Here is a 72,089-nt window from a genome sequence, read left to right on the forward strand (position 1 = left end):
ATCCAGGAACGACTTGAAGGCCAAAACGCAAAGCGAACTCACGCCCTTCGAGACAATCTTGGACACGACCAGCACAAACAAAGGCCTAATAGCACGCATGTAAAGCGCCCTGATCAGCAAGAAACAGATTTCAAGCTCCCACCTTAAAGTGAGATGGGAAAAAGACTTTGGTAGAGAATTTGATCAGCAGGCTTGGGACAGGATTTGTGAAACGCCATCCAGAATATCAATTGCAGCCCAGTACAAGGTACACGCTATAAAGATATAAAGCTACTCCACAGATGGCAGGATGACCCTCACAGGCTATCCAAAATGTTTCAGACCTCCAGCCCGAGATGCTGGCAACAATGTGGGATGGATGCAGATTATTGGCATATGTGGTGGGACTGCCCCAAAGTTCTATTGGCAAGAAGTGCTGGGATGGATTAAACAGTTAGATGGCATAGAAAGGGAACCTTCCCCCCTCCTGATTCTCTTTGGTTTTGAAGAAGAAGAAGAAGATGAACTGATCAGGATTAGAGGAATGGTATCCCCCCTTCTATTAGCAGCGAGAGCAGGCCTGGTCATCAAATGGAAATCCCCACGTCTTCCGGACAAAAAGGACTGGATACAGATTGCTATGAACATATACACAATGGAGAAAATAACAGCTGCCTTCCACGACAAGGCTGCACGACACGAGGATGCATGGGGCGACTTTGCCAGTCACTATATCCCCGGCTCAGCAGCGAGTGACCCGAAGCACCAAGAACATTAGGAAGCACCCTGCCCTAGCACGAACCGAGCATCACAAGATACTCCACCAGCCGAGCATACCTATCACAAACCTATCTTCTAACTCATAACCCAAACGATGATCTTCGATAAATGTCATGTCGCCCACTACAACTTACCTGAACCAACACCACGGACTTGGAAGACTTTGGGGCAATGTTAAGGGGAGGGAGGGGGGTAAGGCTATAAATCTCCTTTTCATTAGGGCTAGAGACGTAGTTGTTGTTAAAATGCTGTTCAGTTGCAGCGCAAAGGTTTTACTTTTTCCTTCTTATGATGTAATCATGTGAAAATAACATGCGCCCACCTGTATGCTCATTCCTAATGTGTACAAACCAATAAAATTTCAATTAAAAAAAAAACATGTGGCACAGGATGTTCCAGCCATGGGGATGGGATTTGACGCAGGAACGCAAGGACACCAGATGTCGTCTGAATATTGACTGAAGAGTAAGGTCTCGAGTTCCTTCCAGAAATGTATGAGTGATGGCACGGTCCAAATTGCCACCGGAATGGTGTTGCAGAAGTCTGGGTCATAGGAAGAGAAAGCCTGTTTCCTGTTTTTTTCCTTGCATGACACTTTCATCTTGAGCCTAATGCCGCCATCACATTGAAGGCCCTTTGTATGGGGGAAGGTGAGAGGAACTTTGATAGGCTCTGTGTGGTCCTGGGGTCATTCTTATGTTCCCGAAATGCTCTTTAATTTTATAGAAAGTAACCAGAAACCCTAATTGCTACTATTTGTGCCCTTCCCTTTCTCATATAGTTATTTTGAAAGACTACCACAGAGGTGTACCAGATTGTCCATCTTAATAAGATAACCTTCTTGCAGAAAACCATTTGTGTGTCTTTTCAAGGTTTGATAATGCGCTTTAATAACCTTTGGCTAACCAGATGATTTGGACTACATCTCTCATCAGCCCTAGCCAGCATAGCCAATAGTGAGGGATATTGGGAACTGAGTCAAAAACATGGAGAGCCACAGGTTGCAGATACACGTTTTAGAATGAGAAAAGACATTGATGAATTGTTATATATGTTTTTTTTACAATTAGAATATATCAAAAGACAAAAAAAAACATTTTGTATGGTACTGAATAAAAACCATTGTTATCAGTGAGCAATTGTCAGCTCTCTCATTTAAATGATGGTGTGATTGGTGCTGTGAGATGACGAAATACCTTGTTCTGGCAGCCTTTTCTTCTGTAAACAATAAACGAAGTACCCTGTGCACGCATGCCTTTGTAGAATGTATAGCAACTGATTCAACTAAGAACTTGTTAGATCCAATTTGGACCAGGATAGTCTAATTTAGGTTGTTGTCCAGCTTCATCTGAGACCAGTTCTTTCTGCAAAAAAGAAGTCAGGGTCCTTTCTGAATCCAGCCTCTCTCAATCACACAAGGATCATATGTGAGTTCAGAATATGGCCAGTAGACTACATGGAGTTGTCTGCAGGGACATATGACAGTTTTTTCTAGCGAAGGTTTGATTTTGACCAGATCATTTTGTAAGTAAGAAGAGATTGGGAGCAACAGACTTTTACATTTGAACAAGTAGGTTTGCATCAACTGACCTTGAGAGTGCATATCTTTGCTGCTATGGAGTTATGTCCCAGATTCTCAGGCGGGTTTGAGCAATAATAGTGCATTAGCCCAAGCAGGGGTTTTGAGGGTTTAGGGCTGCTTCTGCCAAAGCCCCTCCCAAGTCAAGCTCAAGTCAAGCCGGGCACCACAGTGATGTGAGAGGTGCACTGGAAAAAATCCCCTCTCACATATCATGGTGGCATCCTAAGGGAATGGAAGACAGTACAGCATAGCCGCAAATAGGGCCAGGAAGTTGGGGCAATGTGGGTGTATGCAGGTGGGTGGTGGGAGAGAAAGTGAGAGATAGGAGTAGGGAGGCACCATGTGGGGGGAGCAGAGATCCCCTGCACTGTAACATAGATTTATACTGGAGACGTCACGACAATGAATCCGTTTAAACGGCTAACACATTTCAGGTTGGCAAGCACTTTTACAGGGGCAGTTCAAGCAATTGATTGAGCAAAAGGTAATTTAAATGAATGTATTTATTTAAAAAAGTATATAATGTAGTCTATCCCGAAAGGTATGGAGTGCCATATATTTTAAAATGTATAAAACCAATAGCACAAAACAATTTCATTAAAACAGCAGAACATTAAATAAAGGAAACAAAGAACTATAGAGAAAGGCAAGTTAACATGAATTAACTCAATAAAGACTAAAATAGACATTAAATACACATCACATTAATAAAATGATGAATGTAAGGCATGCTATCCTAGGAAAATTAGTTAGTACACATACTAGTAAAGGTGCAGTGAACATTGAAAAGGGACACATTGATGTCCAAATGTTAATAGATGCAAAGAAAATATGTGATATAAGCGTATATGAGTGACAGAAATTTGATATCAGAAGAAAATATACAAGTGAATACTGTTCTGATTCATGCCAACGTCATGTGAAGAAAGAACATGTGGTGTTAGAGTCACACCAAATATGGATATCAGACAATCGAAGTATCAGGGAGAAGAAGCAGAAGTACCTTTAGAAACCCATCCTCACCAGAGCAGAATATATTGAAGCTGAATTTGTAATGAACGGTGGGCAAGTATCAAGTCCAAAAACAACTGAAACGTTTCAGATCCTGTAAGGACCAGGGAAAAAGCTGGAGGGTCTATAATTGTGTTTGTTATTTTACATTTCTTGTTCAATATTAGCATTTGTGCATACTGTTAATAGATGCATTCGGCTGCACTACCTGCTAATCAGTGGCCAGCACAAACAATTAAACATTGGCTTTATGCGCACAGAAGAAAATAAATATTGGTTTCAATCTAAGTGACACCCTTTCCAACAAGGAAGGACATTTTGAGAGACAAAAGAAGCTATGTAAAAGCAGAAAATGATTTAGTTGTACTAACAATGTAGACTGTTTTTTTTATTGTGCAAGGTTCATTGCAAGTTTCATTACTGATTGTGGTAATCCCCCAAAAAACAAATGCGAAAATCCTATGGCCAAAAACAAGATCAAATGAATGCAGGATGTGTGCACTTTTTTTTAAACAAATAGATGGGAGTGTGGGGTAAGGGTATATATAAAGGTAGGGGGATGTTGGAGAGGCTGTGGGACGGAGGCACACCGCATTAAAAAATGAAAAAAACAAATGCAGAAAAAATAAGAATCAAATTCAGTGTTTTGGGCCTCAGGATTTTTTTTCGTTATTTCAACATAGACCACTACTTATTACTTCCAGTATATGTTATAGTCAGAATAGAAATGTTACATTTGTCTTAAGGAGAAAAGCGCATTATCAAACCTTGAAAAGACACACAAATGGTTTTCTGCAAGAAGGTTATCTTATTAAGATGGACAATCTGGTACACCTCTGTGGTAGTCTTTCAAAATAACTCTATGAGAAAGGGAGGGGACAAATAGTAGCAATTAGGGTTTCTGGTTACTTTCTATAAAATTAAAGAGCATTTCGGGAACATAAGAATGACCACGGACATATTTGACAAATATTTCTGCACTAAAAGGGTTGTTTTCTCAACTCCCTGGGTACACAATGCACACTGGACTTAATGCCTCTTTCATTTTTCAGAACTCCCACCATAACATTGATGTTTTTGCAACCATGAAACATGTATACTCATTTGGACAGCCTCAGGATTTGGATGTGAGGATCAAATGGATGTGATCTCTGCCACTTTATAGGGGTATGTACTGCTTCAAATTTCTAGGGATAGTGTTTTGCCACCTGTATGATGTATGAGTAGAGCCTTGCTGGGTTTGGTTTTGAGCCTCAGACAATTGTGGATGTTGAGGGACTGGGTCTCAATCTGCAGACATCCTTAGAGAATAATATATATAGTATGTTTGAAGATAAGGGGCCTCATTATAAGTACGACAGTGTGGTATAAATGGCATTAAAACAGAGGTAACTCTGGTACTGCACCGCTGTACTATATATTTGGCAGTGAGGTGGAGGAAAAACACGGCCTAATCGGCAGAATTGCCGCTGGCGGTAATTCTGCTGGAATCCTCATTGAGTCCTATGGACTGCATAAATGGGGAGTAACACAGCCATACCACAACTCGTGATCCGTCCATAATTCCGCCGGACCAAGTGGCAGTAACAGTAAATCTGTTTGGTGGTATTCCAGCTGATTTACCACTGCGATACTGCCAAACCAGTAATGAGGCCCAAGGTCTTGTAAGAGATGTGAAATATATTTGCAATTGCTTTTGTGGTCCTTTTCCTGTTTGTCCTACCCATGAGTGGAATGATAAAGCATTCTTCAGGTCTATGGAGCATGAACACAAGAATTCTTGAAACAGGGATGTTGGCTAGTGTAACGTATAGGACGTCATTTCAATTCGTTCAGACATTATCACCTGCATGAATAATATTGGAAATGGGACATTATCTCAAGCTGTCTCGATGCAAGCTTAAGACTGATGCACGTGTGTACCATGTCTCTTCCTTTGCTGTGCAGCATCTGCTGTGTGTTCAGAATATAAAGTTAGTTTAGGAAAAGGGTCTACAACCTTTGGCTAGCCAGATGATTTGGACTACATCTCTCATCAGCCCTAGCCAGCATAGCCAATAGTGAGGGATATTGGGAACTGAGTCAAAAACATGGAGAGCCACGGGTTGCAGATACACGTTTTAGAATGAGAAAAGACATTGATGAATTGTTATATATGTTTTTTTTTACAATTAGAATATATCAAAAGACAAAAAAAACATTTTGTATGGTACTGAATAAAAACCATTGTTATCAGTGAGCAATTGTTAACTCTCTCATTTAAATGATAGTGTGATTGATGCTGTGAGATGACGAAATACCTTGTTCTGGCAGCCTTTTCTTCTGTAAACAATAAACAAAGTACCCTGTGCACGCATGCCTTTGTAGAATATATAACAACTGATTCAACTAAGAACTTGTTAGATCCAATTTGGACCAGGATAGTCTAATTTAGGTTGTTGTCCAGCTTCACCTGAGACCAGTTCTTTCTGCAAAAAAGAAGTCAGGGTACTTTCTGAATCCAGCCTCTCTCAATCACACAAGGATCATATGTGAGTTAGAATGTGGCCAGTAGACTACATGGAGTTGTCTGCAGGGACATATGACAGTTTTTTCTAGCGAAGGTTTGATTTTGACCAGATCATTTTGTAAGTAAGAAGAGATTGGGAGCAACAGACTTTTACATTTGAACAAGCAGGTTTGCATCAACTGACCTTGAGAGTGCATATCTTTGCTGCTATGGAGTTATATCCCAGATTCTCAGGCGGGTTTGAGCAATAATAGTGCATTAGCCCAAGCAGGGGTTTTGAGGGTTTAGGGCTGCTTCTGCCAAAGCCCCTCCCAAGTCAAGCTCAAGTCAAGCCGGGCACCACAGTGATGTGAGAGGTGCACTGGAGAAAGTCCCCTCTCACATATCATGGTGGCATCCTAAGGGAATGGAAGACGGAGTGCGGTACAGCATAGCCGTAAGTAGGGCCAGGAAGTTGGGGCAATGTGGGTGTATGCAGGTGGGTGGTGGGAGAGAAAGTGAGAGATAGGAGTAGGGAGGCACCATGTGGGGGGAGCAGAGATCCCCTGCACTGTAACATAGATTTATACTGGAGACGTCACGACAGTGAATCCGTTTAAACAGCTAACACATTTCATGTTGGCAAGCACTTTTACAGGGGCAGTTCAAGCAATTGATTGAGCAAAAGGTAATTTAAATGAATGTATTTATTTAAAAAATGTATATAGTGTAGCCTATCCCGAAAGGTATGGGGTGCCATATATTTTAAAATGTATAAAACCAATAGCACAAAACAATTTCATTAAAACAGCAGAACATTAAATAAAGGAAACAAAGAACTATAGAGAAAGGCAAGTTAATTTGAATTAACTCAATATAGACTAAAATAGACATTAAATACACATCACATTAATAAAATGATGAATGTAAGGCATGCTATCCTAGGAAAATTAGTTAGTACACATACTAGTAAAGGAGCAGTGAACATTGAAAAGGGACACATTGATGTCCAAATGTTAATAGATGCAAAGAAAATATGTGATATAAGCGTATATGAGTGACAGAAATTTGATATCAGAAGAAAATATACAAGTGAATACTGTTCTGATTCATGCCAACGTCATGTGAAGAAAGAACATGTGGTGTTAGAGTCACACCAAATATGGATATCAGACAATCGAAGTATCAGGGAGAAGAAGCAGAAGTACCTTTAGAAACCCATCCTCACCAGAGAAGAATATATTCAAGCTGAATTTGTAATGAACGGTGGGCAAGTATCAAGTCCAAAAACAACTGAAACGTTTCAGATCCTGTAAGGACCAGGGAAACAGCTGGAGGGTCTATAATTGTGTTTGTTATTTTACATTTCTTGTTCAATATTAGCATTTGTGCATACTGTTAATAGATGCATTCGGCTGCACTACCTGCTAATCAGTGGCCAGCACAAACAATTAAACATTGGCTTTATGCGCACAGAAGAAAATAAATATTGGTTTCAATCTAAGTGACACCCTTTCCAACAAGGAAGGACATTTTGAGAGACAAAAGAAGCTATGTAAAAGCAGAAAATGATTTAGTTGTACTAACAATGTAGACTGTTTTTTTTATTGTGCAAGGTTCATTGCAAGTTTCATTACTGATTGTGGTAATACCCCAAAAAACAAATGCGAAAATCCTATGGCCAAAAACAAGATCAAATGAATGCAGGATGTGTGCACTTTTTTTTAAACAAATAGTTGGGAGTGTGGGGTAAGGGTATATATAAAGGTAGGGGGATGTTGGAGAGGCTGTGGGACGGAGGCACACCGCATTAAAAAATGAAAAAAACAAATGCAGAAAAAATAAGAATCAAATTCAGTGTTTTGGGCCTCAGGATTTTTTTTCGTTATTTCAACGTAGACCACTACTTATTACTTCCAGTATATGTTATAGTCAGAATAGAAATGTTACATTTGTCTTAAGGAGAAAAGCGCATTATCAAACCTTGAAAAGACACACAAATGGTTTTCTGCAAGAAGGTTATCTTATTAAGATGGACAATCTGGTACACCTCTGTGGTAGTCTTTCAAAATAACTCTATGAGAAAGGGAGGGGACAAATAGTAGCAATTAGGGTTTCTGGTTACTTTCTATAAAATTAAAGAGCATTTCGGGAACATAAGAATGACCACGGACATATTTGACAAATATTTCTGCACTAAAAGGGTTGTTTTCTCAACTCCCTGGGTACACAATGCACACTGGGCTTAATGCCTCTTTCATTTTTCAGAACTCCCACCATAACATTGATGTTTTTGCAACCATGAAACATGTATACTCATTTGGACAGCCTCAGGATTTGGATGTGAGGATCAAATGGATGTGATCTCTGCCACTTTATAGGGGTATGTACTGCTTCAAATTTCTAGGGATAGTGTTTTGCCACCTGTATGATGTATGAGTAGAGCCTTGCTGGGTTTGGTTTTGAGCCTCAGACAATTGTGGATGTTGAGGGACTGGGTCTCAATCTGCAGACATCCTTAGAGAATAATATATATAGTATGTTTGAAGATAAGGGGCCTCATTATAAGTACGACAGTGTGGTATAAATGGCATTAAAACAGAGGTAACTCTGGTACTGCACCGCTGTACTATATATTTGGCAGTGAGGTGGAGGAAAAACACGGCCTAATCGGCAGAATTGCCGCTGGCGGTAATTCTGCTTGAATCCTCATTGAGTCCTATGGACTGCATAAATGGGGAGTAACACAGCCATACCACAACTCGTGATCCGTCCATAATTCCGCCGGACCAAGTGGCAGTAACAGTAAATCTGTTTGGTGGTATTCCAGCTGATTTACCACTGCGATACTGCCAAACCAGTAATGAGGCCCAAGGTCTTGTAAGAGATGTGAAATATATTTGCAATTGCTTTTGTGGTCCTTTTCCTGTTTGTCCTACCCATGAGTGGAATGATAAAGCATTCTTCAGGTCTATGGAGCATGAACACAAGAATTCTTGAAACAGGGATGTTGGCTAGTGTAACGTATAGGACGTCATTTCAATTCGTTCAGACATTATCACCTGCATGAATAATATTGGAAATGGGACATTATCTCAAGCTGTCTCGATGCAAGCTTAAGACTGATGCACGTGTGTACCATGTCTCTTCCTTTGCTGTGCAGCATCTGCTGTGTGTTCAGAATATAAAGTTAGTTTAGGAAAAGGGTCTACAACCTTTGGCTAGCCAGATGATTTGGACTACATCTCTCATCAGCCCTAGCCAGCATAGCCAATAGTGAGGGATATTGGGAACTGAGTCAAAAACATGGAGAGCCACGGGTTGCAGATACACGTTTTAGAATGAGAAAAGACATTGATGAATTGTTATATATGTTTTTTTTACAATTAGAATATATCAAAAGACAAAAAAAACATTTTGTATGGTACTGAATAAAAACCATTGTTATCAGTGAGCAATTGTTAACTCTCTCATTTAAATGATGGTGTGATTGATGCTGTGAGATGACGAAATACCTTGTTCTGGCAGCCTTTTCTTCTGTAAACAATAAACAAAGTACCCTGTGCACGCATGCCTTTGTAGAATATATAACAACTGATTCAACTAAGAACTTGTTAGATCCAATTTGGACCAGGATAGTCTAATTTAGGTTGTTGTCCAGCTTCATCTGAGACCAGTTCTTTCTGCAAAAAAGAAGTCAGGGTACTTTCTGAATCCAGCCTCTCTCAATCACACAAGGATCATATGTGAGTTAGAATGTGGCCAGTAGACTACATGGAGTTGTCTGCAGGGACATATGACAGTTTTTTCTAGCGAAGGTTTGATTTTGACCAGATCATTTTGTAAGTAAGAAGAGATTGGGAGCAACAGACTTTTACATTTGAACAAGCAGGTTTGCATCAACTGACCTTGAGAGTGCATATCTTTGCTGCTATGGAGTTATATCCCAGATTCTCAGGCGGGTTTGAGCAATAATAGTGCATTAGCCCAAGCAGGGGTTTTGAGGGTTTAGGGCTGCTTCTGCCAAAGCCCCTCCCAAGTCAAGCTCAAGTCAAGCCGGGCACCACAGTGATGTGAGAGGTGCACTGGAGAAAGTCCCCTCTCACATATCATGGTGGCATCCTAAGGGAATGGAAGACGGAGTGCGGTACAGCATAGCCGTAAGTAGGGCCAGGAAGTTGGGGCAATGTGGGTGTATGCAGGTGGGTGGTGGGAGAGAAAGTGAGAGATAGGAGTAGGGAGGCACCATGTGGGGGGAGCAGAGATCCCCTGCACTGTAATATAGATTTATACTGGAGACGTCACGACAATGAATCCGTTTAAACAGCTAACACATTTCATGTTGGCAAGCACTTTTACAGGGGCAGTTCAAGCAATTGATTGAGCAAAAGGTAATTTAAATGAATGTATTTATTTAAAAAATGTATATAGTGTAGCCTATCCCGAAAGGTATGGGGTGCCATATATTTTAAAATGTATAAAACCAATAGCACAAAACAATTTCATTAAAACAGCAGAACATTAAATAAAGGAAACAAAGAACTATAGAGAAAGGCAAGTTAATATGAATTAACTCAATAAAGACTAAAATAGACATTAAATACACATCACATTAATAAAATGATGAATGTAAGGCATGCTATCCTAGGAAAATTAGTTAGTACACATACTAGTAAAGGTGCAGTGAACATTGAAAAGGGACACATTGATGTCCAAATGTTAATAGATGCAAAGAAAATATGTGATATAAGCGTATATGAGTGACAGAAATTTGATATCAGAAGAAAATATACAAGTGAATACTGTTCTGATTCATGCCAACGTCATGTGAAGAAAGAACATGTGGTGTTAGAGTCACACCAAATATGGATATCAGACAATCGAAGTATCAGGGAAGAAGAAGCAGAAGTACCTTTAGGAACCCATCCTCACCAGAGAAGAATATATTCAAGCTGAATTTGTAATGAACGGTGGGCAAGTATCAAGTCCAAAAACAACTGAAACGATGTAATTATCTCTCTTACCCTGCAAACAGCCTTAAACAGAAGGCACCAATATTAATGTAACGCCTGTCCCAAGAATCATGCAATGGTGCTAATGCGATTGATTATTTAAAATTGAGTTTATCCCTAGCCTGGAGTGGTGTGCAGCTGCTTCCGTCCTGCTTCTGCTAGCAGTATGCCTACTCTTCATGGCTTCTTTTGGTTTAGAGGGGACGGTTGCCCAAGTAATAAACATGGTTCTATCTGGGGACCGAATAATGTGCTACCTTAGGAGCTTCTTCCAAATCTACGCACATGCGTGACATTACATTGCTACCATGGAGTGTGCTATTCCTGGTAGTCATCTCATCACCTGTACACTTTTGATGAAATACATCTCTAATAGGTTGACGAGGTAGTCACTGCCTTTAAACCCCAGGTTGTGGTGCTCGCATGCATTCCTTGCACCCTCTGTACTTCTAAAACGAGTGTAGGAACTCCATGAACAGTAAACTGTAAATTCATCTGTCTCCAGCAATCACACCTCTGCACAGGTTATTAAATGCATGATGTGAGCAATGATGAATGTATCTACGATGGACAAAGGACTTCAGCAAACCAATGTATTGCAGAAGGTCATGTTACTGTGAGGCTAAGCAATATCTTTCAGAAGGTCATGTTACTGTGAGACTAAGCAATATCTTTCAGAAGGTCATGTTACTGTGAGGCTAAGCAATATCTTTCAGAAGGTCATGTTACTGTGAGGCTAAGCAATATCTTCCAGAAGGTTAGGTTATCCCCATGATGATCAGACTCTGCGATGAAGAAGAGCACATTCCACTTGCAGGGCTGCTAATTAATTCCTCTTTACAGATATCTCAATACAATTCTAGACACGTGCAACCTCTGATGCAGCAAAGACGTGTTCACCTTACATTGCTACTTCATCAGTGGGTCTGACAGTCTCTATGCCAAAGATCTCTCCCACCTCACGGCTCACCTGAACCTCTACACCCGCATAATCATAGAAATCACCTGCTTCCCATGCCCCATCCTTACAGCATTCCCCAGTACAGCAGAATAGCCCTGATTGTAGTGGATGAGTCATGGCAATCATGTCCGGATTGGCATCACACCATACACTCTTCCACAGTATTGTGTCTCCTACTCACTAAAAGCCCATCAACCAGTTGCAAACTAGGCACTTGATATCACTGTTCCACTCCCAGCACTCTCAACAGTACCTGGAGTTGCGTCATCACACTTACACAGTTCCTACTGACCTCGGAGCACTCAATGAGCTGCAGCAATTTAGACATCTGGCTGGAAGACAGCGCTATACGCGTCTTCAGGCACCTCCTTGATGGATGGGATAGCCTACATCTCCAAGACTTCTTGAAGGATGCTTCACACATGCACTGGTGGTTCTTTGACACTACCCATAACTTGGCATTCCTACTTCAGATTTTATTTATTTATTTATAGGTTATTTACAAGTGCCTATACAAAGGTGTTACAAGGCGCATTCGATGAAACTATCCCCCTGCCATGTGGTGCAACCACAAGATGTCTTGCAATGGTTTTCACCCTATGCAGCAAACATGATCCCTTTGATGTCCCAAAACCTTCAGCGCTCCCCCCACAGAGATCCTTCCTGATCCCTCTGTTGTCAATATCTGCAACGAACCAGAGTGGAACCTGTGGACAACCATGCCTTCAAGATCCAGCAATACTCCATTGACACACAGTGTTATCTGAAGATGAACTTCTTCAGTGACACCAACCATTGAAAAGTCTGCCTCTGCCCCATCCAATTCTGGATGTCAGGTTCTTACCTGCAAATAAACCTCATGTAAAAATGTATCATACTTGAAAAGTCAACCCTGCCCACCTATGTCCAAACCTGGGAGTGAGAAATATAGTTGGCAGGTTCTCCTGTTTGCTCACACCCAGATCCAAGATTGTTGCATTCATAATGGTAGCTGACCTCTCCTTCAAAGATCACATCTCCAAGAAGACAAAAATTACTTAGCAACAGCTCTCTTAATTTCGTCTCTGATTTAGATGAAATGAGAACACAACACTCGCCATTCCAGAGCTGACTATAACCCAGGAAACACGGAGTCTCTAAAATAACAAATACAAAAATGAAAATAGAAGCAAACCAGCCTCCTTTTAGTACACTCCTATGCTTTGGAATTGGTGCACATCAGGATGTCCACTACCCTAATGCACTTCAATAAAGAAATTAAAAAATGTACACTTCAAATAACATTTCATAAATTGCTGATAAAGAAATTATGTCATGCTCCCTTAATCGCACTTGTCGTGGACTTTTCCCTTTCCTATTACATTCAGCCTTCCCATGTAAATCGCACTGTTGCTTATCGGCTCGATGTGCACAATAGAACACATCTTATATGCATGCATTCAAAAATGTACTTTGTTTCACTTTTTCAACAACTCCAACACCACTCCAGTACTCGCCAAACTCTAACCCACACCTCGGATCCTCAAAAAAGGTGAACATGGTGAAATGTAAACAAAACCTCATGCAGACACTCCTGTCCAGAGACAATCTCAGCAACACCACACCAACCCGGCCCAGTACCCACACAAGCACTACCACCAGAACTGTCCACTTATGCATCCCTTCCAGAAAGGCACAGCTAAACCACCCTTCAAATTCAGTTTAATGGCACCTGCACCCCTGAAAATTACTTGATGAACATTAAAGATGGAATAGTACAAACAGGTCCAAGGACAGTGCCAGACAAAGGCCCTCTCTGATGAATGGAACTTTTACAAAAGGTCATATTTTGTGGCCAAAACGTACTGCTACTTCACCTGTATGAGAAATCGACCAACCACAAGAAATCTCCAGAGGAGTCAGCCCTTCATCATACTTAAATGCAAAGTCTCATTGATCGCACATGCTCAGCATCTCCATAACAACGTCTCATCCTTCCTCATCAAAAATGTGGAGACAATCAAATAGACTGTCGCCCGTGTCTGATTTGTCAACTGTCCCCAATCCACTCTCATGGCCCGTAGCTCATCAAAGATTCTTTTTCCACAAGATTACAGAGGACATCACACCCACAGTGGTATATTGTGCTGACCCATCACCATACAAATCCCTAGATCACTTACAACAAGCATTCTGCGGAGAAATTTTAAATATTCCCTAGCCATCACATCTGTAAACAACGATACTCCCACAAGGTACCTACGACCTCGACCTAACAAACAATTTAGTAAAGTGGTCACTGCTCAGCACCAAGGGCACATGGAGGGCCGCAGCCTCTTAGACCGCTACCAACCAGGCCTCCAGCTACAACATGACAACAAATATACTTTAGTCTCAGGGTGTAATAATGCATTACAAGTTTCTAATGTTTGCACCCTACCCACCTACTTCTTCCACAAGTTAATTCTGCTGTGTCTGGCTTTTCGAAGCCAGCCCCCTCCCCAAGCCAGCATCACCAAAGGCCCTTTTGTATGCAACACCCTAGTGTGAGGCTGACCCATTTGTTAGTGGTGTGTCTCACTGAAGCATGTTCCCAAACCTATGTATGAATTATTGTTAGAGACAAACCTGCCACCAGATGGATATTTCTTCATAATTATTATGGTAAGAGTTGCAGATTTAAATGCAACAACTGTCTGCATTGGCATTAGTGCCAGAGCGGCTATTAAACATGGAGCATGCAACCTTTGGACCAGCTTAGTGCCTCTAAAGAGCAGGCGCTGCATATTAGCAGTTGACACAGTAGGGCATAGATGGTCACTCTGCCTTTGGCATGGAGCTTTCTGGTTAGCAGGCCATCCTTCCTTTCTGAGCTATATTACCAGTATCATTGTATTATTAATAACAGTTTTTAAACACTATGGCTTTTGCACACTTGACAGATGGCAATCCTTTATTCTGAGACTATGAAAATATTATTTGTTGAAAAAAAACGACTCTCAAAAAACATTCAGATAACAATGTCTTCTCCTCTAGCAGTCAGATTCACATGTATTGTTCTGCTACAGAGTGCATTCTAAGCTGCTGAATTAGGAGGACCACTTGCTGCAGAAGACATTGCCCCTTGTCTGTGACAAACTGACAATACATCTCCAGTGAAGACAATTACAAAAGGTTTATGAGCAGCCCTATTTGTCTCCTACCAATCCCAAGGGGTGTGCTGAATATGTGGACTACACAACCTATCAGACACCTCTGCCTCCCCATATATCCTTGCTGTTTGATTTTGATATGCTGCTGTGTATTGTGTAGGAACCATCTGAATCTGGGAAGGTGCCCTTACTGGTGAAGAAAAAAGTGGGAAAAGGTGGTTTTCAGATAAGGAATCATCTCTGATTAAAAACAACCCTCTCATCTCACATTCTGACACATGGATGGTTTGCAAATCTATACTACATTTCCACCGTGGCCAATCAGGTGCTCGCAACGCAACGCTGGCTGTATTCACCAGTCCCAGCGTACCTTCCCAACAGCCTGCACAGTTCAGACTATACCCCTATACACATACACTGTCTCTACTCACGCCCTAGCACCCACGAAGCTCATACACAGGTGATAAGGGCCTTTTAGAATAACAAATCTGTACAGTGATCCCTCAAGTCACGCCATATCTCTAAAGTCTCTTTCCTTTGTTGAGGACTTTCCAAGTGCAGTGCCATTTGAGGAATCACTGCATACATTTGTTTTTATTCTGCAGAGCCCTTAGTCCCTGCATCTGAGCTATGCAGGTGCTGCTGATGAGATGCCGCCCGGGCAACATGACAACCCTGCCAGTAAGGGCTCCAGTACCCATGTTAAGGGGTTTTTGCTTTGCTCAGGCCCTTACTTTGGGTGGTGGGTGCTTACTGGCAGAGTCAGCCCCCGACCTCGGGGTTAGCACCTCAAAATGAACTTACATGGATTCCTTGCTGTGACAGTTATTGAAGTTCTTAGATCCAATCCTGCTCTAAAGGTTAAAAGGGAACAAGGGCCTCATTACACGGAAGGCGGTGAGCCATGGCGCTATTAGCGCCATGGCTCATGCCGGTAAAATACCGGCACCGCCTTGGCGGAAAGGGGATTTACCTCCCCATTCCAAGGTTGGTGGGGCGGTAAATCCCCCTTCCGCCATTGCCCTTCCCCATTCCCATTTCTGCCCCATAGGGCTCTATGGGAACGGGGAAGGCGCTAATTACAGCACCGCAATTTTGCGGTGCCGTAATTAGCTCCGAGGTCCCTTAGCAGGTTGGTTTTTAACGCCTGCAAAAAGCAGGCGTTAAAGCACCAACCCGCTAAGGGACCTCGTAGTAAGGCGGTACTGGTTAACGGTCACCGTTACCATTAACGGTGGACGTTAACCATTACCGCATTCCGTGTAATGAGGCCCCAAGTCTTGTTTGCATTATGATGTCCTGTGAGGGTGGATTTCTTTTTTCTAAATTAATTTGTTTTTTAGGAAAAGAAATGTGAGGAATTACATTATTTTATCTTTGTAAAATGCCATACTTTATTAATGAACTTACAATATCAACTGTTTTCCAGAATGGAATCACGTAGGAGTTCCCTCACATCTACACCTTAACTGTAAATAACACAACACCCTCATTTCATAGCCTGCCTTTTAAGCCCATAAGGTTTCTTTTCCTAAGGGAGCAGGTTATTTATGTATTTGAGAGTTATGTATTTATTTATAAAAATCACTGCAAAGCAATGCATTTTTGGCACAAAACGCTCATAGAATTTACCAATGATAACAGAGTGGAAGAATGGGGTGAGAGAATGTGACTTGAAGACAAGATGCTACTGGGGAAGGTGGAAACATGAACCAGGGACGAAGACAGGCAGAATGACACGGGAACTGGATGGTGGGGGAAGTGCTATATTGAGGATGGAGGTGTGACAGAAAGGTGCTGTAGGATTATCCATGAAAGGTAGGGAGAGGGTGATGTGGCAGTATAATGTGCTAGGAAACAGGTTCTTCAGAAAGAAGACAACCTTTAATGTTGGATTTAAATAGTAGTAGTAGAATAGCAGTAGAACGGAGAGCGAGAGGAAGAGCATTCCAAAGTAGGGTAGGGAAGAGAGAGTGGAAAAGATAGGTAGCACTTGGTGCTTGAGTGGTGCCAATGAGGTGATCTGAAGATGATCTTAACAAGCAAGGAGAAGAGTATGGAGTCAGCTGAGCAGATAGTTAGGGTGGGGCAAGTGCATGGATAGTTTTGAAGATGATGAGAAGAGGTTTATACTTAGCCCATACCATAGATAGCCAACCAATCTGGTCATTGCCAGAAGAGGTAGAGCTAAAGCGAAAAAAAGGTTGATGATTGTGCAGACTAGCATTTAGGACTTTGTCCAGAGATTAAAAAGCATAGTTGGTAAGGTCTTAGAGGAGACTGGCACAGTAATAAGATCTAGAAAGGACTAAGGATTAGATTAGCTGGTTAGCAGTATTGAAAGGAAGATGAGATGAAGAGCGAGAAGTTGTGTGTTGGGTCAAAGATGACACCAAGGTTACGAGCAGAAGAAGAGTAAGGAAGGAAGACAGGTGAAACAATGAGAAGAGGAGGGGAGGAAGAAAACGTCTATTGTCCAGGTAGTAGAGAACTTCAGTTTTAGTGAAATTGAGCGTGAGCAAGTGAGACGCCATTCAATATTTGAGGGCAGAGAGAGAGTTTGAAAATTTTGACAACAGCTCATCAGACAAGGATTGAAAGGAGAGGAAGATTCTAGTGTTATTAGTGAAGAGTTGATAAGAGAAACCATAAGAGGAGCTCAATGCACCAACATTTGAAGCATGGAGAGTGAAGAGAAGTGGACCAAGGACAGACCCATGGGAAAATTAACAGCAAGGGCAGTGAGTGGGGAGGTAAGGCTGTTCCAGGTCACCTGAAAATGTCTGAGGGCAAGGTATGAAGCAAATCAAGTGAGGGCCTTATCTCTGAAGCCAAGGAGAGATACTGTAGAGAGAAGGTCAGAATAGTCAACAGTATTGAAAGGAAGCAGAGAGGTGGAGAATAATAAGCATAGATGAAAAGTTTTCATTCCGAGCGGGAGAGAGGAAGTTGCTGCCATTGGAGAGGTGTTTCGGTAGAATGCAAAGGTCAGAAGCCAGATTAAAGAGGGTCTGGTGAGTTTTAACTATCAAGTAACTCAGTGAGTTGATTGAATGCTACTTGATGTATAGGATTTTGGAATAGTGTGCTAGAAGAGAGACAGGGCGAACGTTGGCAGGACAGTTAGGAGCTAGACTCAATTTCTTAAGGAGAGGGATGGCAACAGTAGCTGTCTAATAGGATGAATGAAAAGTGGCATTGTTAAGAGAAGAGTTTTAGAGGGAAGTAAGATATGGAGCAACACCAGAAGCTATGTGACTCACAATGTGCAGGGACAGTGGGTCAGTGTGGGCACAGGAAGGGTTGGCCTGGTAGAGTAGGGCAAGAATCTCATCAAGGTTGGCTGGGGCAAAGAAGGACATAGAAGTGGGAGAGGTGGGTATGAGTGCTGGAGGAAAGTGACCAGAAAGAGGGGATAGAAGGTAATTAGCAAGGGTATTGTGAATGATAGAAATTTCAGATGCAAAGTAGAGAGCAAGTTCATTTACTCCCCTGCCTCCACCAACTTCCTCCTTTCCGCACTCTCTTGTCTCCCATGTTTTCTACCGGACAGCAGTCTATGCCACCTTATGCAAGGCACCTAAGCATTCACAAAGGTTGGGGAGGTGTAAACCCAGATCTGTGCAATGGACAATGATGTACGTTCTATATTGTAATTAGCATCACAGTTCATGAAGTGGAATCACTCTTGAATGGGTGCCCCGTTTTATCGAACTTTGATGGATTAAGCACATTTAATGTCAACAGTGAGCCCTCTACCGTAGATGAGTATCATGTTACTCAGTGCTTACCCATGTTACAGAACTGGGGGCTTCTGTATTTGAATCAACATCATCTTTGGTCAATAAAGCTGGTAACTGGATAAATACCAATTGATGTGGTCCCACCATTAAGCTGCACTTGATCCAATTGCCCAGACGTGTGGGTTGCTTCCGGCCCACTGATAAATAATTTGGAGGGGGTCTGTATTGTTGTTTGCTCTGCGAATAATGTGTTGGGTCAGTATTTATTGCAATCTAATCCCGCCCTAGGAAATCTGAGGGAAGGAATGGCTATGAATCTCCTTAGCTTTTTTATTCAAATGGGCTGTAGTATTTCTCTAGTAGGTCTGGTCCAGCTAAAACAGGGTTTAGTGCTCAAAGATGCAATGATCGTTCATGCGTTAACCTAGTCCCTGTGGCTATCTCTAATCTATTTGCAGCCTTTCATTTATTATTTTATTTTTTATTGTTTAAAGAGCAGACCTTGTTAAATCTAGAAGCTGTAGATGGACTTCAACATGGGTAACTTGAAACTCCTAGCACCAATGGATGTAGCATAATTCCGGTGTCTCATACTCGCCCTTCTCTTACAAAGAGCCATGCATCTTAGTACAATGAACAATCTACAAGACTTGAATTTAGATCTTTTAACATAGCCAGCCCTGGATATAAGCTTGCACATGAGGAACTAGTGTTGTTTTTCATAATATACTGTGTGGTTGATCATCAAGAAACTTTGTCCTATGAAGCCCCACACTTAGAAGGATGTTTAATTGTTCACCGTCCCCTCAGGCCAACCCTGGAGGTTGAAACTCTGGGCCGGTAAAAGGGGCTGTGTATTTTTGTTCCTCTTGAAGTTTTTGTATCTGTAATGTTGTACTCCTCTGTAAAGCGCTGAATTATGTATCTATGCTGGTGTATACCTCTGTAAAGCGCTCAGTTGCTTCTCGAAGCTAGGTCCACACTCAATAAATACCATAACGATAATAATAATAATGATAGTAAACGTGTTTGCAGGACTGGATAGCTTGATAGATTCCAAAACATTTTAGGCTGTTGGTGGTCATTATTCCCACTATCATAGAAAGAGGACTTCTTTTAGAAATGTTTGAACCAGACATTTGTAAATACTTGTAATAATCGCATGCACAGTCCCTGTTTATTATTGCATGCAGTGACTTTAATTGACCAATTGGGGGCTTTGCTTTGATTGAGGTATTTGATCATGACAAGGATGAGGTCATTCAGTTGTATAACCCTTGTTTAATACATAAAACAATATTTAATCATAGTGTTGATTTGTTAAATTTTTCTGACAAATGAGGTCTGTGATTTAAAAATGACAGGATGCTCTCTGATCAGCCAGAAAACCCAACTATTAGAGGTCCAAGAGGAACTTCAATTATTCATCGTTTTTTTATTTTTCATTTCAATGGATCATTTGAGATTAACTGCGACCCGAGGTAAAGGTCTGACATGATAGTGACCCAATGACCCTCTCTTTCCTAATACATATGTTTCAGCCCCACAAATCTACTTTATAGTTAACCAAATTAGGAGGTAGCGCTGTGTCCTTTTGTAAAACATTAAACTGGGAAAGGGGAAAGGGGACTCTGACTGAATCTTTTGATTAAGGAAAACACCACTTTTCAGTGGGGAAAACTGTTTTAAAAACCTAATTGGAAACATTGGAGAAGGCTTCTCTAGGGAATATAATCCTGTAATATTCAAACATAAGAAATGTTGGTTGGACAAAAGTACCCTTGAGGTAAAACAAGGCCTTTTGTAAATGCTTAAATTTGGGGCTGTGTCTAGATGTGATATTCAAATGAAGTGGTCTGTATACCAATCCTTGTTGGTGGCAAGGAAAAAGCACTTCAAGAGGCAGGCATTAGAGGAGTTAGAGACCGCAGGTGCCTCTCTGAATAGTAGTCGAGTTTGGGAATTGGTCAAGTTTAGATCTCAATAAATCAGACCGATGGGTACTGACAACTAAATTGCCTCTTGATAGTTGGAGGGGTTCTTTTTCTTCTATATATGCATGTTCTACCCCTTTCCAAAAGTACAGAGGTGTAGACAAATTAAAAGAAGGGTTGCTACTTTTTAGTCTCAAAGAAATAAGTGAAGCTACTGAATCTCCAAAGGAATAAAAGAGTCCACACCCACTAATTTGTATAAAGCCATTCCTGACATTTAGAAACCCCATATTTTGACATAATTGTAATTAGGTAATAAGAATGGGGAGGTTTTCTGAATCATGGAGACTCGCTATTATTTTCCTATTTTTGTAAAAGGAGACTGTACATCACCTTAATGCCATTAGCCCATCTCACTGTTGGTTTACTCCCTTAATTGTTTTGGTAAGGCAACCCTAGCCAAACTACTTTTTAGGATATCAAACCAAAACACATTATATCCTATCAGAGTTGGGGTTCTGGGGGGGGGATAAAACATCTCACTAAAGTATTTAATTATATCTGTCAGCTGCCAAGTCTTGTAAGTTAAACAGGGAGACCTTTTTTGTGCCATTTATGGAGTTGGCCATTGCATTTGATTCTGTAGATAGGGGCATTTTGTGGCATATTTGAAGGACATGGGTGTATGTTCAACAAAGTTGGGAATTGTAATCCGGCTGCACGAATGCAACAAAGCCAGTGCATATTTCAGACACAAAGGTCTGACCATGTCTCCTTTTTTAATTTCTCTGTCCTTTCACCCTTATTGTTCAATTTAGTTATTAACTCCTTCTTCAATAGTTTATGTAAGGCAGGTGCTGACTCCCAGCTGGACGTGACTGAAGGATTACCATTCTTGCAACAACTATGTGGTGGAGCATGGCCTAAAAATCAATGCTGGCAAGAGGTCAGTAATATTTGTCGCCGTAGATATTCTAGTGAGATATTCCTGTTCTATACAGCATCCGTGAACGTTTATTTGGTGAAGGAGTTTGGCTGTTTGGAAATGAGATGTACTCTGAGCAACCTTAAATATGTCATGAGGCAGGCTTCCAAAATAAGGTGAACTATTGGGGCAATATTCAGGTTTATTCAGAAATGTGAAGCCTATTCGAGTTGTTCTATGGTAAATGTTTATGGAGCTAAAATGCACAAAGTTGGTATATATGGTGCTGACCCATAGGGCACCTCAAATGTTCTCATCCTACTAAGGGCACAGAAGACGTTTTGCAAAAGGCTCCAGGACATTCTGTTCTGGTTTCCTCTCTGAATTGAGCCCATCATACAGGGTCATGTTTAACTTTTCATGTGCCTCCTTTTTTATAAATAAAAACCTTTGTGAATGCTACAAGCATCTAATGTAATGCCTTATTAACATTACTTCTGAAGTGAGAAATCTCGTTCTGCTCCACGGGTTACCTATGTGAGGAAGGAGTTAGTCAAGGTAAACATAAACTACAACTTGACTAATACTTTGTTCTTTTATTCTTTAAACAATAGTAAGATATGTATAGTTAAAAGATCTCTTTTTGAAATTACCCTGGGAAATGAGAGAAACAAGGTAAATAAAGAAATCTTCAAATACATATCATGGGCTGTTAATGGGTATGGAAGTCACTCAACCCAACCTTACCTGGTCCCCACTTTGTAGGCATACAGTCGTATTAACTACAATTTGTTTTAATTATATAGACTTGAACTTTGTATTCTTGTTCAGAAAAGATCCAACCCAGGAAGCACAATGTATTTTTGGTGATTTATAGCAGGATGTGGAAATGCTATCTAATTCCTTTGTCGGGGAATATAAATGTTGTCACCGTCTTCTCTCCAGTATAGAATTTCAGTGGACCTCAAGAAAGCGATTGCCGAAACTTGTAAGAAAAAAAAAGTGTTCTTTCTTTTGGTGTTTGATGTGAATTGTCAATATAGAAAATGTTTTCGGAGAAAGTTATTTTGGTATTATATTTTAATGTACAAGTCGATGCTTATTTACACGTGTGTTGTTAATGAGTTGAAACCTGAGATGTGAGATTTTACTGTTCTGGTCTTGGAAAGGATCACAGATACTGGGTATACATTTAATTGTTCCTTTGTTACTTATTCAAAACGTGAGCAAAGCACAGTTGAAGCAACCTGTAGGATGCCACGATTCCCTGATTTCCTGGAGCTGCTTTGGCCAGGAGCGGCAGAACATTGAACGCTGATCATTTGCTGACTAAGCACAGTTGTAGCAGTTAGAGCAGATGAGCAAATACGAGCTGCTTGTGTAGCTGTTTCGGACTCCAGGTGATCTAAGGTAATGGCTATCTGTGGTTGATATAATACCGCTTCACTGCTAGAAGTCACTATAGATATTGCATGTACTGCATACATCCCATGAAACCGGCCTGATCCACCAATGGAAAAGGGTGTGCCAATTTAGTAACTGAACGCTCCTCTATTGTAGAAGGAGTTAGGGGTTTGCTTGGTTTCAGCACAACACAATTTGAGGAGAAAGTAGGAAACTCCCAGGCAAAATGTACAAAACCGTTTTAGAATACACCATTATGTCCCCTCCTGTTTACACTTATGCATGCAAGAACTGTGTGGAGTAGTGATCCAATAAAATAATACTACACAGAGAAAAAAGGGTGTACAGCAGTAATCTATTGTTGTGTCCCCACCTTTGGATGTGAAGATTGACTCCAAAAGGTCAAGTTATAGTTCGCCTTAAGCAAAAAGAAATTTAGAGGGTGCTATCCATATGGGCATGGAAGTTTTACTAAACAGTACAATAGTAAACAGGCAACCAATTACTTCCATACTTCCAAACTAGAGGGCCTTTCTCATCTCTCAAAAAGCACTTAATTTGTACACCTATACAAGGACAATCAAATTCCAGGTAGTCCTAAAACTCAACACCGTTAACACTTACAACTCTACATCTAGTTCTGAAGGCACTGGTTACAATTTATGAGCAACTTAGAAGCCAAGTTGAGCAGCAAGGAATATCTTTGGACTCAGCTAATACAATCTGCAATCAACTATTGAAACAAATGGCCCTCTGTTGAAATGCACATCAACAGATCAACAACATATTTTATCACTGTGCAATGCATCTATAAGTCACTCAAGTAAATTTGTAGCACTCTATTAAAAACCTCCGGGAATTCCCAATACCCTTGATAATGCCCTGTCACCACAGGGCACATATTGATTCATATATTCCCTCATCTGCCTCTCTCGATATGGGGTACTGCTTTACCCCGGGTAATATTGCTCCTTCCTTTAGCTTTATGCAGACCACCTCTGGCCCTTTCAGCAACCCTATATTGTGCGAGCCCCTGGTCCATTTCTCTGCTAGTACTTTCTTCAAATCTGCTTGTGTGTGTGACGATAAGATGCCCATCATTTCGATCTTCTGGCAGACCTCTCTGTACTCTTCCATCAACTGACATTGGATGCATATTTTAAATATGAGCTCCCCCTGCTCCTCATAGTCTGCAAAAAGTTTGTCATCTGCCAACAATAGTGTTGGGTCAATACACAGAACCGTGCGCTACTCTGTTCCCTCGTCATCTGTCTCTTATAACAGTACTATGTGCTTATGTCCTTCCTTGTGAGTGTGGCTTCTAGGTGTATGGTCATGGTGGTACCTGACACTAGTTCCCTCTGCACTGATGGACAAAATAATTCTCTGTGGCACCATCCCAACAAAACCTGTACCTCATACAGAAATAGTTGTGGAAGCACTGGTGCACCTCACAGAGTGGTGTGTGCACAAAATGCTTGCATGAGTGCTGCAACCCGCTTGTAATACATGCCAGGAATGGAGCACAAAAAGCCTGTCTCATTGAATCAAATGGTCATGTTCAGTTTGCTCATAATATTTCTACCTAATATGTTGATAGGTGTGTCTTTTGAATATAACATGGGTCCTATAATGTGTTGTGTGCCTATGGTAAGGGGCAACTTTTCAGTTATAAGAACCATTACTATATCCCCAGAGAATCCCTGCATTTCCATTACTTTGTCTGATTGGGGAAAGGTACCCTCCTTAAAACAGGACTTGGTAGCTCCAGCGTTGACCAAAAACGAGATGTCTTTCTGGCCTATTTTCACTGCCACCTCGGGTTCTTCCTCGGTATCTGTAGTTACTAAAAGGACTAGGAACATCAGGGCTCTGTGTGGGCTGGCCTGTGGGGTATTCATAGTGGACCTGTGGACTGGAAAAGAGCTCCCTCCAAACACTGCCGTCCCCATATGGTAGTGGACTACATTCTGTGCTAACAAGTTGCTGTGTTCATGCGCGTTATATTGCATGCTCTGTAGGGCGTTTGGTTGTGACTGCTGTGGTAACTGCTGTGGTTATGTAACTGCCTTTGGTACCTGGGAAACCACAGTGTGCTTCGGCATTCCAGAAAATGTTGCTTGTGTCTGCATGGGCTATATCGCTTGTTGTGGATTTGCACCTATGGTGTCTGCATGTAGGTCTGGTACACTGGTGCCCACCATTGCTGTACAATGTCTACAGGATGCTCCAACACTCCTGTGCAAAGTGTCCCATCCTTCAAGTCCCAGATCTGTCAGTTTCTTCTAATTGCCATCTCATCCTCATCACTCCCTGTTGTCTCACTGTCATTGTCAGTGATGTGAGAAACCTGAAGGTGTCTCACCCACTAGTCCGTGGGGATCTGTCATCCAGGTGTCCCGGACATGGGCATCACTTTTAGATCCAGTTCCTGGGGATGGACCAGTGTGGGAGAATCACCTGGGTGAAGGCTCTTCGTGGGGGGGAAGTAGGACACTAGATGGCAAGATGCGGTATCCCCTTCCCTGTAACACCTTTATACCATCCTACCGAGTAGGATACTTAGGAAGTCAACCACCCTCTTACTCGACACAAACATTTCCTCACAGACAACTCACTACAAGAGAAAACAGACTAACACCGAATCCGTATACCTGACAAGTCCCAATACAATGCTCAGGCAGGGTCAGTCAATTACTGCTAACCATTACACACACCTGACTTTCATTACACTTCCCCACACAGATAAAAGGCAGAGCACAAAAGCACACTCTGAGCAAGGCAAAGTACACGAGGAAGCAGCAGTTCTAAGATGGCAGTTTAATATAAGTTGAAAGATGGAAAAATCGAAGAGGATTGCAGGGAGCAAAGTGCACTTGACCTTTTCATCAAAAGAGTATTACTTTCATGATTCTTCGAGAATAGGAAACGTAAGACCAGGAATTACTCCTGAGGAATCATGCATTGTGTGTCAGAGGTACCCAGGCTCTCCAACGTCGATATTCAAGGTGGGGAGAATTGTTTGCCACTGTGGTACTGTTCTTGGCTCTTAAAAATGTGAAGAGTGATAAAGAATTGTGAAACCAAACTGGTCCTGCAACGGGTCAAGTAAAACCCTGTGCACATTCGAAAGTCTTTGATAGTTGATGACAAATTATTTTGGAAATTGGAATTAGTCTGAGTACTGCGGAGGGAGACTAATTGAACATTGTGTTAAAGGGGATATGAGCCCAACTGAGGGGTATCCGAGATTTGTGCCTGACTTAGGCGAATCTGAGATCTGAGTTCAACTGTGGGGATCCGAGATCTGAGCCCAGCTGATGGGGATCTGGGGTAAACCTTGAGTCACCTGAAGAAGCATATCCTATGAGAAATTGGAGGCATACATAATTTACAAACATTGGGCCTCATTACGAGGTGGGCGGTAAGGGGTTAACGGCGCCGGTAATGGTGCCGGAGCCATTAACCCCTTACCTCCATATTACGAGGGCTGCTCGCGGGACCCGCTCTGGACGTCTGGTTTTACCAGACGTCCTTAGTGGGTCCCGCGAGGGGCCGAGCATGCTAACAACGGGCCCGTCACTAATGGGCCCATTGTTAGCATGATCCCCATTCCCATTGAGCCCTATGGGGGTTAAAATGGGAATTGGGATGGTCCTGGGTCCCTGAATGGGGAAATACCGGCCCCTCCAAGGTCGGAATGGCCCGGTATTTCCCCATTCAGGGAACCCAAACCCGAGTTTGGAGGCAGCCATGCCCTTATTGAGGGCATGGCTACCTCCAAACTTGTAATGAGGCCCATTGTATTCAGAGGATCTGAGCCTGGCTGAGGGGGATCCGAGATGAATAGTGAATTGCTTAAGAAATTGAGTACTTGTGAAAATCTGATAGAGGAAAAAAACTTTTTGTTTGTTTGTCGCAATGGACCCTCTGAGTGAAGAGACTTTTAAAGTCAAAGAGACTTGAGCACGGAAGGCCCTGGTGCTAATCATTGAGCTGTATCCTCGTGCTAGAGACGACAGTGACTGTGCTAAACTCGAGTGTACCATATTATCCTGTGCTGAAAACGTAGGGAAGGGAGGCCAACGGCTTGAACATCCTGACATATCATTTTGTGAACACTTCTTTCTTTTTCGTAACATTGTTTCCCACACTATTTATATTTAGAGGTAAAGATTGGTAATAGGTGTATAAGTATAGGCCCTTTTATTTTGACAAGACACTACTAGGACTGCGTTATTATTATTTGATGGTCATAGCTTGCTCCCATCTATGGATTAGATAGGTGTTTTTCAAACCCTTTTATATGTTCAATAAACACCCTTGAACTGTGGTCACTTGTGTCTGCCTTACTGTTGATACCATGCCTTCCTTACAGAGGACTCACAATCTGCTGCCCCTCCTCCTGAGAGGTCAGCTGCTGGACACTTTTACTGTCCAATTTAAAACATATGTTTCCCAATGTTCATGTCTCTGGGATTAATGTAGCGCATCACTGATCCTCCCTTTTCTGCACTGCCTTTTCTATCTCCTCCTCCGCTTCTTTTAACACATTCTCTATCTGTCGGCCTACACCCTTTTCTATTTCTATTAGTCGCTTAATTCTTTTCACTTGTACAAGGCTAAAAAAATATTCGAATATAACACAAATACAAAACACGTCAGCACCTTAACACATCATACCACTTGCTTCTTACTATAGCACCTCCACACTTCTCACCCACTCCACATAATCCTCTCATACCCAACTCTGGGTCCACACTCCTAACCACATTATTCTCTTTTCAAAAATAATACTCACATACACTTCAATACTCTATACAGGTCTTGGCCCATAATCAACGGGCTGACACAATATCTCTCAATCTATGCTGCGCGGTCCTTCCTGTATGAGGAGATCTCCATGCTTATCTCTAACCAGTGTACAGCCTTTTCTCTCTCGAGAAGTTTCCACAATACTTCCACTAAAAACAACCTCACCTTCCATCGGTCAAAAATAAGGACAGTGAGGGGCTCCCTTACACACTACTATGACACCAATATCACTAATAAAAAATCAAATAATTAATCAAATCAATAATTCTATCAATCTCAATACAACAACCTATAATTTCAAAAACAACAACCACAACGCGTCGCTGCGCTTTGCTTGCACTGGTACACTCATGTGCTGTAGGTCATCCGAATGAATCCCCTCAGCTCTGAGTCTCCCCTCAACAGCCTGCACTTCCCCTAGTAGCTGCCGCCCCCTGGGATCAGGCAGACAATTTGAGAACTTGGTCGTCTGCCGGACCTCCTCATGAATGCACTTTATCTGGTCTTGACAGGGCCGCAATGTTCATCCACGGAGTGCGGCAGAGAGCACTTTCAGGCCTCCGAGAATCCAAAAGAAGAGCACACCGTGCAAGGAAAAATCCATCTTTATTAAACAGTCGACTGGGAAAACAAACAGCTCTGTGTACCTGAACTGTAATACATTCTCAACTGCACCCAAAAAAGCGGGAATAGTTATACAAGGAAATCAATCTCATATTATCATAATTTGTCAATCATTACAATTTTGAGAATGTGCTAATACATAATTGGTGGGTCATCACAGGACTACTATGGGTTCATATACATTACGTGTCCTGATTGGATATAAACATTTCCTGGAACATAACCCTCACCACTCCTTCATGACGTCATGGCACTTAAGCGTCCCTCCCCTCAATTACATCATTATCTGCTGACCTGCAGAAACTCTGTTATGCCATTAGCAGGGACATCATTTGGTGGTCGCCAAGAGTTGCAATTGCTACCCCTGTGGTCTGCCCTGCTACCCCTACATTGTTTTATTTTTTAAACATTTTCAATGGAACCTCTTGGGCTGTTTCCAGCACCATATGTCTCTTTGTTTCTGGAGTGGCTGGCTTTCTAGTGCATGCCTTTTAAAAATACAGGCTGGTCCACAAGTGTAACACTTTGAACAGTGACCCTAAATAAGAAAGAATAGGAATAACAAATAGTCTTTCTGGAATTCTATACAATAATTGCTAGACTCATTAAAGGTTTATTTTAGGCACACTTCAGGGGGTTTGTCACTGAATTAGTCTGTTCTTAAAAACCTCAAATTCACAATGTAGACAAAAAATGTATGTATTTTGCTTTCCGCAAGTTGTAGTTATAGTATGTTTTTTTCTGCCGTTGTCTCTGTTACGATCATCACAAGACATTCCTTCTCAGTGTCCTCGGTCACTTGACAGAATTATTGTGCCTAAAAGCTTGTGTAAAGTGTAGAAATGTTTGACCATAACACATAAAGTGGCCCTTGATTTCATTGTGCCACAATTAATGCTTTGTTGTAATGTGTCTATCTTTCTCATCTCCATGGCTTGCTGTTAAGGATGTTTGTTTGCATGTATGAGGTAACGAGTGCCCATAGTATGGGATGCTTTGTGAGTGTGCTACTTTCCCTGCGCTACTCTAAATTCTTTAATACACAGTTATGAACCCTCCCAATAGTATGTATTTTGCCAACCTCTGAAGCCTGAAAAGTAGATCCACACAGGCTTGACATGTGGTCAATTTAGCACCAGACCTGCAGATGAACTGGCCTGCTGTTAAATCCCAGTTACCAGTTTATTGGTATCCACTACAGAGACACTACTTTCTGACTTTGAGAACATTCAGACATGTAATTGCTCATTTTACTACAGCCGGTATGATAGCTATAGCTGGTAACATAGCTTAGTGGGTTGGGTGCTCTCTGCTGCAATATGTGTGTGATCTGCAGGTTGCAGTTTTGAATCCCTGCAAGGCCAACTCAGCCTTGTATCCTTCTGAGGTCTATAAATGAGTACCAACACAGGTTGGGTGATATTGTATGTATATTTGTTCTATATAAAGCACTTAAGCGTAAGTGCTATCGATGACACATCATTATCATTTGGCCTTGGACGTCTGCTTGAATTCACAGTGATTTGGTAATATGAGCCTATACACAGTGGTATTAACGATACATATGGTGATTCATTCACAGTACAGAGATATCGTAACCATATTTATCGTAGTGTACTTAGGACCAATGCTATGTGATGCCACTTACTGTTTTGCAAAGGGGTGAAAGGTTGTGTTGCATCTGTCACTTTGGTGTGGGGTCAAATGACATCACTTCCTATGATGTTATCATAGGTCAAGGGTCGTGGGATGTCACTTCAGCTACCCCTGGTATTTTGGTGAAATGACATCCATGACCATTAGTTGGCATCCGCTAAGGTACAGGTTGATACATCCCTTAATGAAGATTGGACCCCTTCGTTCGAGATAGCTTCCAGGCAAATCTATCCAATGAGATTACGAGGGAACAGCAACAGGGTACAGGTCCTTGCTACAGCCTCTGCAACGCCATTTCCCAGTCCCCTGATTGGTTCCCCACTTCCCTCACCTTCCTGCACCTGTTCGCTCCCGTCTCCTCTCTTGCAGAGCAGACTGTGCAGGACACTGTTGGTGAAACCAAATTTCTCATACTGAATTCTCTTTTACTATTGTACACTCTGCCTGGGCCTTTCAAAACAACAACAAAATGGCTTCTGTCTAGACCTCCCAGGGCCTACTAAAATATAGCCAAACTATTATGTATTAATATACTTAACTCTTAGACTTCTAAGTTATGTTTAAGAAAACTAAAAAAATATTGCACTTGCTGCACGCGTACTCTTCATCACGACAGCCATGTGTATCTATCCCTAGTTACCTGCTAATTAAAGCTACATATAAGTTCTGTGTGTTTGCATATGTCCTTCCCTGCGCAGTGCCATACTCCTTAATGTGAGGCACACTAATGGGTAATATAGGTGTGATATACGTGCGTCATGCGTCGTGACGTAACCCTTCGTGTTACTTTTGTCGTTACTGCGTTACTTCTTTACCTTATGAGCGATGGATTTACATATTTATGTGGGGCTTGTAATTTGGAGAAAACAGGTTCAACAGGAGCAGATATGCGAGGTAACAAACATACCTCAGAGTCTGCCCCACAGAGCCTTAGTGAATCTGTCCCATAATGTTTTTTCCCAAACAGTACAGCTGTATCAATTTAAATCACAGCATGTGGTTGTGGGAAGTGCTCTGACATAATGCCCTTCAAAACATTTTTTACATTTATGATGACATGGCACATAAATCCAGGGAAAAGGCTGAATGCCAGCATTTTAGAATGCATCGATTGCTACATTTCTATGACATCAATAAAGTTCAGAATATTAGACAGCATACTGCTCTCTGGCATTGACGATGTGTCCAATGCTAATTGACCGATACAGGGTAAAGATGAATGGTGTGGAAGGAGGACTGAAGCAGCAATGTTAGCAGAATCCGCAGAAATATTGCTGCACATATCCATTGCTGATACTAACCTTCACCATGTTATGAGGGTCACCTTTATCCAGTCCTGGATATCTAGTCACAACAATTCTGCTAACTGCCATTTTCAGGCCAATGTCTATAGTGGAAAAACCAAAAATACAAATCCCAGTATTCAAAATGCTGTTGATTTAAAAGCCAGATCTGAATGAAGGGGCCACTTATAATAACAATGTATTTCTTGTCCAGCGCTACTCAGAGCACTGAAATAACAGAGGGCATTATTATCTGATAAAGCAGTGCTCAATCTATTGACATCGGAAGGATGAAAGACTGAATTCAGCCTACCAGGATTCAAACTTGCCACAGCAGGCTGCGCACAGATGTCAGGAGTGAGCGCTTAGCTCACTGTGCTATCTAACCGGCTGATATAAGGATGGTTGCCAGCTGTGTCCATTCTGAGGTTTGTGGAAGAGAGAAAAGATTCTGCATTGCATCAAATCTGTATGTTTGCACAGATAATATGATGCACAGAACACATACACATTCCTGTTAAACAAAATGGTAGCTGTAATTGAACTGGAGTTACATCTCTGCTAACAACATTCTAGTACTATGATGTAATCACCTATTTAGTTGTCAAATGCTCCTTTGTCATTAGAGCCATTTTTATCCAGGCCTGGATTTTTAGGGAAATGCACTTGGCAAGCAGGGAATTCTAGGACTCTTCCTAAAATAGGAAAGCATTCACCGTGAATGCAGCCAGCACTGGATGATGGCATAAGGCCAAATGGCAAATCTGATTGACACCACACTCAGAGTAGTTTATTTGATGGCTGCAAAATAGAAAGGGCCTCATTAGAACCCTGGCAGAATGGGTTTAACATCGTCGGTAGAGCTGCCGGCGCCGTTAAACCCATTCCACCCTATTACGAGGTCCCCTTGCAGGACCCGCTCTGGACGTCTGATCAGACCAGACGTCCTTTGCGGGTCCCGCGAGGGGACGAGCATGCTAACAACGGGCCCGTCATTAATGGGCCCGTTGTTAGCATGCTTCCCATTCCGACTGTGGGGGCTCAAATCGGAATGGGGATGGGCCTGGTCCGGGTCCCCTGAATGGGGAAATACCGGGCCCTCCAAAGTCGGAATGGCCCGGTATTTCCCCATTCAGGGACCACGGACCCGGACCCCAGTTTGGAGGCAGCCATGCCCTTATTAAGGGCATGGCTGCCTCCAAACTCGTAATGAGGCCCAAAGTGTTCTTGTTTAGGGTTGCTCTATGAGGTTTGTGATGGTTTGCATCCTGCTTGAAATGACAAAACACAGGTTTTTGAATCCTGATAAAATAACTTTTAAGGAACCCAATGAAGCACAGGCCATTATGATATAATGCATTCATAATGCAAATGAAGCTTGCTTTTTTGTTTTTTATGATTTTAAGTCAAGAGTTAACATCTGTTTAAATTGAAAATAATGATTAACTATCATTGAAGGACTTGCCAACGTTGAATTAGGGGATGTTGTCACTTTTCACAGCTGTGTACTGCCACACTATTTGTGTGTCACACATTCAGCATTTCCTAGCTGTTTAGCCTTTGCCACTTAGTATTCTCAGGCTTGTTGTAGACCCATATTTCATACAGAAATACAGGAAACTGCACGTTTGGTTGGCATGTTTGGTTGCTATTTGTGGCATTCTGAATGTTAGTGCACCATGTTTCATCTTTGTAGATGCTATTAGGGGTTAGAACAGGAGATTCTAGTTCTCTGAGTATTCTGAATAGTTTTTTGGAATTGTAGCTGGCTTTAGCAATTTTGGAATTGTAGACTTCAGCTTTTGCTGCCGATATGTCTTGTTTGTATTCTTTAGCGATCATAATAAAATTCCTATTGTGGTGGTCCTAGTATTTTTTAGTCCAAGTGGCTTCCGCCTGCTTCTTCTGTGAACGCAAGGCTTGGGGGTCAGCAGTGAACCATGAGTTAAGGTGGCAAGTCGATTTGGATTTTCTGGGGAGGAGTGGGCCACCAGGTTTATGACATTGGTCAACATATTGTCATAAATGTCTGCTAGGCTTTGAGGGTCGAAATGGTGAAGGAGTTCCAGACTCAGGGGTGATGGTGAAGGTGAAATTGACTCTTTGGAGATTTTGTGGGAGCTGGGGTTTAGTGTGGGTGGTAGCGTGGGTAGGGTGGGTAATGGTAGTTTCAGTGAAGGAAGAGAGAAGCCTACTATGCAGTGGTCTGAGAAAGGGCAGGGTGTGTTGAAGGTGATAAGGATCTGGCTATTCAAATTGGCTATCCAAATCAAGGTGCTGCCTTTGTTGTGGGTGGGTGAGGCCACACATATTGTATGAAGCCAAAGTCAGTGAGGGCATTGGCAACTGCAGTGCCTACTGTATCCAGGGGGCTGTGGAGGCCTAGATTGAGGTCACCCAATAGTATAACTCTGGATGTGGGCTTAATGTTGTTGCCTATGGTGTGGACAAGATCTTCCTCGAAGGTGGCTGATGGGCCTGGCTGCCGATAGAGGATGTGTAAGGTGATGGGGTAGTCAGTGGGGGTAGTGGTCAGTTTAATCGAGAGACGCTCGCATTGACCCTCTGTGGATCTACCGCAAGGTCTGATTTGGAAGGGAATCTCTGTAGATGAGAGCGGCGCTCACACCTCGGGTGAGTGGTCTATTGCACCTCAGGATGGAGAATCCATCCGGGATGGCTAAAGAGAGTGCAGGTCCCGGAGGCTTGGTTAAGCCAGGTTTCAGTGATGGGCAGTATGTCTAGATTTTGTGAGATTATCCGATTCTTTATATCCACCGCATGAGCCGGGAGTGACCTGGCGTTAATGAGGGCTCCAGGTGCAGTGGGGGTGTAGCTTGAGCTCAGGGGGATGGGTTATGGTGGTGCGAGACAGTGGGGTCAAACGCTTCAGGAGCAAGGCGTTTGAGGGTGCTCTTGCAGTAATGTTAATTTTTTATGGGGTGCTTGACATGAGGCCTGCAGAAGTCCTCAATGCGGGAGCATTGAAGGGTGGAGGCAGGGTTCAGTGGTGTGTTCCGACAGTGATTGGCATGGTTAGGTGGTAAAGCGCAAATAGTTATTTTTCTGGCTAGTTTGTTAAAGTCATGGCCTAACTTTGTGGTTAAGGCAGGGCAATTGGGTTGGATTCTGGCACTCAGATGAGTGTTTCATTTTAGGCTCGATGCTAGGAAATGGCAGGGGGTGGCTTTGGATGGCCTGGAGTGTAGCGTAGCATTCTTATCAGGGATAGGAACTGAAGTGGTTCTAATGGGTTCCCTAGGGAAAGTAGTGCTAGCCTGAGAGATTGGGCTAGAGGCGGGGAGAGCCCTGTGAGTGGAAGTGGTAGTCAGATAGAGCTTGCATAATGCTGTGAACTTAGGTGGCCAAAATGGAGATCGCTCTTTGCACGGCCTGTTAATAATTGGCCGGGTGCTCACTTTGTGAGCGGGTTTGTACACGGCTAATGTGGGGCGGCACGCGACTGCGGCTCTCTGAATGGGCTTGTTTGGGACTGAAGGGGGGTAGTGCATGACTACGGTTGTCTCTGTGGCTTGTTCGTGGCCGAGGCAGGGCCGTGCACGACTGCGACTATCTGCATGGGCTTGTTCGGACCTGAAGCGGGGCAGTGCGTGACTACGGTATCTGCCTGGGCTTGTTTGGGGCTAAAGCGGGGATGTGCGCGGCTACAGCTCTATGCATGGGCTTGTTTGTGGCTGATGTGGGGTGGAGCGCGACTGCAGCTCTGTGCGTGTGCTTGTTCAGGGCTAAAGCTATGTGCGTTGGCATGTTCGGGCCTAATGCGGGTGGGGCCGTGGCGGAAGCTCACATTCCTTGGTCAGTCTGGTCTAGGGGTTGTTATGGTGGAGGAGAGTCGGTATAGGGCCTCTGGGAAGGATAGGCCGCATCATGTGTGGCTGTAGAGTTGGGCATGTCTTTAGATGGGGTATACTTTGTTCAGAGCTGGGTTGGAGCACGCCTAAGGTTGCATTAAGCAAGTGCACAATGGGTCTGGTCAGTGCTACCCTGGGTTCTGCCATAGGATACAGTGCAGCTCGGTTACTCACTGAGAGTAGGGGGCTGCTAGCTGTGCCAAAAGTGATGCCAGATGGTAGAAAGCTTGTCAGGCAGGGGGTGGGCGAGTTTCTCAGGCGCATTGGAGTGCAAAACCTGTGCACATAGATGAATAGCTGCTGGCAGTACACATGGGCACAACAGGCTTACCTATTGCCTGGGGGCTAGTGGCCGCAGAAGTATAGTGGCATGCCCGTTAGCCTTGCAGATTGGAGGATTTCTTGGTAACGTGAGGCTTCGGTGTAGGGAGGGCGGTGGCCATTTTATCAGGGCTAGCTGCCGCCTACGGCTAAGTGCAGAAGTTACTAATTCACGGTGAGAAGGTTCAGCTGAGGTAGCGTGACGGGTGAAAACTGTGGCTTCATTGTGCGGTGTTTATACCTGCGGCGCACAGCACTGTGCCCATGGCCTGCGCAGGCTTTGCCGCAGAGGGTCGGGTATGTGGGTTCTATTGGAGGCGTAAATGAGCATCGAACGTGGTGTAGAATGTTGTATAGAACGAAGATCGGGCAGCGTGTCTACAGATCTGCGGCGCACACCACCACGACCTTGGCCTGTGTGGGCTTTGCCGCAGAGGGTCGGGTGCGTGGGTTTTATCGGAGGCAGAAATGAGCAATATCTGTCAAGCTTTTTTGTGATAAGTGACTCATGCCAGGTATCTCAAACGATTACTGACACCCCTAGCATTACGATTTGGATGAACAAGCATTGCAATGAAGCTTAAATCTATGCCCGAGTTGGCGATTCTAAAACACTTCTTCACTGTGCATTTCATAGTGTAAGGATTTGAAATTCAGATAGAACGATCGCTTATAGCAGTTTTCCACAGCCTACCTGTCGTTTACCCACTGCAGATGCACACATAATGTTCCTGACCTACATTACTTCTTTCCTAAACATGCTTTTATTAAGTGAACATCGTCGTTTTCCTACACACACAGTCACTCAGTGCCAGAATTCTATAGTGTTGCTCTGTAGAAGACTTCTTTCTTTACATGTGCCTAAACCATTCATGTAAGCATTGCATTTGCACTTAAGTTTAGGAATTGCATTGCAAAACACTTTCGAAAACTCACCAATGTACAACTGTGAGCGTGCATGTGTGTTTGGGTGTGTATGTGCATTTGTGTCTCATGCGCATTGCATACATGTTGCACGCACCTCCCGGCAAACCGTGAAATCTTCACAAAAGCAGATGTGCTTAGATTTTAGTAGCGCATAACATATTGCGCACACGTATTTTGTAACTTCCACTTCTTTTGACTCTTTAGATTCTCATGTGATGTAGCATATTGTGCTGCCTCCCAATCTGGAATGAAACATTCTAGCAAAAGAAGCCTTGGCGTGAAAAACAAATGCAGCAATCCAGGCATGTCATTAATTGGAATGCATATGACTTCGCCGTGGCTTGCATGTCGCTGTTTTGATTATGTCTCTGAGCTGCTGCAATTACACACCATCATCAGAGTGGGGTAATTAGCACAACCATAATAAACGCAATGGAAAAGGGCAATATGCCCTTGTCTGCTTAGCAGGGCTGTGAAGAGAAGACCTGCTGACTAATTAAAACTCTGGGATTCTCTGCTTGGAATAATAATTTGATCAGATGCGCATCCCCCCAATTATCTTTCCTTTAAATGTCTTCTTTTGATTTAGTGGGGAGACCAATTCAACGCTTTATACCTGTAGGTTTACAATTGTAAAGCCAAGTCCTTTCAATTCCCCACCATATTAGGCCCCTGGGTCTTTACACAAGCCTACATTATAATCCAGGGATTTAAGCGAGTGGATTTTGCAGGGTCTGAAGCTTTTCAGCTACTGAGCAAGGTGATCTCATGTGCAAATAATGAGTAGGGGTTGCAAAAAGAAAATAGGTTGAAGAAGAAGGCAATGAGGCGTGGAGGAAAAGGATGGTGCATAGCTGGATTTGGCTTGTTTTACCGAGGTAAAAACAAACATGGCGGAAATTACCGTAGTCAATTTCACTGCAAATACTTTTTTACCTAGGTAAAAACAAAAATGGTCCCCCCAAACGGTCAGTAGGCCCACAACCCCCCACCCCCACTTACCTTTTCTCAGTCCCTCGCTGCCTCTTCTGTACCTGCAGCATCAGTTCAGTCCCTCTTAAGCGGGTCGGATCCGATGCCGCAGGGTCCCTTTTACTTTTTTCTTGCCTTTTCTTTTTAATTTTGTGTCCCTGCAACCCTCATGCAACCCCCATGCCCCCCAACCCCCATGCCAAAAATACCGAACATGGGGAGCAGGGCAGGGCACTCCCCCACTCTGCTTGTCCTGTATTTTTTCGACAGTGATCGAATGGTACTGGCTGAAATCGATCAAATGTACATTCGATCGTTTTTTTTTTCTATCAAATCGGGAATTTCTGCATATCTATCTATCTATCTATCTATCTATCTATCTATCTATCTATCTATCTATCTATCTATCTATCTGTCTATCCATTCATAATGTTGTGTTATTGTGCCTTTTCAGCGCAACCTCTGAAATGTGCATGGCCCTTCAGAGCTTTGGGTCCTGTAAGAGAAAAGTGGCAGCCTTGGATAGTGGGATAGCCAGAGGGAAGCAATGTGGCAATTACTGAAGAGTTGGCAGGACTCACATTGGATGAATGAAGCCTTCTCTGTGGACGGTTAAGCATCTGTGAATTATAAAATGTGTGATGATGTGTGTAAATACTGGAGGGGGTATCTATACTCCTGCTCTCTATATGGCAGAGTAGAGCCACAGAACACCCCAGCCAAGATTCTCTATTTGGTAATGTTGGACAAGCAATCAAGGCTTAATCTCCCAGGGGGTGATGCAGGCTGGTTCTTAAGTACACAGTGCAGTCCCCAAGCACCCACAAAGGAATTTCAACACACTATGTTAGTGAAAACACAGTTCTTTAAGTAAAGGCTTTGCTTATGTACACATACAATAATGCACTTTGTGCTGAGGCAATTCTAAAATGATAAATATATACATGTTCTATGTGGCACCACAATTACTTCTTTGATTCCATTAAAATGCATCAACTGTAGACAATTTCAAATGGCACACAAATCAATTAATAAAGTGAACCAACAATAGACTTAGGAGCAAAACAAGTAGTTAAACAATTGGCAGAATACTGGGCCCCTACCACTAGGCACACTTCTGTATGAGGATCCCCCTACCAAGGGCAACCTGTAAAATAAAGATATAACACAAGCCCAGTCCATATATTGCTTGCAAGAGTCTTATTTCCTTCTGTAACAGTTCTACCACCCCAATATACGTGGTTTAGCAGAGTTCGACGTCGGGTCGTCGACGGATCCTTCTTAAGTGACTTCATTTAAGGCAGGAGCCACGGATCGTCGAGATCCCTCGAAGAAAAAGTGAACAAGGGGATTGAGACAGCAGCTTCGGTCCTGGCGGTGCTCGTCGACAATCGGTCAGGGACGTCCTGTGAAGATGAGGCGGGCGTTGCACCTCGATGAAGATAGTTTGTTGCCGCAATGAGTCAATGAAGAACTTTGAACCAGCAAGGGCGTCGAGTGGTCAGTGTCTTTGTGGTCTTCGGGCAGCGGGAAACCCACCAGCAGATTTTCCTCGGTTCGTCTGCGGCCTTGTCTTTCTCTGGCGGGACAAAGCGGTCATTGGTGATGAGCGAGGGAGTCCTTGTTCAAAAGTGCTCTTAGGCAATGGAGCATTGCGGCCCCAGACAGCAGTGCCACGGCGTCAAGCTGTCCCTGCTTCTGGACAACAGGCTTCGACGGGTCTCCAGCAGTTACGTTGGATCTCCAAACCCTGGGTGATGACAGTGGACGGATGTCCGGGCAGTTCTCTTCGGATTCCTCGGCGGTCCCAGTCTCCGGTCGACAGTCTTTCGAAGGCGGACTTTCAGGACGCTTTGGCGAAGGTTAGCTGGTGCACAATGGTCCCACACAGCTCGGGAAGAGGTTTCCTAGCCAGGTCCTCTCTTGGATCAGTTTCTTGAAGGCACAGCAGCTTTCAGATTGCGTTGAAGGGAAGCAGCAGTTACCCTTCTTCTTCCAGCTCGGCTTTGAGAGCAAGCATCAAGTTTTGACTTCAGCTTCTGAACAATTTTCGTCAGTTAGAGGTCCCCAGATATACTGTTTGGTCTCTTATTCACTCTGCTGAGTCACACTCAGGCAATCAATCATCCAGAAGGGCATTAATGCAGACATGCAGCCAATCAGGCTCACAGTGCATTCAGGCCATTCTCCTCCCTCCAGATAATCACAACACGGAATGTGTATTGGGACAAGTACCCAGCCATTCAGCATTCCACACTGCATTCGTACCAGTTTCGGGCAGGCCTATCTCAGTCATTGTGTCACATACCACAAACCAGACAACCATAACATGAAGTGCATATTGGTCACACACTCCATTCACCCAGGTCCCACCCCAAGGGTGTAACCACAACATGCAGTCACTGGAAAGGCTCCAGCCAGTCTGGCCTGGACTTCCTCACAGTACCATATATGGAACTTCCACCCAACAGCCATTCAGGGGAACGGACAGAGTTACGGCTTCCCTGGATTTTGGAAAAACAAGGAAACAGGCAATAGAAAACAAGAGTCCACAGGGGCCATCTTGTCTCCTATCAGGAATCAACTTATTCCAATGGCAGGGCCTAGGTATCCCAAAATGGAGGATACTCAGAGCACCTGTCAAATTCAGCATGGAGCAGCCACCAGCCCATACCCTGCTGTGTGGGCCACCCGCCGGTGACAAAAACATACACTAGGGGTACAGGGTTGTACCCCCACCCATAGGTGCCATAAGGGTATCCCAAGGGTCTGTTCACCAAACCAAAAAGAGGAAGAGCTGCACTGCCAGGAGTCCCACATGAACTCCTGTGCAGAAAATAACACAGAACACACATGATAAAAGGACTACAGGACAAGGCCGTGGAGGCCCCTCCAATGCATTTCAAGCATCACAATGTGTAAATGACTTCATGCCAGTTGGTGTCCACATACACCATCAAAGCCTGCATGAGGGTAATCATGGGGCAGGCTGCAGGCATATTGGTTAAAATGAGTAGTGAATGCAAAGCAAGGTGAAGGTGTTGATTATGTGTGTGCATACTTGTACAGTTTAGAGCAGTGATGGTGGGATGGTGGCTGCTTGAGAAAATGGACCCAGAGTGTTAGTGCAGAGAAACAGGATGCAAGTTAGGATGAGAGATGACCAGTTAGTGTTAATGTTGGGTCAATAGTCCCATTAGAGCCAAGATAAAGCCCATGTAAGAGCAATGTGAGTCTATCAATGTGGCCGCTGATCAGTTACAGACTGAAAAACAATCATTGTCAATGTCAACAATTTGGGCCGTTGTTGCCCGGTAAATGCCTAATACTTATACACAAGCCAAAACTATTGGATTTGGAAATGTTTGTTTTTAACAGAACTCCAGAGAAGGACACGCAGAGTGCTCATAATTCCAGTGGCTGTAGCAGACGTGGTTAAGACATTTTTCTTACACCAGTAGTGGGTTTACAACTAAATTAAGCCATTAACTTTCAGATGACTGCTTTGAAAAAACACTGGCAGGCACTTTGAGCACCACGTTTGATGGTAAGGCTGGATTAAAGTGAGTTCAAAGACTTTCCACGGGAATGTGTTTTGGGTGGGGAGGTGTAGGAACTGGGTGGAAACGGCAATAGGAATTAGCATGGACAGTCAATGGGTGAGCAAATAAATAAACTGTGTGTACCTCCTCACATGCCATTTCTCCCTCTCTCTACTCTAATGACTTATTTTAAAGAAATAGACGATGCTTCTAAACCAGAATGAACATTCTTCCAATATTTTAAGATTAAACTGATTGCATATTCAAGTAGTGAAACTCAGTTGGATTGCAAAAACCCATAGGGCCCTCTTCATGCAATTATTTGCACGGTTCAAAGTCACTTTGCACTGCTCAAAAGTGACTTTGCACTGCTGACACAAAACCTTGCTCATGGAGGTGTGCAAAGTGTATTTTTGCAAGGGCAAAGTTCCTGCAAAATCAGTGCATTGTCATTTTTGCATTACAACATTACTTGGCACGGGCTTTGCACTGCAAAAATACACTCTGCACAGTTCCATGAATCAGGGTTTGTGTCAGCAGTGAAAAGTCACTTTTAAGCAGTGCAAAGTCACTTTGATCTGTGCAAGAAATTCCATAGTGCAGGTACATGTAAATGCATTGCCTTTTAGTCAATGGGTGTGTGAGTAAATGCGGTCCACAGGGGTTATGCAAGCCGAGCACACGTGTCCCTAGACTAGTCTCACATGTATTAATCAGAAGCCTAAACGATGTTTGCAAACCAAACCGTGGTGAATAATGATGCCCATTTTGGATCTATAAGGACGTCTGAAAAAGGACAATGGATGACTATGTGGTGCCCACAAGCGTCTATAGAGAGGCGCGCAGATGCAATGTACAGAAGCAGGACATCACACTGAAGAACTGCTCCTGGGTAAGAAGCATTCCCAGTAATCAGGAAAGACAAAGTGAAAACTCAGCAGCCTCTGATGCAATGAAATTAAAACAATGACTGAAATCCATCACAGTGCTATGGTGCCGAGTCGCATGAAGTGTGACTGGATGTGTAACTACCTAGGTCACCTTTGCCACGTGCTGTATTAAGCAACGTGCAATGGCATGCGGTTACGGGCAATGGTATGCTGCTGCGTGCAATGTCGTGCTGCTACGTGCAATGGCGTGCGGCTACGGGCAATGGGATGCTGCTGCGTGCAATGTTGTGCTGCTACGTGCAATTGCGTGTGGCTACGGGCAATGGTATGCTGCTGCGTGCAATGTCGTGCTGCTACGTGCAATGGCGTGTGGCTACGGGCAATGGTATGCTGCTGCGTGCAATGTCGTGCTGCTCCTTGCAATGGCGTGAGGCTTCGGGCAATGGTATGCTGCTGAGTGCAATGTCTTGCTGCTACCTGCAATGGTGTGCGGCTACGGGCAATGGTGTGCTGCTACATCACCCGACATTGCCCGACGTGAACGTTGTTGTATAGTCACCCGTGTTCGGGTGGGCCACACTCACGCATGCATACAAACACTCACACACAGAGACACAGGACGCAATGTTGCCTCTTACGCGTCCCGGCGGCAACTGCCCGCACGGACATACTTTATTCCACTGCGCATGCGCTCTGCCCAAACGAGGCTCGTGCATGCGCCATCAGTAACTGGGACATCACATCCCCTTTTTTTCTTTATCAACAACACAACATAACATCATGGTACAACGGCAATGCAAACTGTCAAACATAAACGGGTTACCCCATTACAAACGAGGATCCCTTGTGACCTCGACTCATTCTCCTGATTCCAGGACATAATCCTTGAGGTGAGCATACAGTCTACACTCCCTTCGCACTGGATACCTTGACGTGCCTTGCGTTGCTCTACTGGGACTGTCTTCAGCAGGGACAACGGCCCTCGTGGTAGCCTCAACCGGGACTTCGGGAATCACCTTGTGATGGAGTATCTCCTCCCGATCAACGGTCTCTGTTGATGTGTCCACTTTCTTAAAGAAAGACCTGTTGCGGGTGACCGTGCCACGTTCACAGGCTGCCGTCACTATGGTCCCTTTCACGTGGGTGACCGTCCACGGGCGAGGCTCGTATGGCAAAGACAATTTGCCCTCTGGGTGACGGTTCTGAACTAACACTGAATCGCCAACACACACATCTTTGTCTTGCAGACCTCGTCTCTCACTCTCCTTCTGATTGCGCATGGCGCGCTCCTCTCGAACTTTTTCGTTGTCGATGACTACTGGTTCCCGGCCTTCCATTTCCGGTATCATGCTCCAAGGGCAGCGCCCAAACAGTGCTTCTACGGGGGCAACCCCCGTTGACTGGTGGGGAGTGGTCCGGTACTCTCGCAGGAATTTTACGAGCTTCTTTAGCAGATCTTCACCCCCGCTGGCAGAAATCCTTAGCACTTTGTTCAGAGTCCGCATTAGCCTTTCGGCCTCTCCGTTGGCGCGAGGCCATAGCGGGGATACTCTGTGGTGGTGGATCCCCCTTTCTCTGAGATATTGAGCAAACTGGCTGCCGGTAAACAGAGGTCCATTGTCCGAGCAAATCACTTCCGGGAATCCATGTGTCGGAAACATTTTGTCGAGGGCTCTCGTGGCAAACTCCGTCGCTGTGGATTCCACCACCTCGACCTAGGGATATCTCGACCATTGGTCCACCGCAACTAGGAAATACATGCCCGACCAGTCGAGCCAAAGTCGACATGGACAGTTCCCCATGGTTTTTCGCTCCGCTCCATGGAGCTTATCGGTGGGGCTTTGTCCCCTGGAGTTGCCGCTTGACATGACACACACCTTCTCACGAACCGCTCAACCATCCCCTCCAAATCAGAAAACCACAACTTGGGGCGGAGTCTCGCTTGGGTCTTAACAACCCTTTGATGCCCAATGTTAGCCAGTTCCAGGACACGAAGCCTTAATGCCTGCGGGATCACAATCTGCCGCCCTCTTAGAATTAGCCCATCATCAGAGATGGATAGCTCATCCCTTACCCTCCAGAGTGCCTGAAGGTCCTTTTGGGCATCAGACTGTCGCCGGGAATTGTTTCGCAGTACCTCCCTCCAATCGCCACTTCTCACCACTGCTTTGATGATGTGAAAAACCTCATCCTTGGATGATTCCGTTGCTATGTCAAGCCGCTGTAGCGCCACTGGTAAATCCCATCTACCACATGACAGAGCAGCCCTTGACAATCCGACACTGCCTCATCCTTGTCTGCGTTCTCCGCGTTGGGGTGTCGTGAAAGATAGTCTGCCGGGTTGTTGGTTCCCGGTCTATATATTAGCCGAACCCATATTCCATTAGAGCCAACATCCATCCCTCTATTCTGGGCGGCGGTTTGAAAACACGCCCGTCAGTATGGGCAGCAACGGCTTGTGGTCGGTCACTACCACAACGGGCTTGCCCAAGATGTAAAGACGAAAATGGTGGCAGCCCCACAAAATGGCCAGAGCCTCTCTTTCAATTTGCAAGTATCGCATTTCGGTGTTGGAGAGAGCCTTACCCGCATAAGCGATGGGTCGCATGTCCTCTCAAACATCCGGCTGCAGCAGCACCGCCCCAACACCGACGGGACTGGCATCAACAACAATCTCCGATTCTACTGAAGGGTTGAAATTCGCCATGGTGTCCCCATCGGACAGGGCATTCTTGAGGGCTTGAAATGCCTCCTGTTCTTTACTTTCCCACCTCCACATGGCATCATTCCTGGTCAACGCCCTGAGGGGTTCAGACAAGGAGGCCAAACCCTTGATGAAACGCCAACAGTGATTCACCATCCCCAGGAAGCTCCTTACCTCCGTGGGGGACAGTGGCGCCGCGGCCTCACGAATGTCCTTGATCTTAGCCGGGTTAGCCTAAACAAATGTAACCTGGGTGTAAATTTACTATCAATGCTGTAAGAGACCCAGGGAAATAAATGTATTACACGTGCTTGAATTAAGTTATTCTTTAACACAACATGTATAGACACTCTCCCATTCCTGCTCACCCACCGTCATTCCCTCTTAAGGCACAATTGCCTGATCACATCTGCATCTATCTCACGCTAATCAAACTTTCAAGTGCTTAATATTGTTACAAAAATGCAAACTGTAACAGAGCTCCTTAACAGCTGACAACTGGCGTGAAGTGTGTGGTGGCTCAGGCTTTAATTCCCCAGCTTTGCAGTCTGGCAAGAAAATGTCTGCCAGTTTCCAAATCCAGGACCTCCGATATCGAAATTGAGAAATTGATTGTGGCATGGAGTCGCTGCCCAAAGCCTGGCTGCCCTGCAACGTTATCCAGGTCCCCTTGCCTACACGGGTCACGTTTCTGTCCTCATCTTCCTCAGCCTCTCGCTCCCTCGCTCTGCACACAGCTTCCCCGTGTCCTCTGTAATACTGCTTGGCATTTCCACTTCCTTGCTTGGCCAACACCTGCACTGCATCCTCCTCCCCCAATGGTGGTGATTGTATTGCAGTGATAGAGAGAAATGTTGTTCGAGGCTTTGGAATACCATTTCCAAACATGGCTTCCTAGAGTGAAACTGTTTGTACATAGCAGTCTCTTCTTTGTCTTTTTATGCTGAACACATGGAAGTCAGCGGAATAAAGGAAGGACTTTATGGACGTTTCCAGCTTTGCCGTATTTAACTTGCACTATGCTCAGGGACGGAATGGATTTAAAATACATAACTTTTTTGTGCCTAGACAGAAATAATGTATCACTAAAGCAATGTTAATAATTTCAATATATACTTATAGATTGTGCAACTCTGATGCATCATATCCAGTAATAAAACAGAAATATAACAAAACCATGAAAACCAAAATACATTTACATTGGCTATTAAAAAAAAAGATTACACTCATAAGCTTCAAAGAATCATTTTATTTGGAAGATGCATGGTATCTTTCCCATTCAAAGATGGCTGCTAGTTTCAGCTTGCTTCCAGGGAGCTTTGTTAGAGACAGTTTGGACTATTATAGGTGTCACAAGTGACACCTAATAGCCCAAACTAATGAGGCCTTCCTGGGTGTTCACTGGTGATGAAGGGCACTCTTGTTCCTTGGTGGCTTTCACGGCCTGGCATGTGCCTCTGGGGTTCAAATATCTTTTTTCTTTTGTTGGATGCTTGGGGCTCATGTTTTCTGGAGTGGACTTGTAGGTTTGGAGGTATCATGATCATGTGGGCTGTTTTTTAACATATGTACATGTGTTGCAAACATCATTAATGTGATGGTGGGTTTAAAAAAAGCATGAAAAAATAATTTGACCAATAGTTATTCCCGGAGGTTCACTTCCTATTTAACTGTCTTTATCTTATAGGACATCACTATATATGATATGATATTTTATTTGTATCGCGCTCGTACACAGGTGTTTCAGAGCGCGACTAGGCAAGGGGAGGGGAACATGGGAGAACAACAAAAACAATCTTATTAGGCCCAGTGACTTTGAGAACGCACAAGTACATGGGAAAGGGAAAAGGGGGAAAAGTGCATGGAAGGGCGAGAGTGGAAAGTGCAAAGGAGAGCAGATAAATAATAAATATAAAATAAAAAGAAAATGTAGGCAATAAACAGTGGTAGTGCAGCCAAGCAAGTGGCAAGTGCAGTGTTTAAGGCAGCAGACTGAGTAAGTCTGATAAGTGCAGAAAAAGGAGAAAATGGGGGTGGGGCTGTATGGGTACAGATACAGTCCCCAGTGCAAGGGGTGGCCAGGAGGCAGTACAGGAGGGTGGCAGGGTGAGCAGGTACCTGGGCCCAGGGGACAGAGGGTGGCCAGGTGCACAGTGCCAAGAGAGAGCAGATCAGCAGGGGAGAGGGGGAGCGAAGGCAGAAGCCAAGAGGAAGTTCTTGAGGTGCTTCCGGAACCGGAAACGGTTCTCCTCAAGTTTTAGAGTGGCAGGGAGGCTGTTCCAGAGGGAAGCCGCAGCTGAAGATAGAGATCTACCCCCAGCTCGTTTCTTTGAAAAACGATTGACCCAGAGGGAGTTAGAGGTAGAGAAGCGAAGAGCACGAGAGGGGAAGTATTTGCGGAGGGATAGCTGAAGGTATTTTGTACCCAGGCCCTGGGGCGTTGCTAGGGGGGGGCTAAGAGGGCTATAGCCCCTGATCTTTTGGTTGTAGCCCCGCATAGAATCTCAGGAGCTACAGCCAAAAGACTAGCTAGCCCCCAGTCCCAACAGTTCCGACATCAGCTTAGCCCCAGGTCTTTTCCAGTCCTAGCAACTCCCCTGCCCAGGCCCCAGAAAGCCTTGTGGACAATGCAGAGGGTTTTGAATTTAATCCTTTCAGCCACTGGGAGCAAATGGAGAGATTTCAGAGCTGGAGAGATATGATCCCAGGGCTTGAGGCCAAGGACAAGCCTCGCAGTCCTGTTCTGGATAAGTTGCATAGGTCGGAGAGTAGAGGCAGTTAGATTTAGAAAGAGGTTGTTACAGTAGTCCAACTTAGAGAGAACCAGAGCTTGGGAGACAGTGAGCTTCTAAGGGAAGGAGAGGAAAGGCAGAGCACCTCTGAGGAGGTGCAGTAGGAAGTTTGACTTTTTAGAGACCTCAGAGATATGGGCGGAGAAGGAATGTGTGGAATCAAAGATGACCCCGAGGTTCTTAGCCTCGCAGGTAGGGGTGGGAGGAGGACCAAGGGAGGCCGGCCAGAGAGTAAGGGAAAAGGATGGAGATGGTGTGCCGATGAGGAGGATCTCGGTCTTGCTGGCATTCAGACAAAGATCATTGGCGGCACACCAATCTTGAATGGCAGTTAGGCAGTCAGAGATGAGAGAGGGAGAGGAGGTGGCTGAGGGCAGCCGCAAAATGAGTTGAGTGTCATCAGCGTAGCACTGGAAATTTGAGCAGAAAATGGCAATGCAGTGGGCGAGAGTTGCTAGGTATTGGTTGAAGAGCCAGGGTGAGAGGTTAGACCCCTGGGGAACCCCACAGGTAGAGAGGAAGACAGATGATAGGAAGGACCTCAGTTGGACCTGGGAGGGTCGTTTCATGAGGAAAGAGGTCAGCCAGGCCAGAGCCTGATCAGTGATACCCATGTTATCACGGAAACGGTTGAGCAGGATGGTGTGGTTGACCGTGTCAAAGGCAGAAGAAAGATCAAGAAGGATGAGGACAGAGGGAATGTTAGAGTCCAGGTTGGAGAGCAGATCTTCACGGATGTTCGGGAGAGCAGATTCCGTGCTTTTGGCCGCTCTGAAGCCAGACTGATGGTCATGGAGACAGCCAACGGAATCTGAATGAAGGTTAAGCTGAGAGATCGCCAGCTTTTCAAGGAGTATGCCCAGAAAGGGGGCAATGGAAATTGGGCGATAGTTAGATGGACAGGAAGGATCAGCTGTGGGTTTCTTGAGAAGAGGATGCAAAAGGGAGTGCTTCAGAGGGGAGGGGAAGGATCCTGAGGCAAAGGAGTGGTTACAAAAATCGGCAGGGCCGGAGCGAGGGTGTCAATGTGGTCCTTGATGATTTTAGAGGAGCAGGGATGAATCTGTTTTGACGAGGCTTTTATAGATCAGACTTGTCTAGTAACTTCGTCAGGGGAGAAAATAGGAAAGGAAGAGAAGGACGGTGGGGGGGGCGTTTAAAGGGGGGTCTACAAGCACAGACAGAGGGAATAGGGGGGGCAGGGGAGCAGAGGGTGGACAGGATGTCCTGGGTTTTTTAGATAAAGTGCGAGGCAAGGGCATTGCAGAGAGCCTGGGAGGCAAGAGGAGGGGTGGAGACTGCTGCAGGGTTGGCAAGCTCCTTGCAGATCTTAAAGAGTTCTGCAGAGTTGTTAGATGCTGCAGAGATGAGGCTTGAATTTGGGCTCTCTTTTTAGTGCAGACAGAGAGTCGGTATTGGCTTTGGAGCAGACGACAGGCCAGTTTGTCAGAGGATGAGCAGGAAGCGCTCCATTTCCTCTCAGCCGCCCTACACATACGTTTAAGTGTAGCTAGGTTGGAGTCATACCAGGAATTGCACTTGGCTTTGGACTTATGACAGGGGCAAGAGCATCAAGAGTGTCAGAGATAGAAGAGTAGAGAAGGGACAGGGTTGAGTCGGTATGTGAGTCAGCCAGAGGAGGAGGAGGAGAGAAGGTGGCAGCGAAAGCCTCAGCAGACACACACTTCATAAGTCGGATATCCGAGAAAGTAAGTGGCAGTGTTGGGGTGGGGTTGGCTTGGGGGAAGAGAGTGAGAGATGGCATGAGAGAAGGTGGTGGTCACGCCAGGAGAGAGGAGTGGTCAGAGGGATAGAGAGGGGGAGGCCAGGGGAGATCAAGACATCAAGTGTGTGACCTGCAGAGTGCCCCGGGCTGGAGGGGAGGATAGAGAGGGAGGGGGAATCACAGAGGTTGCGAAAGAGCAAGGATGAGGGACACAGAGAATTGAGGTGGATGTTGAGGTCACCAAGGAGGAAGAGTTGAGTGGTTGAGGCCAGGGGGTAGGAGGAGAGGTCAGCCCACTCAGAGAGAAAAGAGGTGATATTACCAGGGGCCGGTAGAGAGTAGCAACAGTAAGAGAGTGGCTAGGAGAGATTGAGAGCCTGCAGACAGGGCTTTCAAAAGAGAAGTGAAGCTGAGTGGGAATGATAGTGGCAGGAATCCATCCAGGAAAGATCAGGGCTACGCCTCCTCCAGGTCGAGAGGATCTGGGTGCAGAGAGGATCTTGTAGCCATCAGGGAGTAGAGTGTCAAAGCTTGTGACAGAGTTGGCCGTGAACCATGTCTCTGTAAAACCGAGGACATCAAGGTCCAGTTCTTCAAGGAGATGGCAGATGTCAGAGGAGTGTTTGACAGCAGAGCGAGAGTTGAGAGTGGCAAGATGAAGAAGGTTGCCAGCCTTAAAGATCTTGCGGGGAGAGGTACAAATCAGAGGTACGCCCTGCGGAGTGGCAGAGGTAGCCTGAAGAGCGGCAGAGGAGGAGGAAGAAGTGGTCAAGGTAGCCAAGAAGTGAGAGGAGGGGACAGCTGGAGATGAGAGGAAGTTGATGAGGTGAGGCATACGCCTATCGAAGAGGAGGAGATTGGCCTGAAGACCTTGGACCATGACAGTGCCATTTAGGTAGACATTAAGGATGACTCTGGAGGAGTCAAAAGAAGCCATGAGGACATCCCAGCGAGTGCCACCATTAATGGGAGAGGAGGAGACAGGACAAAGCACAGAGGTCATATGGGGAGTCCATAGATCCGGCGAAGTTACAACAAAGAGGATGTCAGTGAGGGTCTGTCTGGAAGAGGCGCTGGTATAGGTATCAGCGATAGGGAGACCAGGGTTGGAGGCCAAGATATCCTTTTTAAATTTCATTTTTCCAGACTTAGTGAGAAGGGAAGGATAGTTGATAGAGAAGCAGTTGGAATATATGGGAGAAACAGAAAGTGCCTTGAGTGGTAAAGGGAGGAGGCAGAGGGAGGAGTATGCAAGTAAAGCAGTAATTAGCAGTAACATAGCTTTATCAACCCAAGACAGGCAGCTCTCTAGTATGCAGACAGCTCCATACACGTTTCATCCTCATTAGGAATCATTAGCACAGCATTGTCTGCATCCTAATAGTTGGGGTATTGGGATATCTTTAGAAAATCCCATCAATGTTATGATGGGTTTAAAAAGGCAAGCAAAATACTTTCTATCTGAAATGTGAGTGCAGAACAGGCCATTTCAGCTTAGCTTCACATGCCACAATACCACCCTAGTAACCATGCCTGGAAGGTCACCTTCAGTTCAGAGCCACTGACCAATTAAGTGTGGGTATGCTTGCTTTGTTAGAAAATAGCACAGCCCTTTAAGACAGGTTTATCTGTAGCTCTAGCTAAAGGGATGCTATGCTTACGTTTCTACAACCTTCCATATTCCTCTCCTCCACCGCCATCTTGTGAAATGGCTCATCATTCATCCTAGGCCTCAAATTCCTCCTACATGTTTCGATTCTTTGTTTGCCAAAACCAACCTGGCTCTCTGTCCCCCTATACTTCCCACATTAAACCCTGTGTTCCAAATCAGTCCATTTCCGATGTGTCCTGTGCTGGCTCCCTTGTCTCTTCCTTCTACTCCTTACCCCATCATTAAGAACACATCTAATATCCAGGCTGTCAATGCAGCCCATACAAGTCAACGCCTATCACAACACCAATTCTACCCTTAATCGCCAACCTAACCTTACAAAGCACAGGAGTATAAATAAGTGAAACTAATGTGTATAGTATGTTGTGGCTCTGTCATGTTTCCCACTCATGTTCCCACTTGTATCTCCGCCTTCACCACCTAGATATTATTCTGTTCACAAATAAATTCCACCATTGTCAAGAAGCCTGAAAAGGTAGTGCTCTCACTGACATTGTTCCTGACTTATCTTCAGCATTTCTGACTCAATGCCTTTCTCCTCAATTAATACAAATACAAATACTGCCTTCAGATAGGTTCTTGACAACAATGCTTGAAAGAGTGAGAGAACTTGTTTTTGTTGAAGGAAGTAATTGACGGAATTAGGCACAGCTTGGTCTCACTGGTGTTTTGTTGGATCTTGTCATCAATGGTGATGAATTACCTTAGTGGTTGCATCCCAAGATGCAAGGTAATCGTGTATAGGATGGACCGTTATGGGACCCTGCAGTTTTTGAGCAGAGTTGACATCTGTTGTGGCCATCTGGTCAAACCACATGCTCTAAATCTGACCACACCAGCCCATCTTCAAAGAACTGTACTGCCTACAATTTTAATCAAGCAGAATGTTCAAGACAGCCTGCATCACCTCCAGAGCACTCATAACCAAAATACAGAGCCAAAAGGCTCACCAGCGCCAAAGTTGAACGCATGACCAGAAATTAAGACATCACCAGACTGGAAACAAATGCAAGAGGAAGATATCTATGAAACAGGTATTTCCCTGCTATATTCCCTGTCCTGGAACAGGTTACCAACACTGATAAGACTGGCACAATCCATGATGCACTACAAAAAGGACCTGGAGACCCTACTGTTTAAGCATATAGGTAGATTCCATTGTGTTAGAATTTGCTTTAGACAATTTCATCGAATTTCATTCACAGAATTCCGCCACAAATGTATGTGGGTGGGTGGGTTAGAGTAACAATAAAGGTGTGGGGAGGGGAGGACTGCAGGGTGCCTGGAAAATGGCATTAAAAAAATCAATGTAATCAGCGTTGGCAAAAAATACTCGATGGAATCATGTAGATCCCTCTTTAAGAATATCTTGACAATCGCTGATTTCTCCACTCAAACCCACTGCTCCCACTCTGGAGATTCCCCCTCCCATGTTCCCACACCCATTCCAGCTACCCCTGCCTCTCCTGCACCAAACATGTAACCCATTAGGTGTGTCTCATATGTAGAGAACCAGTTACTTCATAGCTAGATTTTCCCTTTATAAGCCCCTTGTTGAGAAGCCCTTTGTGGAGGCAGTGAGCCAAATGAGTTGAAGCAATAATCAGCAGTCAATTTTGTCCATGATAAAATGGGTATCTTCCATTTGGGAGGACATTTTAAGTGTGCTAGATGTTGATGGTATGGTACAGGGGATACATGTATTCCCACAGTCAGTCTTGATGATGGCTGCTAAGAGACTGTTATGGTTATGATCATTGGATGTGGTGTCAATGTCTATGATTGTTCTAATCAGTTCTTCGAGTGTTATGGTATTGAAATGTGTCAATTTTGTCCCAAGGTGGACCATGTGTGGGATGTCATTCCGTGCTTGATGTTGTTGCAGACTTCTCTGATTTTGTATGCTTCATTCAGAAATAAGTCTGCTTTGCATTTGTCTGTGGTGTGAGGTAGTAAAGGTTCTGAGAGTACGCTGATTCGATGTTTGATAACATGTGGAGGGCTCTGCTCTTGTTGGAGTCTTCTGATGAGGTACATGAGAAGTGATGTGTTTTGGTTGGGTTAATGAGAGAAAAAGAAGGGGGTGAAATCTTTGCAAGACACCCTCACTTGTAATGTTATTGCTTTGCAAGTTCAAAGAATATATGAACTAAAGAGACTTTGTAGCTGCATGGAGCCAACCCAGACTACTATTCACAGGTAGTCTAATACATTTGAAATATAGCATGAAATAATGGGGTACCACTGAGCTAAGTCTTGATAGAGTTTTGTATGAATCCACAGGACTAGAATATTTAGTTATGTATCACTAATTCTGCCTTTATTCTTATGCCAACATTTAGCAAAATCGGGCACCATCAAATGTTTTGCCCACCTAGGGCCTTCTCAAGGCACAGAAAACTTCTTGTACAAGACACAAAAAACCTTTTATATGTTCATACTCCTTCCAAATGTCAATCCAATTTACATTTCTTTTTTACAATCCATTTAGCATTTAAACATGTTCTTCCAATCTCAATCTAATTTAAATGTCAGTTCCAGTTCATAATACCTACTAATCACTTATATTCATATATCACTGAAAAATCTTTGTTAAAAGGACGTTATGGTTAAGTTGCCCTAACAAAAACCTATGAAATTCAGTGAAATAATTTTGTTGGCCCTTATACAAAAATAAAATACTGTCTCAAAACACCCACAGGGCAAGGGAGGGATCAGGGCTGGGAAATACATTAAAAACACAATATTAAAGAACAGCGTGGGGCGGGGGGAGGACGAACCTACTGTGCGTTATGAGTTTTCAGAACGTGGAAGTACAGTGAGGAAGAGGGCAGAGGGGGTAAGTGCTGGGGAGACTGAGCTCATGGGTGAGCCACAGATGAAGTTCTGGGAATGTTCAGTGCTACATGGCCAGGAGACACAAGAGATGTAAGTGTGAACCTCCATGGCAGAGGGTGTGCCAATGCAAGTGCAGTGGATAGACAGGAGCTTGGCCGATTGGGTGTGAGAGGTCAGGGGCCTGAGGATGCACAGGCCACCAATCACAGAAACTGTGGGATTAGCAGGGGAGAGAGAAGAAGGGAAGGAGGAGGTGTAGTGGAAAGTCTTAAGGAACTTCCGGAACTTAAGAAGATCCTGTTCAAGGCGCAGAGTGCAGGGAGGCTGTTTCATAGGTGGGAGCCAGATTAGGAAAGCAAACAAACACCTACCCTCTGTTTAGCAAAACGCTTTACACACAGAGAGTTGGTGCCAGAGGAACGTAGTGGTCTAGATGGAGAGCATTTAGTAAGATAAAGTTGAAAATAGTGTGGTGCCCGGGCCCAGACAGCCTTGTGTATGATGAAGAGGGATTTGGATTTATTAATCCATGCAGCAACCGGGAGCAGTGAAGACATTTTAGTGCAGAAGAGATGCGGCCCCTTGTCTAAAGGTCAAGGATACGTTTTACTGCCCTATTCTGGATTAGCTGGAGGGGTTGCATAGTGGAAGATGGTAGATTCAGGAGGAGACTATTGCAATAGTCTACCCCAGAGAGAGCCATATGTCACATTGAGCGCTGGGGGAATGTGAGAAAAGGGAGAATTCCTTTGAGAAGGAAGGCAATGTCTTGAGTGTGAGGGAGAAAGGAGAGAGAGGAGTCGAAGAGGACTCCAATGTGTATGGCTTCAGAAGAGGCAGAGGGGAGAGTCCAAAGAGGAAGGCCAGAGTGAAGGGAAGAAGTAGAGAGCAGGGGTGCTGATGGGAGAGATCTCAGTTTCACAGGCGTTGAGTCAGAGATTGTTGGAGGTGCCCCAGGACTGGATGGCAGATAGGCAGTCACGGCAGTCACGGCTGATGCAAGGTACAAGAGGGTCAGCAGGGTGTTTGAAAAAGAGCTGTGTGTCATCTGCTTAACACTGGACGTTGGAAGAGAAGGAGGAGATGAGGCATTTAAGCAGCGCCAGGTAAATGTTAAAGAGCCAGGGGGAGAGGATAGGACCCTAGGGGACACCACAGGTGGAGAGGGAAGTAGGAGAGGAGAAGGTGCTCAGGATGACTTGGGAAGAGCAGTAAGTAAGGAAGGATGTCAGCCAGTCCAGTGCCCATTCCGAGATACCAAGGGTATCGTGGAGCCTTTGTATGAGGATGGAATGGTTGACTGTGTCAAAGACAGAGGAGAGATCGAGAAGGATAAGAACAGCTGGAGAGTTGGAGTTCAGAGATGCAAGCAGTTCTTCACAGGTGTTCAGAAGATCAATTTCCATGCCTCTGGATGCTTAGAATCCAGATTGATGGTCGTGGAGACCACCAACAAGTTTGGTGTGAGTTGTGATGGGGCAAAACCAACTTCTCCAGGAGTTTCCCCAGGAAGTGGGTGATGGAAATAGGGTGGTAGTTGGCAGGGCATGTAGGGTGTGATGAATGTTTTTTCAGGAGTGGGAGCACAAGGGAGTGCTTAAGGGGGGAGGGGAAAAATCCTGTGACAAAAGAGTGATTGCAGAAATCAGCGAGACCAGGGGCAAGAGAGCCAATGTTATCCTTGATGGTCCTGGATGAGTAGAGGGAAACCTGTTTAAGAGGTCTTCATGGATCAGACAACTCTGGTAACGTCTTCAGGTGTGACAGGGGAGAAGAAGGAGGAGGGAGGGGGAATGGAGGTGTGGGGGTGTGGGATGGGTTGGGAGGCGGTGTAGCAAGGGTGGTCAGGATGTCCTGGGTTTTGTAGGCAAAGTGTGAGGCCAGTGCATTGCATATGGTCTAGGAGGGAGCAGGTGAGTTGGAGACTGAGGAGGGGTTGGCTAGTTCCACGCAGATCTTGAAAAGTTCTGCTGCATTGTTGGATGCCCTGGACACCTGTGCCTATATATGGGCTCTTTTCTTGGTACGGATGGAGAGTCTGTATTGCCTTTGGAGCAGGCAGCAGGCCAGTTTGTCAGAGGATAGAGCCTGAGGTTTGCCACTTCTGTTCTGCTGCCCTGCACTGACGTTTTGGGGCCGTAAGTTCGGTGTCGTACCATATGTTACGCTTAGAGGCATGTTTCAAGCGGATCCTCATGACTGGGGCAAGAATGTCAAGAGTATTGGTGATGGCAAGTTGGAGGTTGTTGAGAGCAGAGTCAGAGATAGAGTCAGAGGTGGCGATTTGAAGGGGGATGAAGGTGGAAGCAAAGGCAGCCGCATCCACTTCATCGGGTGGATGTTAGCAAACAAGGTTGGTGGGACTTCAGGGGGTGGATGTCAGGGGACCAAAGGGGCAGAGGGGGGAGGAGAGGAGAGAATGGTCTGACCAGGAGAGAGGGGTGACCAGTGGGTGGGAGAGAGAGAGGTCAGAGTTTATGAGGGCATCCAGCTGAGTGGGTTGGCCCAGAAGGGAGAATGAAGAGGCAAATGAGGTTCAGAGGTCAGTGAAGAGAATGGATGCAGAGCCTGGGGAGTCCACTTGGATGTTAAAATCACCCAGGAGGAGGAGGTTGGAGGAGGATGAAAGTAAGGAAAAGCAGAAGTCCGCCCATTCAGAGAGGAACATGGTGGTGGCGCCTGGACGCCGGTAAATTTTAGCAATGGTCAGGGTGGAGATGGGAGAGATGACCAACTTGCAAAGCAGGATTTCAGATGAAGAGTTGAGCTGGGTAGGTAAGATGGAAGCAGGAGCCCACTCAGGGAAGATTAAGGCAACCCCACCACCAGTGAAGTGAGGTTGATGCTTGAGATGATCTTGAAGCCGTCAGAGTGGATGGAGTCAAAAGCAGCGACTGAGCTGGCAATGAACCATGTCTTAGTAAACGCAAGAATGTCGAGGTCAATGTCTTTAAGAAGGAGGCAAATGTCAGCATAGTGTTTGTTGGCAGGCTGGGCGTTAAAAGTTGCCAGGTGGAGGAGGTCTCTGCCTTTGAAGGCTTTCTGAGGTGGTGTACAGGGGCGTGGAACACCAGTCAGAGGAGGGGGAGAGGGAGTAGAAGGGGGAGATGCAGGAGAAGGAAGGAAGTTAATGAGATAAGGTGGTTGGGTTGTTGACCCTGAACCAGGATAGTGCCAGTGTGACAGACATTAATGAAGCAACGTGAGGATGAGAAGCAGACTTCAACGTGGTGCCACCGTTAATGGTAGAGCATGTGGAAGGAGAAAGAGTAGAGATGAGATGGGCCATCAATAGATCTGGAGCATGGACAGCAAAGAAAATGTCAGTGAAAACATCTCTAGAGGAAGCGCTGACATAGGTGTGTGCGATGGGAAGTCCAGGGTTTGCACTCAAGATGTCTTTTATGTCCCTTTTTCTACCTGACTTTGTGAGAGAGGGGGGAGGGCATCGAGGCGCTGTTACACCATATGCACTTGAACAGTATTTTGATACAGGTTGAGACATTGGGAGAACATAACTCATGCTCCAAGGTTACAGCGGAGAAGAGGAGAAGATGCAGTCTACTTGAACAGGTTGTTTTTCAGTGCCTTTCTGAATGAAACTTTGTTTGAGACTTTCTCAGGGGCCATCCACCCAAGAACAGGTCAATGGGCCATGTTTGTGCCGGTCGAGGGACTCCCAGAAGCCCCCTTGTCTTGCATATTAAGTAGCTTTAAGTTTCACCCTAAGTTACCAGCGGAATCCAGACGTGGACCTCTTGCTCACTGTTCTTAGAGAGGCACCGCTCCACCTTACTGATGAGACCTGAATAGGCCAAAATACATGCCTGGGGTTGCTGTAAGTACTATTGTTCAGAGGAGAATTGCCTAGCATTTCGGTGCTGGACTGCCCCTGGGCAGGACAAAGACTGATATGCAGGGATATTTCTCCTCTGTGAAAGTGAGCTAAAGACTTGGTTAAGAATCTCCTGGAGGCCATCCACCCAAGAATAGGTCAATGGGTCGTGTTTGTGCCGGTAGAGGGACTCCCAGAACCCACCTTGTTTTGCATATTAAATAGCTTTGGGTTTAACCCTAAATTACCAGGGGAAACCAGATGTGGACACATTGCTCACCGTTCTTAGAGAGGCACAGCTTCACCTCACTGATGAAGCCCAACTAGACTGAAACATGTGTCTGGGGTTGCCGTTGGTACTCTTGTTCGGAGGAGAATTGCCTAGCATTTCGGTTCTGGCCTGCCCCTGGGCAGGACAAAGACTGATATGCAGGGATATTTCTCCTCTGTGAAAATTACAGTGAGATAAATACTTGGTTAAGACTCTCCCGAAAGCCATCCACCCAAGAACAGGTCAATGGGCCTTGTTAGTGCCGGTTGAGGGACTCCCAGAATCCCCCTTGTTTTACACCTCACATGCCACCTCACAATCAAACAGCACTGTATCAAGCTCAACAATCCCACCCAAACACTCATTCACAATACATGCATATATGTAGCACAACTTTCAAACTCAAACTTTCTCATTTCCCAAAAGACACAACAAAATGCTAACTAAAAAACAGATCTGTAGAAAAGAAAGCAGAAATAGAGCAGATAAGAATAAAACCAAACCATATAGTCATCCACCTCTAAAACAATGTATAGAAAACATTCAAACAAAAGAGCTAGTAACCTCACTCAACAATAGGAAACCAGCCAGGACTTAAAAAAGTAAGGCTCCTCTCGTCAAAACTAAAATTAAAGAAATAAAGACATACTAATTAACCTAACACTGTATCTACCAGTGATAATGTAGTCACAGTAAAGCAATCCAAAAAATGCATGTTACAAAAATGTTCCACCGTAAAGTTCTTCACAACCTTATAGAAACAACTGAAAAGTCATGATCTACCCTTGAATACTACAGCTGGAGACCAACCCTCCAAGCTCTAATTGATTAAAGAGAACAGTGTTTATATTAATTTTAAACAGAACCAAACTACAAACTAAATTAATCAATAAATTCGAAAAAATACTTCTAAACATGTGCAGTGTCGATATAGAGACCTTTTCAAACTTCTGTGATGGTGAATGGATTCACACAAGCAGCACAGAATAATATTTCAATAAAGAAGCTTATAAACAAGAACAACAAAAAACAATAGCCATAGACAATAATGGTCGAGGGTATGAAATGGTAGAAGGCACCATTATGGCAAAAAGAACCCTTATAGAAAAAACATCCCCAACAAACTTTCAGCCATATTCACTTTTCACCCAACAAACCATCCAGTGTACAAATGGACATGAAGCTCAATGTGTAACGTATGGCAAAAATCATTTAAATCTTAACAACAATTCTTCAATCACTTTGTGAAATTAAAAGACAATGGGCCTCATTACACATTAGGCGGTAAACCATGGCGCTATTAGCCAGTAATTTACTGGTACCGCCTTGGATGAAAGGGGAATTACTGCCCTATTCTAAGGTTGGCGGGATGGTAATTCTTCCTTCCTCCATTGCCCTTCCCCATTCCCATTTTTGCCCCATAGGGCATAATGGGAATGGGGAAGGTGCTAATTACGGTACCGCAAATTGCGGTACCGTAATTAGCACCCTGGTCCCTTTGCGGGTTGGATTTTTAACGCCTGCAAAAAGCAGGCGTTAAATTCCCCAACCCGCAAAGGGACCTCGTAGTAAGGCGGTAAGGATTTACCGGTACCGGTAAAATACCGGTAAACCCTTACCACCTACCGTGTAATGAGGCCCAATGGACTCCTGTCCAGTGTGCAACCACACTAGTCTAGGAAGAGATTCATTAACCTGCATTTAGGGAACTGCTTGCAAAAGGACCTTCCACTACATCAAAATGTTATTAACACATAATTCTGCTATACGGAATCTTGTGCATAGACTATACTATGCAAAAAGTCCTGCTCTAGAAATGCAAAATTTTAATAATGTAATCCCACATGGAACAGCCAAAGAACTTCTTCAAGAAATAGAACACATCCAAAGTAAATACTTTGGAACTGAAGCTGACTTAGAAAATTCTGTAACTTCAGAAAACATTCCCAAAAACGTAACAAACACCAACGCCCTAACAAAGACAAACAAAAATAAATAGCTAAGTTTCAAAACACATGTACTGAAATAGCAGACCAGGTATGTGTCTGTTGTCGCAGAACCTTGTATAAAAATAGTATATATAGCCTACAAAATAGAGGACAATTAAGAATCCCAATGGCTCCAATTAGCTTTATATTTTACAGCAGAAACTAAACACAAAATAACTGACCCCTCAACAGCTTGCACGTACTGCAACAAAAAGCTTGACAATACCCACATGCCATCACATACTATGTTATTTATCACTAATAACTTAGAAATATTCCCACTTCCAAAAGATCTTCAACAACTTCACTTGTATGAGAGAATTATGATCCAACCAGTACACCCATTTCAACCAAAATCAGCCAAATTGCCTCCATCAGAGTTACTAAAGGGCATGCATAGCAAAGTAGTATAATTGCCATGAGATCTCAAAGAAAATGTAGGCGCTCTAGGAGTAGAGTGACCAATAAATCAATCTTTGATTGTACCAGTTATTGATGTACCAACAAAAGACAAAAAGATTTGGCAACAACTAGTCGACTTAAACAAAGTTAGACAGGGCCTACAATATCTAAAAGAAAACAATCAATACTATAAAGATATAAATATAGAGGACAACTTAAGAGAAACCACCCAAATATTTCAAGACTCACCAGCAACTGGGCAATTTGAATGTGTAGATCCTATTACTGCAGCCAACATTTTAGACCAGTATACAATTCACCCACTAACTCCAAAGATACCATTGACGATGCATTAGAAACATATGAAATGCATCAGGCTAAAAGATCCCCAATGAGCATATGTGAAAAAAGTGCAGAAGCACATTCTTTTCCTCTATTCTTTCCTACAGAAAAAGGATGAAGATATGATGAAAGGTCAGTACAAATTAGTCCATCAGAATATCGCTCTTTATGAATGCATTCTGAAGACCCCAGATTCAGATAAAATGTTGAATACATTGTCCACCTCCTCTTCGAAAGTCAATTAGCAACTCTATGTTATGGAGTTGCACATGCATTTAAAACAGGGTCTAACTTTTTAAACATGTCTGCTACCCAACTACTTAAAAAAATGAAAGACAAAGATGAAGGTGTGTGGTCAAGTATCACAAATCTCTTGGCAAACAGAACAATACTGGTTCTGATGTCACGCTGATGTATGTTGTATGTGAAGGAACCTAGGCCCACCCACATGGTTTGTTACTTTAAGTTGTGCACAGTACGCATGGGAACACTTACATGACTTCTTACACACTGCAAACCAAAATGAAGACGGAATAGATATAAAAACACCAGGAGAACTCTGTTCTCTTGACCCAGTCAATGTATCAAGACAGTTTTACCATCGCTTCATTGCCATGCTGCACTTTATCTGCAATAAAACGACCCCTCCTCTCGGAGAATTACAACACTTCTTTTTGAGAAAAGTTTAGAGGTGGATCACACATCCACATGCTTTTGTGGATGAATATTGGTCCTAAAGTGTGCCATGATAATGACACCACCGTGTTACAGTTTATTAAAAAATACATCACTTGCAACATCCTCTCAGAAACCACAGATAGTGATCTACATACCCAAATATTATGCTTCCAAAAACATAAGTGTGGCAAATACTGCCGACAGAGATATAAAAACAAAGGCAAATACTATATCAAATGTTGCTTTGGCTTCCTTAGACCAGTTTGCACAAAAGGACAAGTAAATAGCTTGCTGTCTTCTGTTAGACACAGCATAAAAGCCAAATCCCATAAAAACACATACAACATTAAAAGGAACGATTCATCCAAGTACATCATTGATTACAATGCAATCATTGCCCTCTTGTGGAATGCAAACATAGACATACAATACATTGCAGACAATTCTACTGCAGTTGCAAGATATGTCACCAAAGCTGAGAAAACAGAGATAAAAGACCTCTGGGATGACATATCATCTGACAAAAACACTATCACAAAAGTTGTACAGCTTCAGTATAAAAATGCTCTCCCATAGAAAATGTGGGTGCTAAGGAGCTGCAGACTGTTTAACAGATACAGCCTTATATGACAAATCTGAACATATTGTCTGGCTGAACCTTGGTCCAGCTTCATCCTGAAAAAGAGTACTAACATTCTACCAAAAGATTGAAAACATAGCCACAAATGATCCCAACAGCCTAGACATTAAAAAAAAAATGTAATTGACACATACCACCCAAAGAGAAGTACTGATTTGGAAAACATGTGTCTGTACAACATTGCCCAAAACTATACCTACAAAAACAATGGCACACCATATGAGACAACTGGCAAATATTAAGTCTCAATGTGTGGAGGAAGCCTAGTGAAACTCACAAAACCAAGTCTAATTAATCATATAAAGTTATCATTTAAATCTACACAACATATAGAACTGTATTACATGTTCCTACTCCAACATTTTAAACCTTGGAGAAAAGAAGAACAATTATTATGTGGCTATGACTCATTTGAAGCTACATTCAAAGCAAATGAAAGCAGTACAACAAATGACAATTTCAAACAATACAAAGAAGTGTTGGACAATGAATGCCAACACGAGGAAGACATTGATGCTCAACTAGATAAAGACACTCCTGAGGGCGGTCAACCTTCCCTTACAGGAAGCCAAGAAGCACTTTGAGAACCACTAATTCTAAATGAAGCAGAAGTAGCCATGACTGAGGTAGAAAAACCCATCTATCAAAATAAACAATCTGAGGAAGACTTGTCAGTGCTCGAATCACAGCAAAATGATGAACAACTCAACATTCATCTAGAAGTCACTCAAGAAATTGAATATGCTTTTAAACATGAAACTAAAATGTGTAGCTGTAAAAAGTATAAACCTCTGCTCCTGTATGTAAGTGGTGAAGCTGGTTCTAAATAATCAGCACCTTTCTACAAAACATAACAAACAACAACCTTTCGGCTATAGTGCCAGCCCCCACAGGTGCAGCTGCCTAGAACGTAGGAGGTGTAACTTTACACTGACTACTGCTCCTCCCCATAGAACATCAAAACAAATTACAATACTACAAATTATCAGCATAAGCTGCTACTGAAGTGTGCACAATTATGAAACAAATGAAAGTGCTCCTGCTAGATGAAGTAAGCATGGTTTCCAACCTCATGTTGACTTTAATTCATCTCAGAATGCAGGAAGTCCTAAAAACAAACTACGAAAAATTGTTTGGAGGAAAACATGTTATTGTTTTCGGAGACCTCCTACAGTTAACACCAGTAAAAGGTCAACCTATTTTCAAAACATTAGGACACAAACAATGCTGCAATACACTCGGCAGCATTGGAAATGTAAATCTGTGGCAACATTTTCACTACAAAGACTCAAAACATGTGTCAGTCTGTGGACCTCACCTATGCTAACATTTTAAAAAGTGTTAGAACTGGTCTTCTTACTAAAGATGCAAAATCCATCTTAAATAGTAGACTAATCCATGAGCTATAGAGACAAAACACATCTGCTCCTGATGCATTGGAACAATTAACTAAACAAAATCTAAAATCAATGTCCTTAATACCAATCCTTGCAAGCTGTAGTCAAATCAACGAGTCAATGTTGAAAAAAGAAATGCAACCCATACAGCATATCAGCCCACAGACAAACTAGAAGTGCACAGCATGACACTTCCTATGTGTCAACAAGCAACAGCATGACTAAATAGCTTAGAAAAATGTATCTCCAACACAGCTGTATTGGAGAAAATATTGACTTTGCATCTAAACTGCAGAGTAAATGTAAAACGGAACCTTGATGTAGAACAAGGTTTAGTCAATGGAGCAATTGGTACAGTTGTTGGCTTCCAAACATATCCACATTACAGCAACATTGACACACTTGCAGATGTTAAAATAATTAGCCAATCAATAGCACATTTTCTTCTTTTCAAAGACATGTGTGTACGCAGAGAACAGTTTTCTGTATCTCTTGTAAATGGTGTCCCTATTCACAAATCACAAGGTCTAACCCTAGATCAAGCATTGATTGACATTGGCAGCACAGTCAATAAATAAGATATGAGTTACGTAGCACTTTCACATATGCTTACACACAATGGTCTATTCCTAGTTAACTTTGATGCAAGGTCAACGCTGACATTCCTTGCATTCCGGAATACAACAGGCTCATGCACTATACACCCCCCATCAAGATATGTACCAGGTACCTCAAAAAAAGATACCTTTAAAAGGCGAACTAATACAAACAGATTCTATGACCGATCTCCCAACAATACTGCTAAAGAAACAACAACCAACTCCTTCTGCATCAAAAAATAAAACAACAAAACTGTCTAGTACAAAGTCAATTGCATGTCCATCAGAAAACAAAGACACAAAAGTCTCTGCTCCAGACAAATCTCAAATCTACGGACCCATCAAATGATCCACAAACAGAACTCTCTGGTCCATTTAAATTCAGCAACAAAACTGGAGTGAATTGTTGTTAATGTAACAATCATTCTTCATTTTCAATTGCCACCAATTGTCCACAACATTTACTTAAACAGCTCAGACCAGTTGTGTTTCCAAATGCATATCCTTCATAGAAATGTCACAAATAAGCCTGACAACACTTACAGGGTCTCAGGTATAAGGCAAGAATTGGACTACTGTGCAGGAATAGTACAATTTACCATAAACACACAAGGAGATCCACAAGAATTCCTAATGTACTTACTACAAGTACTGGAAACCCAAAACATGCCTATAAATCGTGTAAACATACATGCACTCTCTACAACCATGTTTCACAAGAGCGCATCCCTAATGAACGATATGCATATGTATCCATACCAAATTCTGAATCCATTGCGTTTCACCAACTTCTGCAGAATGCAAATCATGGCATATTATGCCCTTTTTGCTATTCAGACAATTGTTCCACCATAAAAATGAACTCACATAGCCGATATGTCATACTAATGCTTCTAAGCTACAATGCACATGTTACCAAACATAACTGTAAATGTACAGGCTTCACACACAGCCAGGTATCTTTTGGAAAGAAAACCTTCACAACAGTGGGTATAATATACCATACTGATGCCACAACCACTTCAGGACACTATACTGCATATTTCAAAAACAGAAGTGGTTGGTTTGAATGTAACAACACCTCTGTTACTCCAAAACATAGGTTACCAGAAACTCTAACAAAGGCCTACTTAATATTCCTTCAGCCCAAATATAGTCACTAAACTGTGCCACAATTAACAGTTATAATACGCCAACAGGTATCTGGCTGAATCCATAATACTACAATAGTACTTTTAAAAGTCATTATAGTTAGAATACGCCAACAAGTATCTAACTACTTAAAAAATACCCTCCATTGCAAAACACTTCAAATATGCCATCACAATTCTTATAGGACAAAACATCTTCTAAACTCTAATCTATCTTACTATTTTAAGCATTCCCTTAATCACAACATACTTCAAACCAACATACTATCACACTTACATTCACATAATTGTAATCGATTTTTTTAATCCAGCATGGATTTTATTTTCCATTTTTTTCTCCAATGACGCAATGATTTATTAATGTCAATACAATAGCAGTGTGTCATACATTATTGTTGTACCAAACATAGTACTTAGAAAGCACTGTTTATGAGGGTCTAAAAAAGTAAATGTATGGGTAAAATTGCATCAAATTAAAGCTTTTAAACTATCCTGCTTAACAAATTATACTGTTTTTTCCACAGAAAATGGACCCCAGATTCCAGCTTCATAAAGCTATGCAACTAAGTAACCATAACAAGTATAATCAAATACATATTCTATAAACACTATCCTCAATCTTACTACAATAATAAGTTCCATATACAGTTCAACGATATCATTCCACCATATTACAAACACTTTATACTCACACTACATTGCTTATAATTACTCCTTTTCCCTTCTTGTTCACAACAGTTTGAGAAAGATCACTGATCATTTGATATAGATGAATATCTCCTGAAGAGCCACTGAATTTAAAGTGGTGAAACACGTGTAGAGGGAAACAACTTTTTTTCTTTTGATTATGTACAGAAAATACAGACTTTCTGCAACAACAAGACTAATTAAACATTGATTGTGGAGCGCCTGCCAAACAGTGTTTTGGAGTTGTTCTGTTACTATAATTACTATACACATTACTATTGTGGTCATTCTGGCCATGCTCCTACTACGTTACCTATAATTACTGTACACATATGACTACTGTGGTGGTGACAACCACCACAATACAATTAACCATATAACAAGTACGTACTATACACTGTCAACTAATAAAACTCACCCTGAACCTCCTGCAATCGAAATGATGCCAGCTGACACCAATATTGACCGCAGACTCAGGGGCCTCTGCAAACCCTATTTTCCACCTATAGGAAAGCTCCATATCATCTTTATTCCACTCGCCTAACTTTTCCAACCCTCTTTCACCCACCAAATAACTCTGAATGTGTTTCCCAAGCCGTCCGTTCACGATGCTCTCCGTAAACTATTGCCCAATATTATCTTTTTTTCAACTTACATCCCCTTCTGAGCACCTTTTTCCACCACCACATAAGCCAAAATGTGTTTTCCAGACTTTTTCCCCACCGTGATGTCCACAACCAGCCACGACAGTCCACAGATACAATATGGCGGGCGTTTCAGAAAATATGGCACACCTCACGCTTTTCACCATCCAATCAGCGGTCACGTCCAATGTCCACGGACTTCACCCCGCCTTCTGGACCAATTGGAGGCCTGTCCACGGACCAAACAGGGAAGTGAGTCTGCAGATCAGACCCAGACATAACACATTTTTTTACATACTTTTTGGCCATTTTGAAAAAACTACCAGAAGGATTTACACCCTATTTACAAAAGCATGCTTTCAGGACCAAACCACCACTCCTGGCGCACCTTTGGTGAAAATCCGTCCAGCGGTTTGAACTGTAGGCATGAGCAAATATTTTTTTCCATTGAGTCTATGTGAAAAACCACACATTTTGGGACCCCTCTATAATTGTATCCCCCCTGGACGGCGAAACCTCATCAAACATTGCAGAATCAATCTGACGGTGCAATATACTTGTTTTGCAAAGTTTTGTGAGAATTCCTCCAGGGGGGCTAAGTTATAAGCCACACAAAAATTGTTCTCCTTATATGTTGAGCAACTTAACCATAACCACGAGGTCCCTGCCGCATGGCCCTGTAATATCACTGCTTCTAGTATTAACACAGGAGCCAGTTTAACTTTGATCATTCAAGGTAAATTTCATAATGTGTTTCAACTGTTAACATGTCTTTTGTTTATCCACTTCTATTGACATTCCTTAGTGATCCATTACTCATTATATTCATATTAGCTTAAGCAGTCATTTTTATGTCCTAGCATTGCTTGGTTATAGCGTGCTCCACAGGGAGGCACGAAATGAGAAGAGAGTAAGATGAGTATTGGGATTCTAATCATTCTTCATGTGATAAAAGTACATCAGGTATGTTAATCTATTTAGTTATTTGGACGTACCATCGGACTATGTTGCCCTTTGCATGGATAAGTCCAAATGGTCTGTATGGTCATGCACAAGTAATTAGCTACCAGAAATAGGTCATAAAATTGGAAGCCTGGTCCAATACAAATATTCTCAATATCCACTGCAGCGTATTCATCATTAGTTACCTGTTAAATTTCTATGCTCCACACAGACGTATAATGGTGTGTGGTTGCAGATCCTGATCTATTTCAGGCTATATCCTGTTTTGTTCTTGATTCTGTCCTGGATGATAATCCACTGCAATCATGAAATTATACTAATCGCTATTCATTAGCATTTTACTTACATTATGTATCTGTAGGTAACTAGACTGAAAAAATATTTTGAGCATAAAGTGGAGCAGTGTGATTGGTGCAATAACTGTGTGCACTAAAAATGTATGCCCATGTTTCACATATGACAAACACTTTTAAGAAACCGCAGCAATATTTGGCTATTTGTCCCTCGATGAAACTAAGATGTTGTATACTGCTCTTACATACTAATCATCTCCCGGTGCTTGCAGTAAAGTGTCCTGCCTTGGAATTAGAAAAAGAAATGAGCGATTCTGTCATAATTGTAAGGATAATTCCAAATTGTAGAGGTCTGTATGGTCATGCACTATATTATACCAAGTAATTAGCTGCAAAAAATATATAATAAAAATATATTCCAAATATCTACAGCAGCGTATTCATCATTAGTTACCTGTTTAATTGCTTTAATCCACACAGACATATAATGGTGTCTAGTGGTAGATCCTGATCTTTTTCAGGCTATATCCTGTTTTGTTATTGATTCTGTCCTGGATGATTATCCACTGCAAATTAAATTATGAAAATATACTATTTGCTATTCATTGGCATCTTACTGACATAGTCCTTATTATAAATCTGTTGGTCGCTAGACTACAAATCACTTTTTTCTGTTCATTTTTTAATTTTATTTATTTAGTATTATACAGTTAAATTAATAACTTTTAATGCAATTCATTCCATCAAGTACATAACATTAACTTTAAACTTAAAATCTTGATCCCAAACGGTGAACAAAATACATTTCCTTGTTCTAAAATCGTTAAAATCTCAAGAATTTCTTTCCATAATCTGTTAAAATAAATAATACATCCTTCACTTGCTCCCGACATAAACATCTTCCAGAGAGTATCAGAGGCGAGAGAGATGTCATATCCAAAAGCTCTAATCGCCTGTGTTCTTAACATCTCTGTCGCAGGACACTCAAAAAGAAGATGACATGCTAACTCTAGTTCAAGTTCGCCACAGAGCCGGCAATATCTTTTGTTCCTAGGAATCTTAAGCCACCCCCCCTGTGATCTCAAATGATTTAACAGCATTGAATTGAGACACATGTAGTCCCACACCAGCGGATTACCAATGAAATTATATATATATATATATGAAGGAACCTGCTGATGCTCCAATATGTAAGGAATAAACCATTCACTCAAATAGCCATCCATGAGTGAGTTTTTTTCAGCATGTGCTAATTTCCAATATAAACAAATACCATTTCAGTGGTATTTGATCTCTGATTGACAATAAGTTTCAATACACATCGGTATAACATTTTTAGAACTCAATGGGTCACTCATACTTTCAATGGAAAAGGATGTTTGTAAAGCACAATTAGCAAAAATATCAGTCCCACCCTCCTCATATCCTCCTGTGAAATTTGCATCATGTCCTTTTGTGGTATGTGAACCAGTAGGAAGACAAATGGAGCTGCCCCCAAGCTTGGCCCCTCAATAGTGTAAGGATTGTAGATAATTCCTGATGTTGTACTTTAAGGTTTTACAGTCTGCATACTTTTTTGCCTAGAAAATGACTTTTCGCTTTTTACGTGGATACCAGGCAACAGGCTTGATGACAGAAGGGAGCACCCCAGTAGATGGTGGTAGGGCAACAATTGCCTCACGTAGGTTGAGGACGTCGGTGGGGACTCTGACTCCGCTTCAGTATGGAGTCATGCCTCGTCATAACAGTGCAGGATGGCACAGCAAATCATTACTAGTAAGAGGTCTAGGTCGCATGAAGTCCAGGCCGCCAGCAAGAAGAGGCATAAAGACACCTCCGGCAACAAGCCCAGATCCTCGCCCAAGGAGAGGTCTTCACCAAAGGCCAGTGCCCAAATGGTGTTGGCAGCGGAGGAGAGCCAATGCCTTTTTCATTTCCCCAGGGAGCCAACATCTTCCACATTGAATTGTGGTGGAAGACCAAGCCTCATTCCAGGTCATCTACCCAAAGGCTGTCAATGCTGTCTAACAGCACACCATCAAAAAAGACATCAACGCCCACGACTACCTCACCATGACCATCAATGAAGCCGTCAATGGACACGATTATGACTACCTCGTCATCGATGAAACCGTCAACAGTCACAACCACGACTACCGCGTCTTCGAAGAAAACATCAATGGCTACTCCAATGAAGATCTCATTGACGGCATCTATGTCTACGGCTGTGATACCCTCGTCGCTGACACCGTCAACAACCTTGTTGACCTCATTGACAGGCAAAAGTGATTCCTTCCATACCATTGTTACCACTGCCATTGTCACTGCTGTCTCTGACACCCACTCCAGCACAGTGTCTGCATGTACGGCCTGTCCACAGGCATCATTCCCTTACCTTGGGGTGGTCTTGCTGCCAGGTGGTATTGTGGTTCAGAGCCAAGTCTATTCCAATCAGATGTGTTGAAGCATCATGGAGGCCATTGTGTCACCGCCGTCGTCGCCTGCATATAGGACATCGCCTCCCTGAAGTTCACTGAGGGGTGAGATAAGTCTGAAAAGGCTACCTCTTTTACTCCCCATTCAGCTCATGCCATCAATCTACCAGAGCCATTACTTCCTCCTCACAGAGACATGTCACTGGACATTTGATCTTCCATAAACACGCTGGTGGCAACCTTGCAACAATGGCTGTCTGCACCAGTCCCGGTTTCTGACCTATCAGGCGACCTTGCACAGATGTCCCAGAGTCTTCCGGGGAAATCGATAACATCCCTGGTCCCCCCAGAAGGGGTATGCACCAGTCAGTACCACATATTCTGTTGGATACTGTGACAAAAACAGAACCCGATGATGGGGTCTCCAACCACAACACACACTGAGGAATTTGACAATTTCATCACAGCTGATGAGGAACCAGATGACATTCCACTCAGGGTCTCACCCACTGATGAAGTAGAGGGCTTCCACAGGCTCATGTCCAGGACAGCCACAAGGTTTGGCCTTGCACCGGAGGAGCAGCAACAGGAAATTGTGCTGTACCAGACTCTGTTGTCTAGGCGGCTGCCAGAAAAATGTCAGCTAAATCATCGTCATCCTGCTCTATCCACCCAGACAAGGTAGGCAAACGTCTTGATGCCTTCAGTAAGAAGGTAATTACCACTGCATCACTGACCCTCGTTTTTGCCTGCTTGGGAAAGGAGTGGTCCTACATGGGCAGGGTTGGTTTCAAGGCTCAGACTTTTGACCCAAGGTCCAGTCGAGGGTCGTGGATATGCCCTTTGATGGATCTGCCCTTTTAGGGAAGAAGGTGGATGAGACCTTACAATCCATAAAAATGGACGCAGAAACCGCTTCCTCCTTGGCAACCTACAGTAGAGGCGCCAGTCCTTTCATTCAGAAAAAGGGACTACGGCAGGATGACCGTATCACACACCAGTCTTCATCCTCCTACAAGACCCCGTACTCATCAAGGGACCAATTCAGGAAAAGGACCCAGTCCTAAAGGGGTTTGCAGCAATGCCGTGGCTCCTCCCGAACCAGAGGCCAGTTCCACAAACAAGCATGACCAGCCCAGGGGCAGGTCCTGCCACTTCAGCACCCCAGTTGGAGGACGACTGTCTAGGTTCGTCAAGGAATGGACACACATCACGACTGACGAATGGGTGCTATCCCTTCTCCAGCAGGACCACTAACTGTAGTTTGTGGACTATCCACCAGACATTCCTCCCGTGTACAAACCACAGAAGTTGCAACACCTCTTACTTCAGGAAGTGCAAGCTCTGCAGCAGAAGGGTGCAGTTGCTAAGGTTACCAAAGAGGAGCTGGGCACAAGAGTTTATCCTGCTACTTCCTGTTAAGGAAAAAGTCACTGCACAAAAAGTCAGGGGTTTGGAGGCCGATACTAGATCTGAGGGTGCTCAACAAGTTCCTAAAGGTGCAAATGTTCTGCATGGTCATTCTACAGCAGGTGTTGTCCCAGCTACAACAAGGAGACTTCTTAGCATCTGTCGACCTCGAGGACGCCTACTAGTTTCACATCCCTATTCACCTCTCACACCGGCGCTACCTACACTTCTTGGTGGCAGGAGTGCATTATCAGTTGAAGGCCCTTCCATTCGGCCTGTGGTCTGCTCTGCAGGTGTTCACCAAATGCCTTGCACTAGTGGTGGCTAACCTACGGTGGAGGGGCGTTCATGTCTACCCATATCTGGGCGACTAGTTAGTAAGAGCCCTCTCTTATCCGCTGGCAGAAACTAACACCAGCACCACCATCCAGCATCTACGGCAACTAAGTTTCGCCATCAACTTCCCAAAGTCGTGCCTGGTTCCATCTCCACAGGCATTCCATCTCTGAGATAGTCTAGACACCCAAACCTTCCCCGCCAGACTCTCAGACGAAAGGTTAGCATCTCTTCTACACAAGGTGGGCCGTCTCAATGGCACTTGTGGTAACACCAATCCACAACTACATGCATCCCGTTGACCACAAACTGCTGGTTACACACGAGACCGGTGCAGGAATTCCTGAATGGCAGCTAGATCCAAGCCTAAGGATCCTGGGATGACCACATTGCTCTAACACTGGTTTTCAAACAAAACCTTCCCAGGTGGTCAG

Source organism: Ambystoma mexicanum, chromosome 8 (assembly GCF_040938575.1).
Source record: "Ambystoma mexicanum isolate Mex_15411 chromosome 8, UKY_AmexF1_1, whole genome shotgun sequence".
In the NCBI taxonomy this organism is placed as follows: Eukaryota; Metazoa; Chordata; class Amphibia; order Caudata; family Ambystomatidae; genus Ambystoma; species Ambystoma mexicanum.